The sequence below is a fragment of the Heterodontus francisci genome, chromosome 21, assembly GCF_036365525.1.
Source record: "Heterodontus francisci isolate sHetFra1 chromosome 21, sHetFra1.hap1, whole genome shotgun sequence".
Taxonomy (NCBI): domain Eukaryota; kingdom Metazoa; phylum Chordata; class Chondrichthyes; order Heterodontiformes; family Heterodontidae; genus Heterodontus; species Heterodontus francisci.
Window position 1 is genome coordinate 41,932,956 of NC_090391.1, and position 72,089 is coordinate 42,005,044.

The window sequence follows — 72,089 nt, forward strand, 5'->3', positions numbered from 1 at the left end:
TGGTTTACAGGTTGAATTACTTGCTGCAAGGTTATCCAGTGAACAGCTGAGATGGCGAGACAAGGAGGAAGTCCTGAGTGATTAATTATCATGGTCCAGTCGGGCACGGGATTCGGGCCAGGGTCGGGTTTCCTTCGCAGACCCGTTCAGGCCATTAATGCAAGTGTAGATATGCAGTACCATTTTTCATTTTTATTTCGAGGTACAGCACTGAAACATGCCCTTCGGCCCACCAAGTCTGTGCCAACCAACAACCACCATTTATACTAACTCCACATTAATCCCATGTTCTCCACAACACCCCCACTATTCTCCGACTACTTACCTGCACTAGGGGAAATGTGTAATGTCCAATGTATCTATCAACTTGCAAGTCTTTTGAAGGTGAAAGCGCATGCAGACACAGAGAAAACTCTGCGCAGGCAGTACCCAGAATTGAACCCGGGTCGCGGGAGCTGTGAGGCTGCGGTGCTAACCACTGCATCACTGTGACGCCCATTTCTGATTGAGGACTTCTGGTGGTTGATCAGCATAAACACCACCAGCACCTCGAATAGCCTACAAAGCAAAAACAAAACAAAAAAAAGACAGATAAGTTAGTGTTCAGAAAGTATGTTGAACAAATTCTAGCATTGACATTTAATACAAAATTACATAGCGATTCGTATTCTTACCCCTAAATTATTTGATGTCATGGATGAATCTCAACCCTCCAGAGCTTTGAATGCCCAACTATCCTTTGAGATCTTTGTTCATCTGGCAGTGCTACAAAAACGGACAATCAGCAAGCGCTGCTTGTTAATTGCTTTCACACACTGGGCTGTCTTGTTCCTCTTGAAGATTACAGTTCAGTCCCAGAAGCGATAAAGCATCCCAGAGACACTGATTTGAAGTATTAAAATGCAAAACAAATAATCTAACATTGATCAAATGCAGTAAAGTATTTATTGAACATCTATCTTCCATCTCCATGAGTACATAAAAATAAACATGCCACAACCAGGAGCCGGACTAAGTTTTTTGCAGATAACACTCAAATAAACACAGTATTTCTCTTTTCTGTCAGAAATATCAGCCTGTCCCTTCTGTGACCTTCAAGCAACGTCTTGACTCCCTCATGATTTTTAAGCAGTCTTCTCATAAGATTATCAATTTTCCCTCCATAAAGAAAGACTTGCTATTCTGTATCACCTTTCACAACCTCAGGACATTCCAAACCACTTTCCACCCAATGAAGGTCTTTGTAAATTGTAGTCACTGTTGTAAAGTAGGAAACGCAGAAAACATTTCCCACAGCAAGCTCCGACAAACAGCACTGCGATAATAACCAGATATAGCAGAAACAAATCGCATCAAACTGCCGATTATAAAGAAAACAAATCGCCAACTCCGATGAAGCACCCAATGGGCAGTTAGCTGAACATTTTATTTTGTAGTCTCAGTTACAGACATAGCAAGTAAGTATTCTTTGTTATAGACATAGCAAGCAAACAAAGCGAAAAGAACAGCAGGTCTTATAAATTGTCATGTAAGAAAAGAGTAGAGTCAACAGTGGAAGGCTTACAGGCAGTCCTCCGCTGTTTGATTGTCCTTCCGGCGCAGCTGAAGTTCCTCTCCCTGCTGATCCTGCTCGGTGGAAAAGGTTAACACCTACTGTGATGTAATGATAAGTTATCAACATACAATGGATTTGCAGTCGTCGTCCGTCCACATGTCAGCTGTCATTCCCACATTCACATCCTTCAGTATGTCAGTAATCTGAGTAATTAGTTGCTTTCTATTTCCTTCGGCCACATCACGACACCTTCTTGAAACTGTACTTGGATTTGGTAACACACTTGATGCTGATACTCGACCGTATGTAGCACCCACATTGATAAGCTCTTGTGCGAGCTCAACAAACCCTTCACCAGTGACAGCTCAGAAATGTCGAATATCCTTACAACAGAGACTTGTAATTTTAGATTTCTTTTGAGCATGTATTTTTTCCCGCTCGTCTGCGTAAATGAAGTTAGGTCCAACTGATGTGGCGTTGTTGCGGGTTGAGTACAACATTTATCAGTGTGCTGCTGCCAAAATGAATTTCCAATCTTTTTGCTGTCATATTTTTGTATTAGTTTGTAAGATTTGCAATGTACAAATCCAGTTGCAATTTAACTATAACGAAAAAGAACAAAGTTAATATATTTCACAATGGAAGGTTTACTTTCCTAGGCTACAGAACGTTCCACTGCTAAGCATTCTCCAGTATACAGCTTTCGTTTTCTATCCATAGTGTATTGTAGTGTGGAATCACCTTTCCATGCATGGAAGCGACCGCATGAGCGCGTGATTAGAATTAGAATTAGAATATTACAGCGCAGTACAGGCCCTTCGGCCCTCGATGTTGCGCCGATCATCTGACCTACACTATTCCATTTACATCCATATGTCTATCCAATGACCACTTAAATGCCCTTAAAGTTAGCGAGTCTACTATTGTTGCAGGCAGGGCGTTCCACGCCCCTACTACTCTCTGCGTAAAGAAACTACCTCTGACATCTGTCCGATATCTTTGACCCCTCAACTTAAAGCTATGTCCCCTCGTGTTTGCCATCCTCATCCGAGGAAAAAGACTCTCACTATCCACCCTATCTAACCCTCTGATTATCTTGTATGTCTCTATTAAGTCACCTCTCCTCCTCCTTCTCTCTAACGAAAACAACCCCAAGTCCCTCAGCCTTTCCTCGTAAGACCTTCCTTCCATACCAGGCAACATCCTAGTAAATCTCCTCTGCACCCTTTCCAAAGCTTCCACATCCTTCCTATAATGCGGTGACCAGAACTGCACGCAATACTCAAGGTGCGGCCTCACCAGAGTTTTGTACAGCTGCATCATGACCTCGTGGCTCCGAAACTCGATCCCCCTACTAATAAAGGCTGACACACCATATGCCTTCTTAACAGCCCTATTAACCTGGGTAGCAACTTTCAGGGATTTATGTACCTGGATACCAAGATCTCTCTGCTCATCTACACTGCCAAGAATCTTCCCATTAGCCCAGTACTCTGCATTGCTGTTACTCCTTCCAAAGTGAATCACCTCACACTTCTCCGCATTAAACTCCATTTGCCATCTCTCAGCCAGGCTCTGCAGCCTATCTATGTCCCTCTGTACCCTACAACACCCTTCGACACTATCCACAACTCCACCGACCTTCGTGTCATCCGCAAATTTACTAACCCACCCTTCTACACCCTCATCCAGGTCGTTTATAAAAATGACAAACAGCAGTGGCCCCAAAACAGAACCTTGCGGTACACCACCAGTAGGTAAACTCCAGGATGAACATTTGCCATCAACCACCACCCTCTGTCTTCTTTCAGCTAGCCAATTTCTGATCCAAAGCTCTAAATCACCTTCAACCCCATACTTCCGTATTTTCTGCAATAGCCTACCGTGGGGAACCTTATCAAACGCCTTACTGAAATCCATATACACCACATCCACGGCTTTACCCTCATCCACCTGTTTGGTCACCTTCTCGAAAAACTCAATAAGGTTTGTGTGGCACGACCTACCTTTCACAAAACCGTGCTGACTATCGCAAATGAACTTATTCTTTTCAAGATGATTATAAATCCTGTCTCTTATAACCTTTTCCAACATTTTACCCACAACCGAAGTAAGGCTCACAGGTCTCTAATTACCAGGGCTGTCTCTACTCCGCTTCTTGAACAAGGGGACAACATTTGCTATCCTCCAGTCCTCCGGCACTACTCCTGTCGACAATGACGACATAAAGATCAACAACAACGGCTCTGCAATCTCCTCCCTGGCTTCCCAGAGAATCCTAGGATAAATCCCATCTGGCCCAGGGGACTTATCTATTTTCACTCTTTCCAAAATTGCTAACACCTCCTCCTTGTGAATCTCAATCCCATCTAGCCTAGTAGGCTGTATCTCAGTAATCTCCTCGGCAACATTTTCTTTTTCTACTGTAAATACTGACGAAAAATATTCATTTAACGCTTCCCCTATCTCCTCTGATTCCGCACACAACTTCCCACTACTATCCTTGATTGGCCCTGTTCTAACTCTGATCATTCTTTTATTCCTGATATACCTATAGAAAGCCAAAGGGTTTTCTTTGATCCTATCCGCCAATGACTTCTCGTGTCCTCTCCTTGGTCTTCTTAGCCCTCCCTTTAGATCCTTCCTGGCTAGCTTGTAACTCTCAAGCGCCCTAACTGAGCCTTCACGTCTCATCCTAACATAAGCCGCCCTCTTCCTCTTGACAAGCGCTTCAACTTCTTGAGTAAACCACGGCTCCCTCGCTCGACAACTTCCTCCCTGCCTGACAGGTACATACTTATCAAGGACACGCATTAGCTGCTCCTTGAATAAGCTCCACATTTCGTTTGTGCCCATCCCCTGCAGTTTCCTTCCCCATCCTACACATCCTAAATCTTGCCTAATCGCGTCATAATTTCCTTTCCCCCAGCTAAAATTCTTGCCCTGCGGTATATACCTGTCCCTGCCCATCGCTAAGGTAAACCTAACCGAATTGTGATCACCATCGCCAAAGTGCTCACCTACATCTAAATCGAACACCTGGCCGGGTTCATTACCCAGTCCCAAATCCAATGTGGCATCGCCCCTGGTTGGCCTTTCCACATACTGTGTCAGAAAACCCTCCTGCACACACTGGACAAAAACAGACCCATCTAAAGGACTCAAACGAGAGTATTTCCAGTCAATATTTGGAAAGTTAAAGTCCCCCATAACCACTACCCTGTTACTCTCGCTCCTGTCGAGAATCATCTTCGCTATCCTTTCCTCTACATCTCTGGAACTATTCGGAGGTCTCTAGAAAACTCCCAACAGGGTGACCTCTCCTCTCCTGTTTCTAACCTCGGCCCATACTACCTCAGTAGACGAGTCCTCAAACGTCCTTTCTGCCGCTGTAATACTTTCCTTGATTAACAATGCCACACCCCCCCCCCCTCTTTTACCCTCTTCTCTGTTCTTACTGAAACATCTAAATCCCGGAACCTGCAACATCCATTCCTGCCCCTGCTCTACCCATGTCTCTGAAATGGCCACAACATCAGGATCCCAGGTACCAAGCCATGCTGCAAGCTCACCCACCTTATTCCGGATGCTCCTGGCGTTGAAGTAGACACACTTTAAACCAAGTTCTTGCTTGCCAGTGCCCTCTTGCGTCCCTGTAACCTTATCCCCTACCTCACTACTCTCAACAGCCGGTACACTGGAACTACAATTTAGGTTCCCATTCCCCTGCTGATTTAGTTTAAACCCCCCCGAAGAGCACTAACAAATCTCCCCCCCCCCAGGATATTGGTACCCCTCTGGTTCAGGTGAAGACCATCCTGTTTGTAGAGGTCCCACCTACCCCAGAAAGAGCCCCAATTATCCAGGAAACCAAAACCCTCCCTCCTACACCATCCCTGCAGCCACGTGTTCAACTCCTCTCTCTCCCTATTCCTCTCTTCGCTAGCACGTGGCACAGGCAACAACCCAGAGATAACAACTCTGGTTGTTCTCACTCTAAGCTTCCACCCTAGCTCCCTGAATTTCTGCCTTAAATCCCCATCTCTCTTCCTACCTATGTCGTTGGTGCCTATGTGGACCACGACTTGGGGGTGCTCCCCCTCCCCCTTAAGGATCCCAAAAACACGATCGGAGACATCACGTACCCTGGCACCTGGGAGGCAACACACCAACCGTGAGTCTCTCTCGTTCCCACAGAACCTCCTATCTGTTCCCCTAACTATGGAGTCCCCAATGACTAATGCTCTGCTCCTCTTCCCTTTTCCCTTCTGAGCAACAGGGACAGACTCTGTGCCAGATACCTGCACCCCATTGCTTACCCCTGGTAAGTCGTCCCCCCCAACAGTATCCAAAACGGTATACCTGTTGTTGAGGGAAACGGCCACAGGGGATCCCTGCACTGCCTGCTGGTTCCCTTTCCTTCCCCTGATTGTAACCCATCTACCTACTTCTTTTACCTGAGGCGTGACTGCCTCCCTATAACTCCTGTCAATAATCCCCTCCACCTCCCGAATGATCCGAAGTTCATCCAGCTCCAGCTCCAGTTCCCTAACGCGGTCTGCGAGGAGCTGGAGTTGGGTGCACTTCCCGCAGATGCAGTCAGCAGGGACACTCTTGGCGACCCCTACCTCCCACATTCTGCAGGAGGAACATACAACTGCCTTTACCTCCATTCCCACTATTCTAAATTCCCAATAAATCTACTGAAAAACCAAACGAAAAAAAAAAGTCAAAACTTGTTCGCTTAGCAATCCGACGGACTGAACTTTTTAAATAAAAAGCTTACCTTACCAACACACCAGAGTCCTTTTTTTTTGGTTAGAGGAGGAGGGTGGGTGGGAGACACTACACCTGTAGTGTCTCGGGTACTGCCACTGCCCAAATAAATAGTTTTCCCCTCCCCAGCAGTCCCCTGGTCCTCCGAAACAAAAGGGGATTAACTTGTAACTTACTGAAATTGACCGCTCAGCTGAAAGTCCGCTCCGCACCTCGTTCTGTCAAAGCTGTTCATCGCAAAAGACAAAGATTTTAAAGCTGCCCAAATAAATCGTTTTCCCCTACCCAGCAGTCCCCTGGTCCTCCGAAACAAAAGGGGATTAACTTGTAACTTACTGAAATTGACCGCTCAGCTGAAAGTCCGCTCCGCACCTCGTTCTGTCAAAGCTGCTCCTCACAAAAGACAAAGATTTTAAAACTGCCCAAATAAACAGTTTTCCCCTACCCAGCAGTCCCCTGGTCCTCCGAAACAAAAGGGGATTAACTTGTAGCTTACTGAAATTGACCGCTCAGCTGAAAGTCCGCTCCGCACCTCGTTCTGTCAAAGCTGCTCCTCGCAAAAGACAAAGATTTTAAAACTGCCCAAATAAATAGTTTTCCCCTACCCAGTAGTCCCCTGGTCCTCCGAAACAAAAGGGGATTAACTTGTAACTTACTGAAATTGACCGCTCAGCTGAAAGTCCGCTCCGCACCTCGTTCTGTCAAAGCTGCTCCTCGCAAAAGACAAAGATTTTAAAACTGCCCAAATAAATAGTTTTCCCCCACCCAGCAGTCCCCTGGTCCTCCGAAACAAAAGGGGATTAACTTGTAACTTACTGAAATTGACCGCTCAGCTGAAAGTCCGCTCCGCACCTCGTTCTGTCAAAGCTGCTCCTCGCAAAAGACAAAGATTTTAAAACTGCCCAAATAAATCGTTTTCCCCTACCCAGCAGTCCCCTGGTCCTCCGAAACAAAAGGGGATTAACTTGTAACTTACTTAAATTGACCGCTCAGCTGAAAGTCCGCTCCGCACCTCGTTCTGTCAAAGCTGCTCCTCGCAAAAGACAAAGATTTTAAAACTGCCCAAATAAATAGTTTTCCCCTACCCAGCAGTCCCCTGGTCCTCCGAAACAAAAGGGGATTAACTTGTAACTTACTGAAATTGACCGCTCAGCTGAAAGTCCGCTCCGCACCTCGTTCTGTCAAAGCTGCTCCTCGCAAAAGACAAAGATTTTAAAACTGCCCAAATAAATAGTTTTCCCCTACCCAGCAGTCCCCTGATAATGACGTTATAGAATCGTTCACTGGCTCACTGCAGAGTGCGGAGTCGAGACTGCACGTTTCCCATCTTGACCTGAATGTTCAGTTAAATATTACTTTGCCAGAGCAAGGCAGCACTGTACACGTCCATAATAATAAAAGCAAAATACTGTGGATGCTGGAAATCTGAAATGATAATTAGAAATGCTGGAACCACTCAGCAGGTCTGGCAGCATCTGTGGAAAGAGAAGCAGAGTTAATGTTTCGGGTCAGTGACCCTTCTCACGTCCAGCCGCCAGAACCCGAGCCCAAATGCTGGACTCGGAAGAGAGACCCGACCCGAAGCCGACATATTTCGTCGTGTCTGGTCAAGTAGCCAGGCTTTAATCTAAGCCTCCCTTCTCCAAGGAAAACGTCCAATCTTTCTTCGTAACTGATATTCCTCATCCCTGGAACCCTTCTTGGGAATCTTTTCTGTACTCGCTCCAATGCCCTCACATCTTTCCTGAAGTGTGTAGCCCAGAACAGGACGCAATACTCCAGCTGCGGCCGAACTGTTATCTTATGCAAGTTCAACATAACATCTATTCTCTTGTACTCTATTACCCTACTAATATAGGCCGGAATATCGTATGCTTTATTAACTGATCTCTCAACCTGTCCTGCCACCTTCAATGATGTATGCACATATACACCAAGGTCCCTCTGCTACTGCACCCACTTTAGAATTGTAACCTTTATTTTATATTGTCTTTCCATGTTCTTCTTACCAAATTGAATCACTTCCACATTTCTCTGTGTTGAAGTTCATCTGTCACCTAACTTCCCATTCAACCTACTTGTCCACATCCGTTTGCAGCTCTACATTATTCTCCTCGCAGCTCACAATGTTTGGAAGCTTTGCATCACCCACAAACTTTGAAATTGTGCCAGAGGTCCAGGTCATTACTATGTATCAGCAAAATAAAGGTGTCCCAATACTGATCACTGGGGAGCTCCACTACAAACCTTCCTCCAGCCCGAAAAAAACATCTTTAACTAATACTTCTTGTTTCCCATCACTCAGCCAATTCCATTTCCATGTTCCTACTGTCCCTTTTAGTCCATGATCGATAAGTTTGTTCACATGTCTGTTGTGTGGCATTGTATCAAATTCTTTTTGAAAGTCCATGTACACCACATCAACAGCATTGCTCTCATCAACCCTCTATGTTACCTCATCAAAATCTCCAGCAAGTTAGCTGAACATGACTTTTCCTTCAGGAATCCATGTCAGGTTTCCATAATTCACTCACATTTTTTCATGTGAAGATAGATTTTGCCCTGAATTATTATTTATTGAAGTTTCCCCACCACCGAAGTTAAACTGAGTGGCCTGCAGCAGCTAGGCTTCTCTTTGCACCCCTTTTAACTGAAAGGTGTAACGTTTACAGTTCTCCAGTCCTTTGACACCACCGCGAATCTAAATGAGAATGAAGATTTATGGCCAGTGCCTTGAAATTCTTCATTCTCACTTCCCTCGTTAGTCTTGGATTCTTCTCATCCTGCCCTGTCGTTTTATCCACTTTAAGTACAGACAGTCTATCTAATAATTCCTCCTATCGATTTTAAACTCCATTGTCTGAATTATCTCCACTTTCACCATTCCCTGAACTGCATCTTCTTCCTTGTGTTATGAACAGGGCGGGAGGAGTGCACGGTTAATTCAGTTGCACTTCTCCACAGGTCACAACATTAAAAAAATACACCTACTGAAATAGTCAATAAGATGCACTATTTTCCCTAGAACAGAACACACTAACGAGATTTATTTAAGAAACAACAAAATTAACAGATTATTATAAAACAAGACTTAACTAGCTACAAAAGAAAACACCATCACCCAGATCAAAATTTTAAAAACCCAGCAATATGTCAGAGCTTTAACACTGGTCTAATTCTCTCAAAGCCCCTCCTCACATCTTCTAACTCCTCGTCTACTCTGATGTTTTATGTCTATAACTCAATGTTTTGGTCCAGTATTTGTTCTAATTTCCTCTGCTGATAATGTCTTCCATCATGTGGCTCCTGTTCCCAGAGTAAGTGATTGTGCAAGATACAAATGCTCTCCTGACAACCTTCGCTTTCATTCTGCACCTTGTTCACCTCTTCCTTCAATTCTTTGTGTCTTTTATTTACCCATCAGTCACACAGGTGTGCATCATAGCCCAGCTTATCATTGCCTTTTTGCAGCTTAAGTTAGAATTTCTGGACGTCCTCAGCCATTCTATCGAGAATTTAATCGCAATTCCCATCATACTCCTTTAAATTCTTGAGGCTGTCCGTCTCCCCAGATGCATTTTTTGCTTGTTTTTCGATGCCAGGTTATCTGTTCTCTGTGATATTCTAATGACATTGCACTTCTAGCATTACTAATTCAAAACAGCTTCAAAGTTCCCAACCTTCCTTAGCGATGAACAGGCACTTTTGACCAAGATTAAGCTCTCTTTCTGTCGGGACATTCCCTAACCAGTCCAACGATGATCACACGTGTTTGAGTATACATTCTTTCCCTCTGTCTCAACTTCCTTGCTTGTCTGAGCAATAACCAGAAGCGTTTGACAGATTATAAACTTTATCTCTATTTGCAAATGTCCTATTGTTCCCAGAAATGATAGCTCATGGCCAACTGAGTTTATTATCTCTCATAAAACAAGAAAACCAAGCTCTGAACCCGCCCTGTGTGTTCCCACTCCTACACCACTGTAAGATCTGATCTAGGGTCACAGATTACCCAAAATGAGGTCGAGGGGTCACAAGCAGTGTCGTGGAACGAAATTTCAAATACTGTCACTGCCCCTTTAATCCATAGAGCTCAGTTTTCCTTACCTGTCTATTGAATGTTACTTGATCAAACGCCTTTTGAATTTCGATATATATAACTGCAATCGCACCATCCACATCAACCATCTCCATTGTTTTCTCAAAGAATGATATCAAGTTTACCTCACCACGACCTCTCTCCACTCCTCTCCTGTTGCTAAATCCAATATTGGATGAGCAGAAATTCCCTCCATTAAAATATTGGGAAGACTGAAGCCATTGATTTCACTACCTGCTATAAACTCCATTCCCCTGCGATCGATTAAATCCCTCCCCCTGGTGACAATCTGATATTAAGACAGAGAAGCAAAACGTGCTGGAAAAAAAACAGGTCTGGCTTCATCTGTGGAGAGAGAAGCAAAGTTGACACAAAAACAAGAAATGCTGGATTCACTCAGCAGGTCTGGCAGCATCTGTGGAAAGAGAAGCAGAGTTAACGTTTCGGGTCAGTGACCCTTCTTCGGAACTGACAAATATTAGAAAAGTCACAGATTATAAACAAGTGAGGTGGGGGTTGGGCAAGAGATAACAAAGGAGAAGGTGCAGATTGGACCAGGCCACATAGCTGACCAAAAGGTCACGGAGCAAAGGCAAACAATATGTTAATGGTGTTTTGAAAGACAAAGCATTAGTACAGATTAGGTGTGAATATACTGAATATAGAACATCAGCAAGTGCAAACCTGAAGAAAAACAACCTGAAAAAAACAGTGGGTAAGCAAACTGAACAAACTAAGATGAAATGAAATAAATGCAAAAAATGTAAAAAGGAATGCAAAAAAAAAGGAAGAAAAAATAACTAATAATGACTAAAAATGAAAGTAAAGTGGGGGGTTGTCATGCTCTGAAATTATTGAACTCAATGTTCAGTCCGGCAGGCTGTAGTGTGCCTAATCGGTAGATGAGATGCTGTTCCTCGAGCTTGCGTTGATGTTCACTGGAACACTGCAGCAATCCCAGGACAGAGATGTGAGCATGAGAGCAGGGGGGAGTGTTGAAATGGCAAGCAACCGGAAGCTCAGGGTCCTGCTTGCGGACTGAGCGGAGATGTTCCGTAAAGCGGTCACCCAGTCTGCGCTTGGTCTCCCCAATGTAGAGGAGACCACACTGTGAGCAGCGAATACAGTATACTACATTGAAAGAAGTACAAGTAAATCGCTGCTTCACCTGAAAGGAGTGTTTGGGGCCTGGGATAGTGAGGAGAGAGGAGGCAAATGGGCAGGTATTACACCTCCTGCGATTGCAAGGGAAGGTGCCCTGGGACGGGGACGAGGTGGTGGGGGTAATGGAGGAGTGGACCAGGGTGTCGCGGATGGAACGATCCCTTCGGAATGCTGACAGGGGAAGGGAGGGGAAGATGCGACTGGTAGTGGCATCACGCTGGAGGTGGCGAAAATGGCGGAGGATGATCCTTTGGATATGGAGGCTGGTGGGATGAAAAGTGAGGACAAAGGGAACCCTGTCACGGTTCTGGGAGGGAGGGGAAGGGGTGAGGGTAGAGGTGCGGGGAATGGGTCGGACACGGTTGAGGGCCCTGTCAACCACAGTGGGGGGAAATCCTCGGTTGAGGAAAAAGGAGGTCATATCAGAAGCACCGTCATGGAAGGTAGCATCATCAGAGCAGATGCGTCGGAGACGGAGAAACTGGGAGAATGGAATGGAGTCCTTACAGGAGGTATGGTGTGAAGAAGTGTAGTCGAGGTAGCTGTGGGAGTCAGTGGGCTTATAATGGATATTGGTAGACAACCTATCCCCAGAGATGGAGACAGAGAAGTCGAGGAAGGGAAGGGAAGTGTCAGAGATGGACCATGTAAAGGTGAGAGAAGGGTGGAAATTGGAAGCAAATTTGATAAAGATTTCGAGTTCGGGGCGGGAGCAGGAAACGGCACCGATACAGTCATCAATGTAGCGGAAAAAGAGTTGGGGGAGGGGGCCTGAGTAGGACTGGAACAAAGAATGCTCGACATATCCCACAAAAAGACAGGCATAACTAGGACCCATGCGGGTACCCATAGCGACACCTTTTACTTGAAGGAAGTGCGTGGAGTTGAAGGAGAAGTTGTTCAATGTGAGAACAAGTTCAGCCAGGCGGAGGAGGGTGGTGGTGGATGGGGACTGGTTGGGCCTCTGTTCCAGGAAGAAGCGGAGAGCCCTCAAACCATCCTGGTGGGGGATGGAGGTGTAGAGCGATTGGACGTCCATAGTGAAGAGGAGGCGGTTGGGACCAGGAAACTGGAAATTGTTAAAATGACGTAGGGCGTCAGAAGAGTCACGGATGTAGGTGGGAAGAGACTGGACCAGCGGAGAAAAGATAGAGTCTAGATAGGAAGAAATAAGTTCAGTTGTGCAGGAGCAGGCTGACACAATGGGTCTGCCGGGACAGTCCCGTTTGTGGATTTTGGGAAGGAGATAGAAGCGGGCTGTCCGGGGTTGCGGGACTATGAGGTTGGAAGCTGTAGAGGGAAGATCTCCAGAGGAGATGAGGTCAGTGACAGTCCTTTGGACGGTGGCTTGATGTTCGGTGGTGGGGTCATGGTCCAGAGGGAGGTAGGAAGAGGTGTCTGTGAGTTGGCGTTGAGCTTCTGCAAGGTAGAGGTCGGTACGCCATACAACAACAGCAGCACCCTTGTCTGCAGGTTTGATGACCATGTCGGGGTTAGACCTGAGAGAACGGAGTGCCTCAAGTTCAGAGGGGGACAGGTTAGAGTGAGTGAGGGGGGCAGAGAAATTGAGACGACCAATGTCTCCCCGACAGTTTTCTATGAAGAGATCAAGAGCGGGTAAGAGGCCAGGGTGAGGGGTCCAGGTAGAGGGAGAATGCTGGAGGCGGTTGAATGGGTCTGCTGGTCGGGGGGAGGACTCCTGGTCAAAGAAGTGAGCCCGGAGGCGGAGGCGACGGAAGAAGAGCTCAACGTCATGCCGAGCGCGAAATTCATTGAGGTGGGGGCGTAAGGGGATAAAACTGAGTCCTTTGCTGAGTACAGAACGCTCAGCATCAGAGAGGGGGAGGTCAGAGGGTATAGTGAATACACGGCAAGGGGTCAGATCAGAAGGGGTGGGGTCAGAGGGAAGTGAAGCGGAAGGAGGATCTGGAGGGGCATTAGTCCCCATCAGCTGCTGGAGCTTGCGTTCCTTAACACCTGAAAGGAAGAAAAAAAGTTTTTTGTTAATGCGTCGGATGAGACGTAAGATGAGATGAAACTGCGGAGTAGAACAGATTTGAGATAAGGTGAGACGGTGCTGCTGGAGAGAGAGGTCCAGTGTGTGCATATGGCGGCGCATAGCACTGAGTGTAGATCTCAGGATGCGGCGAGAGTAGCAGTCCGAGGAACGTTGTATTTCTCAGAGATACCTGTGATCCTGGGTGGTTTCAAAGCATGAAGCAAAGTTGACGTTTCATTTCTGTGACCTATCATCAGAAGGCAGTCTGTTTGCAACCTTGGTGTCTTATTTGACCACGAAATGAAATTCTACCCATATATTCGTGCCATCACTGCAACAACCTTTTTCCGCTTCAGTAACAGCGCTCGACTTCCTCCTGTCTCAGTTAATTTGTTGCTGAAACGCTCAGTCGTGTTTTTTGTACCTTTAAACTTCACCATTCCTTTTTTCTAATCAAATGTTTTTCATGAAATGTGGGTGTCGCTGGCAAGGTCAGCATTTGTTGCCTGTTGCTAATTGCCCTTGACGACTGAATGTCTTGCTAAGCCATTTTAGAGGGCAGTGAAGAGTCAAACACATTGTTGTGGGTCTGGAGCTGGAGTCACGTGCAGGCCAGACCAGTTAAGAACAAGAGATTTCCATTGCTAAAGGACATTAGTGAACCAGACAGTGTTTTACAAAAATAATGATGGTAGTTTCATGACACCATTACTGAGACATGTTTTCAATTACAGATTTGAATATACTCCTGGCTGGTCTCTCACATTCTGCTCTTGGTAAACTTGAGGTCATCCAAAACGCAAATGTCCGTATCTGAACTAGCACCAAATCTTGTTTCCCGATCACTGATCCACGTTGGCTACCAGTCAAGCTATGAAACGAGTTTAAAATTCGAAATGTTGCATCTAGATCCCTCCATGGTATTGCCCTCCCTATCTCTGTAATCTCCACCAGTCACACAATCCTCCAAGGTATCTGCACTCCTCTAATGCTGGCCTGTTCTGCACCCCTCATTTTCATTGTTACACCACTGGCCATCGGGCCTTCAGCTGCCCAGGCCCGAAGTTTTGGAACATCCTCCCTATACTTGTCGGCTTCTCCACCTCGTAACCCTCCTTTAAGACGCTCCTTCAAACCTACTTCTTCGTCCACGCTTTTGACCATCTGACCGAATATCTCCTGTTGTGTCTCGCTGGCATACTTTGTTTGATAATGCTCCTGTGAAGCACTATTTGATGTTTTATCATGTTAAATGCGCTATATAAATATAACTGGTTGTTCATGATTGCAGACAAGATTTGACATTAGCATATCTGTGTTGCTTGTGATTCATTATCCCATGTTTATTGAACCAACAAATACTTTTCTCTTGGTTGTGACCTCCGGATTTTTTCTCAATAGGCTATAGTTACAGGGGTTACCCTATCTCTCCTTTTTTAACAAAAAAAGCGTGTTACATTTCTACCCCTCCAGTTCCCTGTCAACGCTCACACATCCAAAGAGGATTGACAGATTCTGGCCACTGCCTCCGCTATTTCCACCGTTCTTGCTCTCAAATATCCCATCCGGAATGGATAATGTTCTACTTTGTTATGGTGCAAAAAGTGATGGATTATAAGGGGTTAACTGAACCTGTTTGTTAGGTGAATGTAACTAATGTCAGCTTCCATGGACCTTAATTACGTCACTGAAGTGTTTTTCTCTTCTATTAATAAGGGACTCCTTTCTATGTGCTATGCCCTGGTATCAGCAGAGCATCAACACCAGCACTAACAGGGTTCTGCAGGTCCAGGGAGAGAGAGAGAGGATAGATCAGAATCTGATCATAATAATTTTGAATGCTACAACAATGGATCAGAATCTGAGAACAATAGATTGGAATGTTACAACAATGGATTCGTATCTGAGAACAGTTGATTTATATGTTACAACAATGGACAGGAGTTTTGTTACAACAATAGGCAGGACTTTATCCTGGGATCTTTAAATGTTTTCTAAATATCATGATCAGCTATCATTAGAATATCGGATGCAACTCGCAATTCGGATTATTCAATACTTTTACTATCCCATCCTCGCTATTGTTGGTGTCCCCGGTAAGTCTCACTCTATCCAGCTATTAATTTCATAAACCATGTGTAACGGCATTGCTGTTCTGGTCAATTACATTGTCCTCCTTGTTGTTGGGGTTATTTCTCGAAAATCTTTATATCCAGATCTAATTTCTATAAAGCATTTCTACATGTATTGGAGCCCTTTGTATTTACTCAATCAACTTTGCTGCTTTGCTGCCCTGGTAACTATTTATTTCCAGCTGTGAGATTTGTAAGTCCTGATTCATCACAATATTGTACTTGTAATTTAAAATTTGGGATGGCTGTAGTCAGTGTAGATGTCACAAATCAAGGGGTAGAGTCAAGCCAGAACAGCATAATAGTAACATGGGAAATGAAGGTCAGACAATGGCAGGAAGGGAGGGAGAGAAATCTTAAATCTTAATACCATGCTCACAGTCAAAACTAGATGTTACAACGATAGCAAAAAAAAACGCTAAAGACTGTGTTCTGAATGCACTTAGCATTCATAAAAAATAGACACACGTGTAGATTGATGGAAATAAATATGATCTGAAAGCAATTATAGAGATATAGCTGCAGGACGAAAAGTGTTGTTTTCTAAATATTGAGGGTGATATGCCATTAAAGAAGAATATGGAGCTACGTAAAGGTGGAAGGGGAACACCGTTAACCAAGGATGGCATTGGTGCCATAGTTAGAGGTGACCTTGGTTCATGAGATCAGAATGTAGAATTGGTTTGCGTGGAAATGAGAAATGGTTGTTAGAAAAAAGTCACTAGTGGGGGTGGTATACAGGCCCCTAACAGTAATCACACTGTAGGGCAAATTATACACGAAGGAATATTGGCTGCTTGTGATAAAGAGATGGTAAGAATCATGGGTGATTTTAATCTACATATAAACTGGAAAAATCAGATAGGCAATAGTAGCCTGGATGATGAGTTCATAGAATAGTTTCAAGATAGTTTCCCAGTGCAGCACGTTCTGCAACCAACCAGATACCAGGTTATATTAGACTTGATATTGTGTAATGTAACATGATTAATTAATAGCCTCAGAGCAAAAGCACCTCACGGTAGGAGAGACGACAATATGATTGAATTTTCCATCCAGTTTGAAAGAGAGAAGAGTGGGTCGAAGGCTATTATTTTAAACTTAAATAAGGGGAACTATGTGGGCATGGACGCTGAACTAGCTGAAGTGAACTGGGTTATTAGACTAGGAGGTAGATCAATAGGGAAGCAGTGGAAGACATTTAAGGGGATATTTCAAAATGCTCAGAACAAGTTTATTCCTATTGGAAATATATATTCTAAGAGGAAGACCCACCATCCATGGATAACTAATGAAATTAAAGAAAGCATCGAACTTAAGGGGAAAAAGCATATAATTGTGCAGATTGGTCAGAATATAAAGTTCAGCAGAGAATGACTAAAGGGTTAATCATGAGAAATAAATTAAAGTATGAGAGGAAACTCACTTGAAATGTAAAATCAGATAGCAAGAGTTTCTACAGGTATTTCGAGAAGAAAAAAAGTAAGTAAAGCGAGTGTTGATCCTCTGGAGAGTGAGAATGGTGAGTTCATAGTAGATAATAAGGAAATGGGGGATAAAATGAACACACATTTTGCTTCTGTCTTGATTACAGAGAATACAACAAACATTCCCGTAATAGATATAAATCAGGAGGTGAAAGAAAGAGAGAAACCTGGGAAAATTACAGTCATCAGTGAAGTGGTACTCAGCAAACTCAGCAAAGTGTGGGTTGGGGGGTGGGTGCAGAAAATCTGTAACTATAGGCCAGTTAACTTGACGTCTATCGTGGGAAGATATTAGAATCGATGATTCAGGAGGCTAGACCTGGGCACTCAGGAAAAGTCAAGGTAATCGCGAATAGTCGGATTTTGTGAAAGGCAAATCATGTTTAACTAATTTATTGAAGCTTTTTGAAACTGGGCCTTTTCTGATTGGTAGGGAGTGACGAGTGGAGTCCCGAAGGTGTCTATGCTGGGGCCTCAACCTTTTACATGTTATATCAATGACTTCGGAGACTGATGCCATGGTAGCTAAATTTGAAGATGACACAAATGTAGGGTGAAAACTTTGCTGTGAAGAGAATATAAGGAGGTTGCAGACCGATATAGGTTGAGTGAGTAGGTAAAAATCTGACAGCTAGAGTATAATGTGGGAAAATGTGAAGTTGTTCACTTTGGCAGGATGGATAAAAAGGCGGTGTATTATTTCTATGGAGAACAAATGCAGGATTCCGAGTTGCAGAGGGATCTACGTGCTCCAGTACTGGAGGTGCAAAATGTTAGTGTGCAGGGACAGCAAGTCATAAAGAAGGCTAATGGATTGTTATCCTTTATTACGAGAGGAATTGCAAATAAAAATAAGGATGCTTCATGTATGCAGGGCATTGGTGAGACCACATCTCGAATACTGTGTGCAGTTTTGATCTCTTTATTTAAGGAAGGATGCAAATTCATTGGAGGTGGTTCATGCGAGCATTACTGGATGGATACCTGGAATGAGCGGGTTGTCTTCTGATGAAAGGTTGGATAGAATGGGTTTGTTTTGACTGGAATTTAGAAGATTTAAGGGAGACTTGCTAGAAGTATATAAGATCCTGAACGGTCTTGAAAAGGCGGATGTGGAAAGGATGTTCCCTCTTATCCAGAACTAGAGGGCACTGTTGTAAAATTAGGATTCGCACACTTAGGACAGAGATGAGGAGATTTTTTTTTCTTTCAGAGGGGTGTGCAGCTTTGGAACTCTCTGCCTTTGAAGGTGGCGGAGGTGGGGCAATTGAATATTTTTCAGGCGGAGGTAGATGGATTCTTGTTGGGCAAGAGAATCAAATGTTCTCGTGTGTACAGGGGAGTGTGGAATTCCATACACAAACAGATCTTATTGAATGGTGGAGCAGGCTTGAAAGGCTGAATGGCCTATGTCTGCTCCTAACTCACATGTTCTTGTGCCATTGGACTCCGTCACAAAATCCAAGCCCTATCCGTGAACTGCATACACCAGCCTGGCAACAGTCTGAGGCTGAATTAGACTGTAAGCAGCCAGCGCATTCTACCACCCATCTCCATCTGTGCCTCAGCCCATCTGCTATATAAGCCCTTATCCATGTCATTGTTAAATCCACACTTGACTGTTTATGTTCCTCCACGGCCTCACGTCTCCAATTAGTCGCATTCACCTGTCAATTTCCGATATTCCTACAATTCTTTTGCCTTCAACATTTTTTTCCATTTCTCTTTCAAAGTGAATTCCTTTTCCTCTGTATCTGACCCTTGTCGTGATTGTCGCTTCCGTGGCACTACCGGTGCCAGAACTCTGGAAAGCCTGGATCAATAAAACAGTACGAGTTGATCTGCCAGCCACCTCCATCCTGTAACTTTTCAAAATGATTTTGTCTTTCCCTTTCTATCTTCCCCGCATGTGGTTTATGGCTGCACGGCACCGCTGGTGCCGATACTGTGGAGGCCTGGATCCATAAAATGAGGGGTTCTACACAGCCGTCCACTGCTAGCGTGACCTGCACAGTCTCCCATGCTGGGCATAGCTCTAGCCTGGACATAGAAATCATGTGTTGTTAGTGTGAGGAGATGTTTGAACGTGTCATCAGTGCACTATTCTGAAAACTTTATTGCACCTCTTTGTAACTTGGTCTGTGCGTGTCCACTAACTGCCTGTGTTAGTCACTTTCAGATGAAGCATATGCTCAGCAGCACGAGGATCACCTCTAGTGTCATTTAAAAGTATCTGACATCCAACTTGTAGGTGAGGAGCATTTGAATTATTTCTACTATTGTAAAGTGAGTGGAGCTGCTGTTGATGTTTTTCTGGAGGTTGAGTTATGAGCTGCTGCTGATATTCAGGGAGGTCAGAGGATATGATGACCCAACTCTGGACGAGGTATGGGGACTGTAGTTACATGTCTCTGGGTCTGACACATGGCCACCAAATGAAGAAGAGGCTGCAGAGAGGGGAAGCTCTGTAAAGAGGGACGAGGAGGGGGCTCTGCCCTACCCGCCAGGGTTCTCCAGGGCACGTTTCCTACCTACAGCTAACCCAGGAGCAGTGTGTGAGACAACTCTGATTTGATAAGGATGTGGTCACAAAACTGTGCCACCTCGTGCAACACGACCTGGAGCCGAACACTTGTGTGAGGACGCTGCTGTCAGTGGCCTTTAAGGTCAGAGTTTCATCAAATTTCTATGCATCCGAATTTTCCGAGGCAGGAGCGGAGGATTCAAACTCTGTGCAATGTCCTGTGTCATGTTGGAGCTGGACTCCTCCATGCTCGATGACAGTGACAACAGACTGTCTCAGAGGCCTGTCAATGAACAAAACATCTTAGTGTGCATGCCCATTAATGTTCTCCTGTTTGCTGCTCCAGCAATGTTCTCATCTTAGTCCCGTGCATTATAAGCTGTTTTTGACCTTGCCTCTGTTGAACTAGTGAATAAACTATATTTCCCTCGACCTGTCTGCAGCCCATTAGTGCTCGGAGAATCTCACGTGTAACTTCAAACTAGATACTCGTCTCTCAGGTGCACGCAGCGTGAATGTTTGAGCTGGTGGCTGCGAGTGTCAAACCAAATGATGGGGCTTCACCATCAGTGCTGTGCTGCTGCTCTCTGCTCCCTCTCCCTCTGCCTCCTGGAGCTGCTGTGACTGGAAAACGGGCAGTTTTTAGTTATCATTGGACAGTATAAAATCATAAGGGGAGAGTTGAGGTGAGGGATTGGGGTGGGATGGAAAGAAGAAGGTCCATGGTCCCACCATCTGCAGCTCCCACATCATCACGGGCAGCAGGGTGAGGGTGAGATGGGCGTTCAGAAGAGGTATAACGCAGGAACATAGCGTCTTCCAGAATAATCTTGGTGATGCCGGATGCTACGAGCCAGCCTCATACGCAGTTAGGCACATATTGAGTTTGCTGGCAGTAGGCAGCACGAGTCACAAGGGGCGGCACATAGAATTCATGGAAATGAGGAGGTAGCATGAAGTTTGTCTGTCATCTGACTCAACAGGAAAAGGCACGGGAAGATCACGAATCACAATCCATAGGCCTGGATATAAGCACAACGTGCCTTTCCCTCCTTCTCTATTTTCCATTCTCTCTGTCACCCCCTCACCCTCTAGTTCTCATTTTCTTTCTCGTTCTCATAAAATCAGAGATTAGTGCAGCACAGAATGGGGGTATTCGGCCCATTGTGTCAGTGCTGTCTCTTTGAAAGAGCTATCCAATTAGCTCCACTCCGCTACTCTTTCCACAGACTTCTCCATTTCTTTCCTTTTCAAGTATTTATTGGATTCCCTTCTGAAATATATGATTTAATCTGCTTCCACCATGTTTTCATGCAGGGAATTCCCGAGTCCAGCATCTTGCTGCGTAAGAAAATTCCGCTGATTTCTCGTCTGGTTCTTTGCCAATTACCTTCAATTGTCTGTTTAATATTGAACTTTCTGACACTGGAAACACATTCTCCTTCATTACCCAATCAAACCCCTTCATGTTTTTAAACTTCTATACGAAATATCCTCTTACCCTTCACTGCTCTGAAGTGAACAATACCAGCTTTTCCAATCTCTCCACGTAACTGAAGTCCTAAATACCTGGCACTGGATGATTACAATTCTACGTACCATGTGATATGTTCTGAGACGTGGCGTAGTGCTTTATATATATTTCCATAACTTCCTATCTTTTGTTTTCTATGCCTCTATTTATATAGCCCAAGATCCCATATGCTTTATTCACCGTTGTGTCAACCTGTGCTGTGACCGACAAAGATTTATGCACAAACCACCCAGGTCTCTCTGTCCTTGCACTCCCTTTGAAGTTGTAACATGTAGCTTGTATTGTCTCTGCACTTACATCCTTCTAAAATGTATTTGCTTACACATCGATAACAAAAACAAAATACTCTGGATGCTGCAAATTTGAAATCAAAAGAAAAGCAAGTCTTGGAAAGTGGAAGGGGCAGAATGTACTCTGGGTGGGGGACTTCAATGTCCATAACCAAGAGTGGCTCGGTCGCACCACTACTGACCGAGCTGGCCGAGTCCTAAATGACATAGCAACTAGACTGGCGATGCAGCAGGTGGTGAGGGATCCAACAAGAGGGAAAAACAAACTTGACCTCATCCTCATCAAACTGCCTGTCGCAGATGGATCTGTCCATGTCTGTATTGGAAGGAGGGACCACAGCACAGTCCTCGTGGAGACGAAGTCCCGCCTTCACATTGAGGATACCGTCCATTGTGTAGTGTGGCACTATCATTGTGCTCAATGGGATAGATTTTTAACAGATCGAGCAATGCAAATCTTGGCATCCATGAGGCTCTGTGGGCCATCAGCTGCAGCATAATTGTACTCAACCACAACCTATAACCTCATGACCCGGCATATGCCCCTCTAACATTACCATCAGGCGAGGAGACTAACACTAGTTCAATGAAGAGTGCAGGAGGGCATGCCAGGAGCAGCACCAGGCACACCTCAAAATGAGGTGTCAACCTGGCGAAGCTGCAACACGGGACAACTTGCGTGCCAAACTGCATAATTAGCATGTGATAGACAGAGCTAGGTGATCCCATAAAAAACACATCAGATCTAAGCTTTGAAGTCCCGCCACATCAAGCCGTGAATGGTGGTGGGCAATTAAACAATTAACAGGAGGAGGTGGTTCCACAAATGTCCTCATCTTCAATGATGGGGGAGACCATCCCATTAGTGCAAAAGAAAAGGCAGTAATATTTGCAACAATCTTCAGCCAGAAGTGTGGAGTTGATGAATTATTTCGGCCTCCTCCTGAAGTCCCCAGCATCACAGATGCCACATTTTAGCCAATTCGGTTCACCCGCATGATATCAAGAAACGGCTGAATATACTGGATATTGCGAAGGCTACGGGCCTTGACAATATTCCGGAAATAGTATTGAAGACCGGTGATCCTGAACTTGCCACGCCCATAGCCAAGCTGTTTCAATCCAGCTACAACACTGGCATCTACTTGGCAAAGCGGAACATTACCCAGGTATGTCCTGCACACAGAAAGCAGGCCAAGTCCAACCTAGTGAATTACTACCCCATCAGTCAACTCTCAATCATCAGTAAAGTGATGGAAGGTGGCATCATCAGTGCCATCAAGCAGCACTTGCTCAGCAATAACCCGCTCAGTGACGCTCAGTTTGGGGACCGCCAGGGCCACTCAGATCGTGACCTCATTTGAGCCTTGTTTCAAACATTGACAAAAGAGCTGAAATCAAGAGATGAGGTGCGAGTGACTGCCTTGATATCAAGGCAGCATTTCACCGAATATGGCATCAAGCCCTAGTAAAACTGGAGTCAGTGGGTATCAGGGGGAAAACTCTCCGCTGGTTGGAGTCACAGCGAATGCAAAGGAAGATGGTTGTGGTTGTTGAGGGTCAACCATCTGAGCTCCAGGACATCACTGTAGGATTTCCTCAGGTTAGTGTCCTGGGCACAATCATCTTCAGCTGCTTCATCAATGAGAATCCTTCAATCATAAGTTCAGAAGTGGGTATGTTCGGTGATGATTGTGCAATGTTCATCACCTTTAGCGACCGCTCAGATACTGAAGCAGTCAGTGAGGAAATGTAGCAAGACCTGGACAATATCCAGGCTTGGGCTGATAAATAGCAAGTAACACTCGCGCCACACAAGTGCCAGGCATTGACCATTTCCAACAAGAAAGAATCTAACCATCTCCCCTTGACATCCAATAGCATTACGATCGTTCCTAATCCCCCACTATCAACATCCTAGGGGCTAATATTGACCAGAAACTGATCTGGAGTAGTGACATAAATACCATGGCTACACGAGTAGGTCAGAGGCTAGGAATCCTGCAGCATGTAACTCACCTCCTGACTCGCCAAACCCTGTCCACAATCTGCAAGGCACAAGTCAGGAGTGTGATGGAACACTCTCCACTTGCCTGTCTGGGTGCAGCTGCAACAGCACTCAAGAAGCTCGACACCATCCCGGACAAAGCAGCCCGCTTGACTGGCATCCCATCCACTAACGTTCACTCGCTCCACCACCGACACACAGTGGCAGCAGTGTGTACCACCTACAAGATGCACTGCAGCCATGCATCAAGGCTCCTCAGACAGCACATTTCAAGCCTGCGACCTCTACCAACAAGAAGGACAAGTGCAGAAAATGCATGGGAACACCACCAGCTGCAAGTTCCCCTACAAGTCACACACCATCCTGACTTGGAACCAAATCGCCATTGCTTCACTGTCGCTCTGTCAAAAGCCTAGAACTTCTTTCCTAACAGCACTGTTCGTGTAACTACCTCACATGTACTACAGCGGTTCAAGAAGGCAGCTCACCACCGACTTCTCAAGGGCAACTACTGTTTGGGAAATAAATGCTGGCCTGGCCAGCGACGCCCACATTCCATGAAAGAATACAACAAATACTCAGAACTGATGAAAGACCACAGATCTGTAACATTACGTCTGTTTCATTCTCTACAGAAGCTGCCAGAAATGCAGACTATTTTCAGCAATTTTTGTTTTTACCTCACACATTTGCAGTGCTAATTAAACATTGAGAAGATTTAAACCATTTTTGCAGTCCCCATTCTCTAGCTAACGACTCCATCCCTCTCCATGACAACTGTGCGAGACTAAACCAGACTGTTTGCAAACTTGGAGTCATATTTAAACCTTCCGACCACATATCTGCACTTCCACAAAACTGGGCAATGTCCAGCTCTGTAACAGCGGCTGTCTTCGCTCCTGTCTCAGCTCCTCTGCTCAAAACCCTCCTTCATGCTTTTGTTACCTCCAAACTGGACGATTCCAATGCCCTCCTGCTGATCTCCCACATTTTATTCCCTGTAAACTTCAAGTAACCCAAAATTACGCTGCTGATGTCTTAACTCACAGCAACTCCCATTCATTAATCTCTCCTGAGCTCGCTGACCGAGATGGACTGTCGATTAACAAACACCTTGATTTTGAAACTCTCATTCTTATTCTAAAGTTCCTCCATGACCTCCTCACACTCTGTGTTGGGGTTTAGGGTCCCCCATGAGTCGAGGTCGATGGCGGGGGGCGGGAGGGGTGGGGAGGTTTGTGTTGGGAAGAGAATCCCGAACAGTAGCGTGCATTGAAAGCCCATTGTTGCTCCATCGCCACGTGATCTTGCTGGGAGCTGGATGGGCCGACGATGATCTTGCAACCCAAAGGCCAGTTGAAGCCATTAAGGGCCTCCTCTGCCACCTTTGCGATCTAACCAGCATTGCGGGTCGCGGGCGCTCGGTCTCTGCCACGTGGGGAGAGTGAATTGCAAAATGGGGCAACCTCCCTGCGGGCTTGGGGGTTTCTCTCCTCCGTTGGCAATCTGTGGCCCACAGAGGGCCCCACCCAGGAAACAATGAACCTCTCAGGATACCTCTCCCCTGGGCGTCATAAGCAGCCCTCCAATTCCCCTTGCACAGTCCTTCCAGATTAGCCCTGGTGACCTTGCCTCGCTCACCTTGGGTTCGGGCTCCAGCGCTGGGCCTGGTCCAAGACCTCTACAGTACTGACAGTGGTCACCACTCCCACTGGTGGTGCTGAAACTGACTTTGTAATGGACATTAGTTCATACTTATTTATTTCTATTTGCACTCTCAGTTAATATGTTTTTTTTCAAATGCTATGTGCATTAAGATACATAGCCTTTAATTGTGTAATTTTATTACTTTTGTCAGCTCTAGTCTTATCTGTTGACTTAGTCTTAGGTTTGCCTAATCCAGATATTATTACCTTTGAGGTTCTGCTTCTTAATTTGGTGCCTAGTTCCTCATATTAACTATGCAGAACATCTTTCCTTGTCCGTCCTATGTCTTTGGGACCTACATGGACCACGACAACTGGATCTTCCACCTCCCACTGCATGTTCCTCTCGAGCCCTGAGCAGATGTCCCGAACCCTGGCACCGGGCAGGCAATACAGCCGTCTGGACTCTCGCTCTTTGCTGCAGAGAACAGTTTCAATCCCCCTAACTATACTTTCCCCTACTACCACTGAATTGCTTTAATCTCCCTCCCCTTGAATTGCTTCCTGTAGCTTGGTGCCATGATCAGCTTGCTCAGCCAAACAAACTGAAAGAACCTCAAACCTGTTGGACAATCGCAAAGGCTGAGGCCCCTGCACTCCTGTCCACTGGGTCCCCTTACCTGCCTCTGCTGCAGCCACACTCTCTTTTCCCTGACCACTGACCAGATTAGAAGACCCTATCCTAAGGGATGTGACCGACTCCTGGTACAAATTGTCCAGGTAACTTTCCTCCTCCCTGATGTGTCACAGTGTCTGCATCTCGGACTCCAGTTCAATAACTCGGAGCTGAAGCTTTTCGAGCTGCAAACAGTTACTGCAGACGTGTTTGCCCTGGATCCCACAGGCATCCAAGTGCTCCCACATTCTGCAGCTGTGACACATCAACTATCCTAACATCCAGAATCTGTTTTAATTAACTACGTAATTCTTTTATTCAATTATTTATTTTATTTCCCTTTTTATATATTTTATTATATATTTTATTAAGCTTACCTCTTCCCTCTTACTATTTTAAGCGTTAGGATTAGAATGGATCTCAATCACTTAGCAGGTACTCAACAAACAGGTAGTTTCTTCCCAAATCAATAGCCTACCTGCTTGCCTGTGATGTTGGATTCTCTGTTTGTTTCAAATCAAATTAAAATGAAAGTTTACCTATATACTCACCCTAGCGGCTCTCTGTTTCCCTGCTCTCACTGCTGATTGTGACCTCACTCTAATGTCACCTTTCAATTTTTTTCTGCTCTGAACCCGCTGCTGGTGCCGTGCTCCCCTCTCTCTCCGAGCCCACCGTGCTCTTCTCTGTCTCTCTGCTCCCATCATGCTACCCCTCTCTCCGTTCCCGCTGTGTTATCCTATCTCGCTCCGAACCTACTGCTGGAGCCGTACTCCTCTTTCTCTCCGCACCCGCCATGCTCCTCTCTTTTTCTCCGATACCGCCATGCTCCTCTCTCTCTCCGATCCCGTAGTACTCCTCTCTCTCGGCACCCACCGTGCTCCTCTCTCTATCTCTGCTCCCGCCATGCTCCTCTCTCTCTCCGATCCCGTAGTACTCCTCTCTCTCGGCTCCCAGCGTGCTCCTCTCTCTCTGAACCCGCCCTGCTCATCTCTCTCTAGCTCTGTCTCGGGTCTCTGACTCTGGCCAAGATTTGTTCCCATTCATATCTTCGTCAGGAGTCCGGCTGGCTCTAGTAACTTCAGCTCCCTGTCTCCATCAGAAAACCCTGTCTCTTCCATAATTATTAGATACATGCTGAATGCAGTAACAAATGTGCACATATCACCACGAACCCTTTCAAACAGTTGTTTTTACTTACAACCTGATGCATAATTTCATGATCATTTCCCTTCTTTACAGTTAACTTTGTGACGATCGAGATTATTTGTTTCATTGATGTTTCAGTGGACTCATTTCCAATTATTGTTTGAAAATAATTAAATTCCATGTTGCCTGTCACAGGTGAGGGAGTGTCTCAGTCAATCGCACATTTAGTTTTCTATACAAGAGAAAAGTGCTGCACAAGCTGAAAATCTGAAATACAACCATAAAATACGGAAAATATTCAGCAGCTCTGGCAGCATCTGTGAAGAGAGAAAGAGAGTTAATGTTTTAGGTCAATGACCCTTCATCAGAACTGGGAGAGATTATAGATGGAACAGTTTACAAACCAGACAAGGAAAGAAGGGAGTGAAGGATTATGATCAACATTGAATTTAACAATTTCAATTCTATTTTTTGCCTTTTAATCTTTCCAGCCTTCCACCGTATGACAGACCTTCCTGCTTGTTCTTTCACGTCCAATCATTTCAATGCATCACTGGATTCAGGAACGCATTTGGAAATCTCAATATGTCCTTAATCAAACTGGTAACTTTGCGTCGAGCCAGATATTGAATTGCTCTGTTTATTTCTCTTCCTCACAGTTAACTTGCTGGCGATTGGGATCCTGTCTCGGGAAAGGTGTGGTCTCTCTAAATGTGTCACTCGCTACCTGGTGGCCATGGCTGCTGCGGATCGACAGACCATTATCATCGACATGATATTGAGGCACATTCCCATTGTTTATAAAGAACAGTTTCAGTTCCTGAAGTATTCCATCCCCCTGTGTAATATCCACGCCGTCCTGCTTTATGCAGCCACGGACTGTTCTGTCTGGTTCACCATCACTTTCACCTTTGATCGATTTGTGGCCATTTGTTGCCAGAAACTGAGAAGTAAATATTGCAGCGAGAAAACTGCGACTGTGGTTCTGGGAACAGTGACTGTGCTGAGCGCTTTAAAGAACATCTTTTGGTATTTCATGTTAACAGGTTGGTATTGGCTGCGGAACAAACCCTGGTTTTGTGCAATAGCCGGGGATGTTCGATCCTCTCGGATCTGGGGAACACTAGAGTTCCTCCATGACATTTTAACCCCGGGGTTCGCATTTGTACTGATTTTGCTGCTCAATGCTCTAACCGTCAGATACATTTTAGTGAGCAGCCAGGGACGCAGGAGGCTTCGTGCTCACAGCAGTGGGGAGAGTCGCAGAGATCCAGAGATGAAGAGCCGAAGGAAATCTATAATTTTACTGTTAGCTATCTCGGCCAATTTCATGCTGTTATGGGCAGTGTTCATGGTGTATTCGATATGGTGGCGGATGTGGTGGTTTGGGTAAATGTCTGTAACACTACCTAAGTTTCTGCGGGAATTAGGCTTCATGCTGCAACTCCTGAGTTTCTGCACAAACACTGCGATTTATGCCGTGACCCAGATTCAATTCAGACAGCAATTGAAGAATGTGCTGAAATATCCATTTACTCAACTTACTAAATTCATTCAGTCATGAGAGGAGCTGAATCATTGACTGCTTCCAGCAGATGGGAAGCGGTGCTTGTTGCTATGGTGACAGGTCTGGGCGGGGCCTGTCGCTATGGTGCCAGATCGGGGCGTGGCCTGTCGCCATGGTGACAGATCATGGCGGGGCCTGTAAATGCGGAGACAGAGCGGAGCCGTTTTCTGTCACTTAGGAGATTCCGTGGAGGAAGGGGTCGGGACACACTGGTGAGAGGCAGTGGGGCGTGAACACTTTCCTTGGTGGCGAGCAGCCAGTTTGCACAGGGAGACTGCAGTCGGGGACTGTTCCACATGCTGACGGGATAGTGGAGATGGAGCCTGTTCCCCATGATCACCATGATGTGGGGGCAGGGGCTGTTCTCAAGGAGACAGACAGTGGGGCCGGTGCATGTTCTGCATGCTGACATGGGTGGAGGTGGAGGCTGATCTCCATGGTGACGGTGATGTGGGAGCGGGGCCTGTTCCATATCGTGACGTGAAGCCGCAAACAGAATTCGTCATAATTCTTTATAATCTTTATAATACCATCATAATACTTTGCATCCCTTGTATTTCTTTACAACAAATTATAATCATTTGTACCCACCCCGCACCATACCTTTAATGCTATAATTCTTTAAAATAGTCCATTGTCCTTGTAGCTGTTTATCATCCTTTATTATTCTTTACAATACGTTATAATATTTTTTAATCTTGTATAACCCTTTGCAATCGTCTGTAACCCTTTATAACCCTTAACAAACATTTATTATTCGTTTATAACCCATGACATCTCATACATTCACTGCCGTTTATAGGTAATGCTTAAAATACCACCAAAGAAGACTCCTATTTTAAAATGGCTGCATTGCATGTCACATAAAATGCCACAGTGAATCATTTAAATTGACGTGAACGCATGGCAGTTAAAATTGCTGTCGTGCAAATCAATTTAAATGGTCGCAGTGCATGTAACTTTAAATGGCCACGCGTCAGATTTAAAATGGCCGCAGTGCATATCACTAAAATTGGCGGCAGTGCTTGTCACTTCAAATGGCCACATGGCATATCATTAAAATGGACACAGTGCATGTCACTTGAAATGGTCACATTGCATGTCGATTAAAATGGCCGTAATGCATGTCAATTAACGTGGACGCAATGCTTGTCTCTTAAAATGGCCGCAACGCAAGTCACTTTAAATGGCCTCAGTGAATATCAGTTAAAATGGCCGCATGGCTAGCCACGTAAAATGTCCACAGTGCATTTCTGTTTGACTGGTCGCAGTACACGTCAGTTAAAATGGCGGCAGTGCATGTTACTTTAAATCGCCGCAGTGCATGTTATTTAGATGGCGGCAGTGAAAATCACTAAATTTGGCCGATGGCAAATTACTTCAAATGGCCACACATCATGTCACATAAAATTGTCGCAGTGCCGAGTACTTCAAATGGCTGCCTAGCATATCTGTTAAATTGGCCCCATGACAAGTTACTTTAAATGGACGGAGTGCATGTCACTTAAAACGGCCCCATGGCAAGTTACATAAAATGGCCACATGGCTTGTCACTTAAAATGGTCGCAAGGCATAACATTTAAAATGGATACACTGCATATCACATACAATGGACGCAGTGCCCATCACTTAAAAGGGCCACAATGAATGCAACTTGAAATGGTCACATAGCATAGCTCTTACAATGGCTGCTGTGCATGTCACTTAACGTTTCCACAGGGAATGTCACCTAAAGTGGCTGCAGTGCATATCAGTTTTAATGGCCGCATTACATGCTACTTAAAATGGTTCTATCTCATTTAAAATTGCCACAATGTATGTTACTTAAAATGGTCACAGTGGATGTCACTTAAAATGCAGGTATTGCATGACACTTAAAATGGTCGCACTGTATATCACTTAAAATGGCCACAGTGCACAAGATTTAAAATGACAATAACAATATCACTTAAACTATTGGGACTGCATCTCACTTACAATGGCCACGCTGCATATCAGTTACAATGTTTGCACTGCATATCACTTAAAAGCGTTCCACTGCATCTCATATTAAATTACATCATGACATATTACTTAAAATGATCACAGTGCAGGTGAATTAAAATGGCCGAGTGCATACCACTTAAGTAGCGGCAGTGCACGTCACTTTAAATAGTCGCAATGCATGCTACTTAAAATGGTCATGCTCAAGATCACTTAAATTTGCCCCATGGCAAGATACCCGAAATGGCAACACGATATCGTATTTTAAATGATCGCAGTAGATAATCAGTTAAACCAGACTCAGCGCATTTCACTCAAAAAATGGTCATGGTGAAGATCATTTAAAATGGCTGCAGTGCTTTTCACTTAAAATGGACACATGGCATGTCACTTCAAATGGTGTCAGTGCCGATCACTTAAAATGGATACAACGAATATCACTTACAATGGCCGCAATGCATACGACTTAAAATAGCCGCAGAGAAAGCCACTTGAAATGGCCACAGAGCATAATCCTTTCAATGGCTGCTGTATATGTCACTTAAAGTGCCCATGCTACATGAAACTTGAAAAGGTCGCACTGTATATCATTTAAAATGGCCACAGTGCACATCATTTAAAATGACAATAAAAATATCACTTGCAATGGTCGCGCTGCTAATCATTTTAAATTGCCGCACTACTCATAAATTAAAATGGTCGCAGAGGATATGACTTAAACTGGTCGCACTGCATGCCACTTAAAATGGTCGTACACATGTCACATCAAAAGGCCACAGCGCGTACCATTTAAAATGGCCATAACAAACATAATTTAAAATGGCAGCTATGCAGGTCGGATAAAAGGTCCGCACGGCATATCTTTTCCATTGATTTGGGAGATGTGGGAGTTGCTTGCTGGGCAGTGAGAAGCTAGTGGTGTGCTGCCTCTTGAACTGCTGCAATCCTTCGGGTGTTGGCACACCAACAGTGCTGCTGCAAAGCAAGTTCCAAAATTTTGACCCAGTGAAAGTGAGGGAACAGTGATATAGTTCCAAGTCAGGATGTAGTGTGGCTTGGATTGAAACGTGCAGGTGGTGGTGCTCCCATGCATCTGTTGCCCTTGTCCTTATGTGTGGTTCGTGGGTTTGTAAGTTGCTGTCGAAGGAGCCCTGGGGAGTAGCTGCAGTGCATCTTGCAGATGGTGCACACTGCTGCCACTGTTGTGGTAGAGGGAGTTTAAATTACTACCACAGACCGATAACACTTAAAATGACCACCGTGGATTGCTCTCATTTAAAAAAAAATACTGCCATGCATATAACTTAACCATAGACTTCATTCCATTGCCTGGAAACACAAGCATTATTCCGGAATTAAAAGAAACCTTTATACGGGTTCTCACTGATGAGTTTAATCTCCTCTCTGTGGGGGTGGGCAGGCCCCATTCTATCATGGATTAACAAGCTTGTGTTACATTGAAAGGTCAGGTCTGAATTAACGAAAGCTTTCAAACACTTTAAAACTCAAGGGTCTCAACAGGAAATGTTTAACTATAGCACTGAACCCCACAGTGCTGAAGAGGAAATTCATCCCCAGTGTAATAAACAGATGCAAATGCACAGAGTCCCATTGGATGCTGCCTCAGGGTGAAGGCCTCTGCCCGAGGAAGAGGAAGATGCTGTCCAATAGAATTCCTCATCCCAATCCTCACTCATTCCCATCATATCTTATCATTGCAGTTTTCAAAGTAAAAGCAAATGTCCCCTGGAGGAGAGGGAAAACAAAGAAATTGGATAAATCAAAGCAAAAGATTCATAAGCAATGGTACAGAAAGATCCCAGAGCTTCCCCTCTCAGTTACAGTTCCATTCACTCAGAAATATCCCATTAGAAACAAATTCCACTTAAAAAACAGAAGATTGAAAGTGATAAAGAGTGAGATAAAAAGACATTGAGAACACACAACCCAAACACACCAGAGTGAAGGAGATGTCCCTTCCTCTGAAGAAAGAAAGAGAGGGAGGAGGGTTTAGGATTGGGACAGAGTCCCCTCCCATCCTGACACACATCAGGTCAGCAGTTTGCACCACCCACTGAGTCTGTAACACGTTGTAATGTCTCTCATTCTGTTCGCTGGTTTCCTGTCCATTGACACCTTAATGCAGGACAAGCCAACACTTTCTGTCCTCCTTTCAGGTGTTAAGGAATGCGAGCTCCACCAACTCATGGGTACCAACACCCATCCAGATCTTTCTTCCAATTCACTTCCCTTCGACCCCATCCCTTCTTCTATCTCACCCCGTAACGTGTATTCACAATACCGTTTGGCCTTCCCCTTTCTGATGATTAATGATATATACACAGCAAATTACTCAGTTTTAGTCCCTTTCGCCCCCACTTCAATGAATTTCACGCTCAGCCTAACTTTGATCTCTTCTTCCAGCGCATTCACCTGTGGTTCACTTCTTTGTCCTGATATCCTACCCGACCAGCAGACCCATTCACCCACCTCCAGTATTCGTCCTCCATGGACCCCTCGCTCGGGGCTGTTACACACTCTTGATCTTTTGTTTGAGAACTGTGAGCATGACATCGTCCGTCTCAATATCTCTACTCTGTCGCTCTCTCTCGTCTCCCTCTGAACTTGCTGCACTACGTTCACTCAGGTCTAACCTCGACATTGCGACTAAACCTGCTGACAAATTTTTTTGTTGTCTGGTGTACCAACATCCACCTTGCAGACTCTGAGCACCACCTCTCAGACACTTCTTCCTGCACCCCCACCCCCCGTAGACCAGGATCCCACCACAACACTTCAAGCTACTGTCCACTGGACTGTCAATGACCTCATCTCCTCCAGAGATCTTCTCTCTACAGCTTCCAACCTCATAGTCCCGCAACGCCGGACAGCCCGCTTCTACTGCCTTCCCAATATCCACTAACATGACTGTCCTTGGAGACCCATCGTTTCAGCCTGTTCCTGCCTCACTGAACTTATTTCTTCCTAAGTTGACTCTATCTTTGTCCCCTGGTCCACCTACATCCGTGAATTTTCTGACACCCTACGTCATATTGACAATTTGCCGTTTTCTGGCCCTAACCTCCTCATCTTCGCTTTGGACGTTCAATCTCTCTGCACTTCCACCAAGATGGTCTGAGGGCTCTCCGCTTCTTCCTTGAGCAGAGCCCCAACAAGTCCACCACCGCCACCCTCCTCTACCTTGCTGAACGTCTTGTCACAGTGAACGACTTCTCCTTCAACTTCACTCACTGCCTCTAAATAAAAGATGTCGCGATGGGTACCCACATGGACCTAGTTACACTTTTTTGTGTGATATGTCGAACATTCCTTGTTCCAGTCTTGCACAAGCCCTATTCCTCGCCTCTTTTTGCAATACATTAAGGACTGTATTAGTGCCGTTTCCTGCTCCTGTCCCAAACTGGAAAACATTATCAACTTCACTTCCAATTTCCACCCTTCTCCCGCCCTCATATGTTCCATCTCTGACACTTCCCTTCCCTTTCTTGATTTCTCTGCCTGCATTTCGGGGAAAGGATGACTTTCGGCAACATTTGGGTGGCATAGTGGCGCAGTGGTTGTCACCGCAGCCTCATAGCTCTAGCAACCTGGGTTCAGTTCTGGATACTGCCTGTGCAACGTTTGCAAGTTCTCCCTATTACTGCGTGGGTTTCTGTCAGGTGTTCTGGTTTCCTAACACAGCCAAAGACATGCAGGTTGATTGGTAAATTGGCCATTGTAAATTGCCCCGAGTGTAGGTCGGTGGTGGGGAATATGGGATTAATATAGGGTTAGTATAAATGGGTGGTTGTTGGTCGGCACAGACTCGGTGGGCCGAAGGGCCTGTTTCAGTGCTGTATGTCTCCATGACTCTAATGTTTCGACTTTTCACCTCACGTCCCCACGTCTGAGACTCTGCAGCCAGTGGGAAAAGTTTTACTCTATCAGTTTCCATTATGCTGAAACCTTTGATCAAATCATCCCACAACCTTCTAAATTTCAAGGATACTGAGTCAGGCTCCATCTACATCTTCCCATTAAACAATGAACAAGCCAAGCAGTGTGAGGTAATACAAAGAGTAATTTTCCCTCTGCACTGTCCCATCAAACACTCCCAGAGCGGGGGCAGTATGGTTTCAGATACCAAATTACACGACCAATTGTATTATGAGCAGAAATGGATCTGTGCAAAACAAACTAAGACTTGGTGAAATGTTACATCATCAGAGACATGTCCTAGTGGAACAAGCTTAGTCATTGCCTAATAAAGTACGAACTGAGTGAAAGTCTAGTGCAGTAATAATTGAAACAGACTGTTAGTGCTAAACAGATGAAGACAAGGCTGTTCATCGTAGGGCTAAGTGTGTGGAGGATGTTCAAAGGACCAGAATTAAAGGATGTCAGAAATCTGCCAATGCTGTCGGGGTGGAACAGTTTAAAGGGATGTAGAGGTGACAGGCTAGTTAGGGATTTGAACTAAAAGATGAAAAGTTTTAAAATCCAAGTGTTGTCGAGTTTGGGAGCCAATGTACATCAGCAAGCTCAGGTGTGATGAGGAAAGAGCACTTGGGGTGAGGACTGAAAAGGGGCAAAGCACAGAGAGACGGAATAAATGGGTCTTTTGCAGGTTGGTCGGCTAATATTAGTGGGTGCATCAGGAATCAGAGGTGGAGCCGCAGCTACTTACAATGCATATCAATGATGTAGATGCTGTGATCGATGGTAATGTATCCAGCTTCCTGAGGCCCACACACTGACATTCAGTCTGCAGCCTAGTGCTGAGCTAGTCTAATCGCTCACTCCCTGAGTGTGGTACTGAGGTCCACGCACGCACACTCAATCTCCCGCCTAGTGCTGAGCTAATCCGATCCCTCACCACCCATTGCACCCCCCCAAAAGAGGTACTGAGGCCTGTAAGATAGCATTCTCACCGCTTGGTGTAATATTAAAGTTTATGCTGTATGTTATAATGTCTTAAAATGCATAAGCTATTCAGAAGTGATGATGATAGCTTATAATGCTTGAACATATTGTTAAAGTAACCAAAATATGTGTAAGCTCGGTTACACATGGCACGACGCTGAGAAAAAAAAAAGCATGATAGCCCAACCTGATGTTAAAAGCAAAGCAAGGAATATGTTGAGGCAAGGTTATGCTCAAAACAAGCTGGCAACGAGGAAAGGAACCTTGGGGCAATATGCAAATAATTTTGTGATAATGAAAGACAGAACATCAATTAAGTTGCTATTTAAAAAAATGTTTACAGTTTCTGAGATCTGTTACCACCAGAATAGCAGATATTGCTACAACTCATGTTCCAACTATTTATATGAAGTTCCTAGATAAGGAATAACTAAGTTACAAGAAAATGGACCAAAGTGAATAGATGAGCACCAATTGTAAATTGTGTTGTGTACATTTAAGCATTAATGTGAAGCACTATTTTATTCAGCATGTTAAATTCTAGGCTGTGTTCCAGTTCGTAAAATGGAGCAGACAGATCATGGGACAGCTACTTGAAGCGGTCTTGTTATGGGACCCAGGAAGACACATTATTCAGCCTATCTGGGTTTGAAACTGTAGGGAACCACAGGTTTTCAGAAGTCATAGCTGCTTCATTCACTTTTGCACCCGAACTGTCTTCTCTACAATCCTCCCTGAGGCGAAGTCTGCAAGATGCCGGAAAATTATATTCGACAAGGTCTGCAAGAAGCAAGCAAATTAAAGTAGACAAACCAGAAGGGAAAACTTATTTCTACGAGTGTCCTCTCTGTCAAAGAGATGAAGATGACTGGAGCAAATTTAGCTGCCTCCATTTATATCTGAAAGTGCAAGAAGAAATAATTTGTAAGAGAAGAGGCATTTCCAACAGATCCTCCTCCATTCAGCATTTCCAGCTGGTGATCTCCATTTTGTTCTGACCTTTTGATAATTCAAGATGAACTCCAGTTTTAACTGAACTTCATGTTAGTTTATAGTTCTATTTTGTAACTGTCCTGCCTTTTCATGCCTTTAACCTTTCCTTGTACATTTGTAAGTGCATTGCGAAGTTAATTCCCCTTCCCACGACTAAGAGTCTGTGTTAATGAAAGCTACTTCTTTGTTTTAACTTTAATAATGTTGTTGTTGCTTTCAATTGCAAGTGAAAGTTTAAAGGAGGGTAAAACATTCAGACAATAATCTGTTTACAGACAGGTGGTTGGAAAAATAGTTTTTAAATAAAAGATCAATTAACTACCTCGTAACATAGAAATTGGGAGCTCATGTCTGCGACAAACCCATGAAAGTCCAAATCTAAGGAGGGAGCTTAAATAGAATTTTAAATAAACGGATTGGCAGCTAAAAGAGGATATTCTGATAGCGGTAAAGATTGTTAAAAGAGATAAACGGCCGCAGTAAAACATCTTCTTCCTCTAACGCTAGAAAATTGCACATTTTCATCCAGAGATGTTTTTGGAGTAAGGTGAAGTATTTGCTGAAACTCTGTCACCCCCGAGCAGCTTAAAGCTGAAACGAGGGAGGTTCAAGTGAAACTGTCTCGGAAGATGAAACAAGATGAGGTCCGAAAGGTGCTGGATGAGCACCTAGGGCACAGTCCCATTCCGGAACAGGTAGATGAGCAATTAATCCTGAAACTGACCTATCTCCCATCACCAGAATGGAACTTGCAAAATTCAGGATACAACTGGATTTTCAGGAAAGAGACAGGGAGAGAGAAAGGGTTTTCCAGCTGCAAAATTTGAAAATGGAGCTGAAGGATCAGGAAGAGAGAGAATCGAGTCAGTTGAGGTCTGCTGAAAAAGTCTTCCTTCAGCCGAGAACTGCCTAAATCTCCCGAACCCAGAATCAGGCTTTGAGGCTCGAAAATATGCTGAGTTTGTAACAGAATTTCAAGAAAGTGACGTGGAATCATTTTTAGCACTTTTGAAGAGGTGTCGGGACTGCTACGATGGCCAATAGAAATGTGGGCACTCATAATTCAGTGTTAGTTAACACGGACGCTCAAGAAGTCTATTCTGTGCTGGTCCCGAAATGTCTGCTAATTACGAGCAGACCAAAGCTGCCATCTTTAGTGCTGATGCGTTGGTCCCAAAGTCATATTGCCAGCAATTCCAGAATGCTCGAAAGAAATCCCTTCACAGTTATTTAGAATTCTAAAGGTGAAATCAAAATGCTTTTGACCGTTGTGTCAGATCTGCAAAATTACAGCGCACCTATGATGAGCTAATATTGATCAAAGTACTCAAACATTGCCTACCCCGTTACCTGAGAGTTCATTTAGAGGAACAGAGAGTCCGCCCAGCTAGAGAGACTGCAGTCATTGCCGATAGCTATGACCTCATGCACAGGCCTGGCAACTGAGGCAGATCCTTACAAAGTCATCCCAAAAGCAGTGGAACCACAAAAAGCAAGAGTGAATATCAGGATTACAGTGGGTAATATAGAAAATGAGCGACACCCCGAAAGGGGAGTACAAACGAGCGTGTGAAGTGTCCATGCAAAGAAAACAAACAGAAATCCCGGAGATCAGTGTGTTTCTACTGTAACTTTATTCCAGCCCGGGAAAGACAGCGAGGGGGAGGGGAAATGGGGGAAATTATCCTCCAGCTGCATTTCGCTATTCATTCATTCTATTGCACCCTGTATTCCTGATATTCAATTAATCAAATAACAGTAACTTTTGGTGTGTGTGAGGGAAGAACAGATTGACTCAGAATTATAAAGTTTCATAGTACCCAGTTTTGGAATTCCCTTCAGAAATGGCCTAGCAAGCAATTCAGTTGGCAAGGGCAATTACGGTAGGCAAAAATGAGGCCTTTCATGAAAGAATATAAAATAATCGCCTGCAGTTACATTTTAGCTGCATGCAACTCGATTTAGAAACCATTGGACAAAATGGCCCCATTCATATATAGATCCATACATCTATTAGGATGCCATTTTATTACAAATCATTAAGTTTTTCTTCCATTTATTTTCAGTTGCTAACGGCTTGTGAAATTGTACTTTTCCCAGAAATCATTAAATTGATAAACCTGTTCGCTGACAGGAAACTTTAGGATTAATATGTCAGGTTACTATTTAGTTGACGCCTCTGTTTATCTTCAGCTTAAAGTGCATATGTTATTCGTATTGGTATGACTAAACTTTTCCAAAACATTGCGAAACAAGATGGACACAAGATGACGAGAGGAAGAGGGACAATGTGCCAGAATGGTAAACCGCTTATCATGTGGTGTTTTGTAGGAACTACTTAATTTTTTGGCGTTTTTGCTCACAACTTTTTCAGGATATAAAGCCTCGTCTGGGACCGTGTGCGTGACTAGAGGACTAAAGAAACGTAGAGCAGTCCTTTACAAATCGTGTTGAGAAACAGGTATGAAAGATTTGATGAAAGTACTCAGAGGGGAAGCAGCGTAATTGTGATTATTTCTTTGTATTATTACGACTTAGAGACAGTGGGTGCTTCAACAACTTGTAGGAATAGAATAAAAGGATCCAGTTGCAATCCATATTTGGTTTCAGATTCGAGTGTGCTTGGTCCCTCTAAACATTGAAATACTAAACATGCAGAACCATGCACAGAAATTGATGCATTGTTTCCTTAAAATGTGAATCCGCGCTATCATATTTTAAGAGGGCATTTATTACAAAAAATGCCCTTGTCACTAACCTCGATGTTTCATTGAACCTTTCCTTTGTTTTGTTCATTATGCAGGAACGTCGCTTTGAATAACACTGGCTATGAGGTGATGGAAGACAATGAAAGCCACGGGATAACATTGTAATGTTTTACGTTTGCTAATTTAAATGCTTAATATTTTTCTCCTGGCAAAAATGTTAATTTAGGATTAATTTCAGATTTGAACGAAAGCAATCTTCCAATCGTGTCGCAACCTGCTCACTGCATATCCAAACTATATACATATTATAATGTTTTGAGAAATAAAGCTGTGCTTGCGATGAAATAATGCTTCATGAAGAATAGTATGCATGTTATATGTTTGTACTTTGACTATGAACTCTGATGCTGCAAAATACACACAGTTCGGGCAGTGTCTGCAGAGCAGAGAAACAGAGCTAACGTTTCAGATCGATGAACTTTTCTTCCAATTGGTAGGAGTTAGAGGTTGAATGATTTATAAGCAATGACAGCATCAGGGTTCTGTGCTTGCTCATAAACTGGCTCTGTACTTGTTTACAGACATTAAAATCACCAGCTGCCCCTCGTTCTGAGCAATCTCGGGAATCTCCAATTCTCTCATTACCGAACACCTCTTTCCCTTCATAATGAAACCACCCAGGTTCTGCCCCAAAATTAACACTGATGTTGACACAATCAAAAGTGTCTCCTGGATTAGGTGGTTAGTTCATGGCTCACAAAGATAGGACCTAATTAAAGACCCTGCAACCGGCAGGAATAAAGTGTGACTATGAGTTCGCAAATTCAGTGTCCTTGAAATTATAACTCTGTTTACAAACCCCTCCATGGTTCTTCGGGTCTCTACCTCTGTAACCTCCTCTAGCCTCAACAAACCTCTGTGATCTCTGTGCTCCTCCAGTACTGGCCTCGTGCACTTACCCGATTTTAATCACATCAAAACTTGTGCTCTTCATCTGCCTGAGACCATAAGCTCTGAAATTCACTCCCTGAAAGTCGTTGCCTCTCTCCTATTATAACACACTGCTTATTACCAAGTAGTTTTCCCAGACTTTGACCACCTGTCATAATGTATTTCCGTACATTTGTTTCAAATTCTGTTTGATATTTGATCCGGTGCAGCGATTTGGAAAGAGTCACAGCTTTAATTACGCTTTATATACGCAAGTTGCTGTTGGCATTACCCGAATCAACAAGTTTGGGGTGGCACAGTGGCGCAGTGGTTAGCAGCGCAGCCTCACAGCTCCAAAGACCCGGGTTCGATTCTGGGTACTGCCTGTGCGTGGGTTTCCTCCGGGTGCTCCGGTTTTCTCCCACATGCCAAAGACTTGCAGGTTGATAAGTTAATTGGCCATTATAAATTGTCCCTAATATAGGTAGGTGGTAGGGAAATATATAGGAACAGGTGGGGATGTGATAGGAATATGGGATTAGTGCAGGATTAGGATAAATGGGTGGTTGATGGTCGGCACAGACTTGGTGGGCCAAAGGGCCTGTTTCAGTGCTGTATCTCTAAAACTAAAAAAAAAAACATAACTAAAAAACTAAAACTAAAAAAAAAAACATTAAACACCGTCTCACATATCCCAGTTTGTGTTACTGGGTCAGGATGTTAAACACCTTCTCCTGTCTTTTGACCGGTATACCTGGCTCTGGGTATTGAACACAGGCTCCCTTAGCTCAGTCTGTGTACCGGGTCAGGCTATTGAACACTGCCTACCTTGTCTAGGTCGGTGTTTATCCATCAGAATACTAATCACCATTACTTTGCTCAGTCGGTGTTACCAGGTGAGGATATCAAAGAATTGTCTCCCGCACTTGACTCCATGTTACTCAGGATATTAAGCACTGTCTCCCTTGCCTTGGTACGCGTAACTGGGTCAGGATGGAAAACCTCACCTCCCTTGTCTTGGCTGGTTGTAACGGGACAGGCTATTAAACACCATCTCCCTTATCACTTCTGGTGTTCCTGGGTCATGATATCCAACATCATCTCCCGTGTCTCCATCACATTACGAGGTCAGGATATTAAACACCATTGCCCGTTTCACTGCATCAGGATATTAACCATATTCTCCCATGACTGTCAGAATTACCTGGTCATGATATTAAACACATTCTCCCTTGACTCGGTCGGAATTACCTGTTCAGGATACTATCCATCTTCTCCCGTGTCTCACTCAGCAATACTGGTTCAGGATATTAAGCACCATCTCCACTGACTCGGTCAGTGGTTGCGGGTATCTCCCTTGTGTCTTCCGATGTTCATGGGGCATGATATTAAACACTGTCTCCCTTGTCTCGCTCGTTGTTACCGGGTCAGGATATTAAATCTGTCTGCCGTGTTTCCGTCAGTTTGACGAGGTCGAGATATTAACGACCATCTCTCTTGTCTCAGTCGGCGTCACGAGCTCAGGATATTATGTACATACAGATGAACAGATGAATTAGGGGCAGAAGTGGGTCATTCAGCCACTCGTGTCTGCTTTGCCATTCAATAAGTTCATGGTGTATCTGTTTGTCTTTCGAATTCCAAACTCCTGTCTACCTGCAACAACCTTTGATTATCTTTGTCTAACAAGAATCTATCTACCTCCGCCTTCAAAATATTCAATGACCCCCATCAACTTCCACTCCCTCCCCCTACCCATTTCCCCACCCCCACCCATTTCTACGCCCCTTTCCATGTCCCTTCCCCTTCCATCTCCACCTGCCAATTCCCTCACTCACTTCCCTTCCCCCTTCCTCACCTATTTCCCCTCCCTCCCTCGCTCCCATTTCACTGACATCATCCTTTTCCCCTCCTCTCCCTTTCCCCCAACACCAACTTTCCCTCCCCCTTCCCTACCCATTTCCCCTCTCGAACCCATTTACCCTCCACCTTCCAATCGCCACACCAACTTCCCCTCCCCCTCTCCACGCATTTCAGCTTCTCCACCCATTCCCCACTCACCCATATCGAATGCTGTGTGCAGCTTCGGTCTCCTTATATAAGGAAGGATGCAAATGTGTTGGAGGCAGTTCAGAGAAGGTTTACTAGATTGTTACCTGGATTGAGTGGGCTGTCTTATGCGGAAGGAATGGATAGACTGGGCTGGTTTTAATAGGCGTTTCGAAGACTGAGGGTAGACTTGATTGAAGTATATAAGATCATGAACAGTCCTGAAAAGTTGGAAGGGAAGGGAGTGGAGGATTGGCAGGTGGAGATGGAGGAATATGAGAAATGGGAAGGGGAGTAGAAATGTGTGGGGGAGGGGAATGGGTAGGGGAGGGGGACCTGGTGGGGGTGGAGAAGTCGGAGGGGATGCTGGATGGAAAATGGGTGGTGGAGGGCGAGGGGAAGTGTTTGGAGGCGGGAAAATGGTTGGAGGTGGAGATGGGTGGGGAAGGAGGAGGGAAAGTTGGTGGAGGTAATGGGTTGGGGAGGGGAAATGTGTCGGGGAGGGGAATTACATGGGTCAAGGGAGAGCGAGAGGAAATAGGTGTGGAAGGGAGCGGAATGAGTGGAGAAATGGGGGGAGGAGGAGGGAAAATGCGTGGGGGTAAGGAAGGGAGAGGGGAAGACGAAATGGGTCCAGGAGGAATGGTAGGGGAGGGAGGGGTAGGGGAGGGGTAATGCGGGTTTGAGGGGACAGGAGTGAGGGGAATTTGGCGGGGGTTGGGGGCAGAGCTGGATGGGAAATGGTTGGGGGAGGGGAACTGTGTGGGGGACGTGTAGGGGAACTCGGTTTGGGAGGGGGTGGGGATGTGGTGTGGGTGGGGGAGGGGCAATAGGTGGGGGAGAGCGAACGGAAATGGGTGTTGGGTGAATGGCTGGAGGAGGGGAGGGGAAATGGTGGGCGAGGAATGGGGGAGGGGAAATGGGGAAGGGGAATGGGTGAAAGAGGGGAGGGGAAATGAGTGGTGGAGGGGGAATGGACATGCACTCCAAGATCTGTCATTTCTTCTAACCCTCTCAATATCCTCCCGTTTATTGTGTCAATGGGAAACTTCTCCTCTCTCATGAGCCGACATGGTTTTGAACACCTTTATCAAATCACCTCATAACCTTCTCCTCTATAAGCAGAACAACGCCAGCTTCTCTATGTATCTGCACCCTCCTTAAAGCCTTCACATCCTTCCTACTGTGCAGTGCCCAGAATTGCACACAATACTCCAGTTGTGGCTGAACCAGTGTTTTATACATGTTCATCGTAAATTCCGAATTGCTTCAATCATTCATCAATTGCTTCATTGGATATTGACTTAGTACCTGGGACCAGGGAAATGTTTCATTACTTACAGCTCGTGGCTATGATTACTGGGTCAAAACTGCACCTGAATGGAGAGAGCACCCTCCACTCTCCAGAGACATTGACTGACTCATCGCATGTATTTACCATCGGACTGTTCTCAGCTGGCCCATGGATTGCCCCTCTACAGTTCAGGACTGAATCTCTGCCTTTGAATTTCTCCAACTCAATGGAGAATGTCCTAAAACATCAGCCAATGAATGGCAGCTTATTTCAACGCAAGAGCTGCTTCACAGCCCTGTACAGGGGGAACTCAAGCAATACTTTTCAGGGCTTGAAAGGAGGTTTCAGAGGAACTGAGTAGAAAGGGAAAACATCCAGCAAGTCCGAGTAGGGAATTGACATTTAAATCAGGAACATGAATCAACAGAGGGAAAATGATTTCAGAAAATCAATGTGCTTCACTGTATCTGGTTAATTCTGTCACTGATCCGATCTGATGGTGGTAAATGATAATTATCAATCGGAAAGAACACTAGTCGCAGATCAGGGTAATCAATGTGCGTGGGAGTGCTAAGAGAAGAAGGGCAGTCTCATTGACAGACCAGTGACTTTTCCTCTATTCTCGTGCATACCGTGGCTGCACTGAATCTTTGGGAAATGGACTTCCTGATAATATAGATGGTGTTTGTGAATGGTGGCAAGAGTTGAAATCTGATTGGGTCATTAAAGACATGGCCTGGTGACTTCAATCCCCATTTACCTAAGCATAATTTATATAGAAATTGTTGGGATTTGCTCATCAACTCTGGCAGTTTCTGTGCAAAGAGTGAGTAACCCAGTGACTACATCAGGTACATGGCCCTTCCCCAGCATTTTCTGTGCGCTCCAAGGTATAGGTGTTGCTATGGGTACCCACATGGGTCCTAGCGATGCCTGCCTTTTTATGGGATCTGTGGAACATTCTTTGTTGAGTCCATCTCAGTCCCCATCCCTCACCTCTTCTTCCAGTGAATTGATAACTATTCCGGTACCACTTCCTGCTCTTGCGATAAGCTAGAAAATTTCAGTCAATTTGTCTTGAATATCCACCATTCTCTCACACACACATAGTCCATCTCGGACCCTTCCCTTCCTCGAATTCTCCCTCTCCATTTCTGGGAAAATCCGATCAACCGGTGCCCATTATAAACCCATGGACACTCACAGCTACAGGCACTACACTTCCTCAGACCACACTTACTGCAAGAACTCCATTCAATTCTCCCAGAGTTCAAAAAGCACGCCAAACCAGAGTCGGACAGACAGCGAGAGAGGAGCGCAGGCCGAGGAGCAGAGGGTTTAAAAAGTGTACCAAATCACAGTAACAGAGACAGAAGGAGAGGAGCACAGCCCGAGGAGGAGACGATTCAAAAGATGTGCCAAAGCAGAGTCGGAGAGATAGAGAGAGAGAGGAACGCAGCCAAAAGCGCAGAGAGTCGGAGAGACAGAGAGCAAAACACAGCCCGAGGAGCGGTGGTTCAAAAACCGCGTCAAACCAGAGTTGGAGTGAGAGAGGAGTGCAGCCGGAGGGGCAGTGTGTCGGAGAGACAGAGAGAGGAGCACAGCCGGAGGAGCGGTGGTTCAAAAAGTGCGTCAAATCAGAATCAGAGAGACAGAGAGAGAGGAGTGCAGCCTGAGGAGCAGACTGTCGGAGAGACAGACAGAGAGGAACGCAGCCCGAGGAGCGGTGACTCGGAGGGACAGAGAGAGAGGAGTGCAGCCCAAGGAGCAGAGTGTCGGCGAGACAGAGAGAGAGAAGCATAGCCGAGGAGAGGTGGTTCAAAAAGCGCGCCAAACCAGAATCCGAGAGACAGAGAGAGAGAAGTGCATCCCAAGGAGCAGAATGTGGGCGAGACAGAAAGAGAGGAGTGCAGCCTGAGGAGCTGAGAGTCAGAGAGACAGAGAGAGAGGAGCGCAGCCTAAGGAGCGGAGAGTCGGAGAGACAAAAAGAGAGGAGTGTAGCCAAAGGAGCGGAGAGTCGGAGAGTCAGAGAGAGAGAGAGGAGCGGAGCGGAGCTGGGAAAGATAAAATCGAAACGTGACATCAGAGTGACGTCACATTCAACAGTAAACCAGTGAAACAGGAAGCAGCAGGGGTCAGTATTCAGGTAAGCTTTTAGTTTAAATTGAAATCAAATATAGAGTAAGGCTTGATCGATTTATGAGTATATAAACTAAAAACTAAAGCGGATTAAAGAATTAAAGACCAGTGGAAAATGTAAAAGGACAAATTATAATCTAATTAAATAAATTGTAGATGCAGGGCCAGGTATGTGTTGCACATGCATGATATGCGATCTGGTGGATCCCTTTGTGGTTCCTAGCGACTACATCTGTAGCATGTGTCAGTTGCTCGAGGAACTCCAGCTCAGAGTTGATGTGCTGGAGTCTGAGCTCCAGACACTGCAACACATCAAGGAGTGGGGGAGTTACCGGGACGTTGTGTTTCAGGAGACAGTCACACCACTTATATTAACTACTTTGAATTCAGCCAATGGTCAGGGACAGGAGGATGTGACTATGAGTGAGGCAGGTACAGGGATCCAGGGGGTAGTGTTGCAGGAGCCTCAGTCCTTGTCCTTGCCCAACACGTTCGAGATTCTTGCTCCCTGTGTGGATGAGAGCTGGGACTGTAGGAAGGATGAGCAGACTAACCAAAGCACCGTGTTATAGGGAGACATTCAAGTGGGGGGAGGGGAAGAAGAGAGTAATGTGATCGTAATCGGGGATAGTATAGTTAGGGGCATAGGCACTGTTATCTGTGGCCAAACTCGAGAGTGCCAAAAGCTGTGTTGCCCACCTGGTGCCAGGCTTCCGGATAGCTCATCTGGGATGCAGAGGAACTGGGAGTGGGAGAGGAAAATTACAGCTGTCGTGGTCCACGTTGGTACAAACATTATAGGTAGAACGAGGAAAGAGGTTCTGCTGAGGGGATAGGAGCAGCCAGGGGCTAAATTACAAAACAGGACCAAAAAGGTAATCGTCTCTGGATTACTACCTGAGCCACGAGCCAATTGACACAGGGCCAATAAGGTTGAAGAGGCAAATGCGTGGCTCAAAGATTGGTGTGGGGGAAATGCTTCGAATTCGTGGGACATTGGCACCGGTACTGGGGAAGGAGGGTGGCGATTACTGACTGGTGATTACTGAAATGTGGCTGCAGGGAAACCAGGTTTGGGAATTGAATAAAAACAGGAAATACTGGAAATACTCAGCTGGTCTGGCAGCATCTGTGGAGAGAGAAGCAGACTTAACATTTCAGGTCAGTGACACTTCTTCAGAACTGGCAAATATTAGAAATGTGATAGGTTTTAAGTAAGTAAAGCGATGCTGGGGCAAGCGATAATAAAAAAGGTGTAGATAGGATAGGATCACAGAGAATAACCCACCAGAAGGTCATGGAGCAAAGGCAAACAATATGTTAATGGTGTGTTGAAAGACAAAGCATTAGTACAGTTAGGGTGTTAATGGATTGAAAACTGAACAGCCGCAAGTGCAAACAAGAAAATAAAAGAGTGGGTAGGCAAACTGAACAAATGAAGATGAAATAAAATAAATTAAAACACAAAAAAAAGAAAAAAAGAAAAAAATAACCAGAAAATGAAAGTAAAACGGTAAGCCCGTCATGCTCTGAAATTATTGAACTCAATGTTCAGTCCGGCAGGCTGTAGTGTGCCGAATTGATAAATGAGATGCTGCTCCTCGAGCTTACGTTGATGCAGCAATCCCAGGACAGAGGTGTGAGCATGAGAGCATGAAGTAGTGTTTAAATGGCAAGGAACTGGAAGCCCGGGGTCATGCTTTCGGACTAAGCAAAGGTGTTCCGCAAAGCAGACACCCAGTCAGCATTTGGTCTCCCTAGTGTAGAGGAGATCACGCTGTGAGCAGCGAACACAGTATACTACATTGAAGGAAGTACCAGTACATCGTTGCTTCACCAGAAAGGATTGTATGGGCCTCGGAGAGTCAGGAGAGAGGAAGTAAATGGGCAGGTATTACACCTCCTGCGATTGTAGGGGAAGGTGCCTTGCAAAGGGGGACGAGGTGGTGGGGGTAATGGAGGAGTGGACCAGGGTGTCACGGAGGGAACGATCCCTTCAGAATGCTGACAGGGGAAGGGAGGGGAAGATGCGTTTGGTTGTGGCATCACGCTGGAGGTAGCAGAAATGGTGGAGGAAGATCCTTTGGATATGGAGACTGATGAGGTGGAAAGTGAGGACAAGGGGAACCCTGTCACGGTTCTCGGAGTGAGGGAAAGGGGTGAGGGTAGAGCTGCGGAAATGGGCTGGATACGGTTGAGGGCCCTGTCAACCACAGTTGGTGGAAACCTCGATTGAGGAAAAAGGAAGACATATCAGAAGCGCTGTCATAGAAGGTAGCATCATCAGAGCAGATGCGTCGGAGACAGAGAAACTGGGCGAATCAAATGTAGTACTTACAGGAGGCAGGGTGTGAAGAAGTGTAGTCGAGGTAGCTGTGGGAGTCGGAGGGCTTATAATGAATATTATTAGACATCCGATCCCCAGAGATGGAGACAGAGAAGTCGAGGAATGGAAGGGAAGTGTTGGAGATGGACCATGTTAAGGTGAAGGAAGTGTGGAAATTTGAAGCAATTAAGTTCAATAATTTCAGAGCATGACGGGCCTCCCATTATACTTTTATCTTTAGTTATTTCTTCTTTTTTCTTTTTTTTTTCTTTTTCTTTTATTTTATTGTTCAGTTTATTTATACTGTGCCTACCCACTTGTTTTTATGTTTGTGCTACTGACTGTTTAGTTTTCAGTCCATTACCAACCTATCTGCACAGCATTAACACATTGTTTCCCTCTGCTCCATGACCTTCTGGTCAGCTATTCTGTGACTTTGTCCTATCAATGCCTTCCCTTTTGTTATCTCTTGCCCCATCCCCACTTTACTTGCTTAAAATCGTTTACATTTCTTATATATGCCAGTTCTGAAGAAGGGTCACTGACCTGAAACGTTAACTCCTTTTCTCTCTCCACAGATGCTGCCAGACCTGCTGAGCTTTCCAGCACTTTCTGTTTTTATTTCATATTTCCAGCATCCACAGTATTTTGCTTTTATTTTAGAGGTTTCGATGGAGCTGTATAAAACGTTAGCTAGGCCACAGCTTGAGTGCTGTGCACAGCTCCGGGCACCACGCGTTCGGAAGGATATGAGGGCACTGGAGAGGATGCAGAGGAGATTCACCAGGATGTTGCGTGGGCTGGAGCATTTCAGCTATGAAGAGATTCTTAAAATGCTAGGGTTGCTTTCCTTAGAGTAGAGAAGGCTGAGGGGAGACATGATTGAGGTATAACAAATTAGGAGGGGCATTGATAGGTTATTTAGGAAGAAACCTTTCCCGTTAGCTGAGGGGGTCAATAACCAGGGGGCATATATTTAAGGTAAGGGGCAGGGGAATTAGAGGGGATTTGAAGATTTTATTTCACCCAGAGGGTGGTTGAAATCTGGAACGTACTACCTGAAGAGGGGGTAGAGGCAGGAATCCTCACAGCACTTAAGAAGTATTTGGATGATTGGATGATTTGGGGGTTGGCTTATGAGGAGAGACTGAGTAGATTGGGATTATATTCATTGGAATTCAGAAGAATGAGGTGGGATTTTATAGAAACATATAAAATTATGAAGGGAATAGATAAGATACAAGTAGCGAGGATGTTTCCACTGGCAGGTGAAGCTAGGACAAGAGGGCATAGCCTCAAGATAAGAGCGAGCAGATTTAGGACTGAATTGAGAAGGAACTTCCTCACCCAGAGGGTTGTTAATCTATGGAACTCCTTGCCCAGTGAAGTAGTTGAAGCCCATATTAGAATTAGACTGTTAGAATTAGAATTATAACATTACGGCGGAGTACAGGCCCTTCGGCCCTCGATGTTGCACTGACCTGTGAAACCATCGGACCTACACTATTCCAGTTTCATCCATATGTCTATCCAATGACCACTTAAATGCCCTTAAAGTTGGCGAGACTACAACTGTTGCAGGCAGGGCGTTCCACGCCCCTACTACTCTCTGAGTAAAGAAACTACCTCTGACATCTGTCCTATATCTATCACCCCTCAACTTAAAGCTATGTCCCCTCGTGTTTGCCATCACCATCCGAGGAAAAAGACTCTCACTATCCACCCTATCTAACCCTCTGATTATCTTATATGTCTCTATTAAGTCACCTCCCCTGCTCCTTCTCTCCAACGAAAACAACCTCAAGTCCCTCAGCCTTTCCTCGTAAGACCTTCCCTCCATACCAGGCGACATCCGAGTAAATCCCCTCTGCACCCTTTCCAAAGCTTCCACATCCATCCTATAATGTGGTGACCAGAACTGCACGCAATACTCCAGGTGCGGTCTCGCCAGAGTTTTGTACAGCTGCAGCATGACCTCGTGGCTCCGAAACTCGACCCCCCTACTAATAAAAGCTAACACACCATATGCCTTCTTAACAGCCCTATTAACCTGGGTAGCAACCTTCAGGGATTTATGCACCTGGACACCAAGATCTCTCTGTTCATCTACACTACCAAGAATCTTCCCATTAGCCCAGTACTCTGCATTCCTGTTACTCCTTCCAAAGTGAGTCACCTCGCACTTTTCCGCATTAAACTCCATTTGCCATCTCTCAGCCCAGCTCTGCAGCCTATCTATGTCCCTCTGAACCCTACAACATCCTTCGGCACTATCCACAACTCCACCGACCTTAGTGTCATCCGCAAATTTACTAACCCACCCTTCTACACCCTCTTCCAGGTCATTTATAAAAATGACAAACAGCAGTGGCCCCAAAACAGATCCTTGCGGTACACCACTAGTAACTAAACTCCAGGATGAACATTTGCCATCAACCACCACCCTCTGTCTTCTTTCAGCTAGCCAATTTCTGATCCAAAGCTCTAAATCACCTTCAACCCCATACTTCCGTATTTTCTGCAATAGCCTACCGTGGGGAACCTTATCAAACGCCTTACTGAAATCCATATACACCACATCCACTGCTTTACCCTCATCCACCTGTTTGGTCACCTTCTCGAAAAACGCAATAAGGTTTGTGAGGCACGACCTACCCGTCACAAAACCGTGCTGACTATCGCTAATGAACTGATTCTTTTCAAGATGATTATAAATCCTGTCTCTTATAACCTTTTCCAACATTTTACCCACAACCGAAGTAAGGCTCACAGGTCTATATTTACCAGGGCTGTCTCTACTCCGCTTCTTGAACAAGGGGACAACATTTGCTATCCTCCAGTCTTCCGGCACTGTTCCTGTCGACAATGACGACATAAAGATCAAGGGCAAAGGCTCTGCAATCTCCTCCCTAGCTTCCCACGTTACTTCAGTAAACGTTTTTAAAGCTAAGGTAGATATCTTTTTGAAAAATAAAAGAATTAAGGGATACGGTGAGAGAGCGGGTAAGTGGATCTGAGTCCACGAAAAGAGCAGCCATGATCTTATTGAATGGTGGAGCAGGCTTGAGGGGCCGGAGGGCCTACTACAGCTCATAGTTCTTATGTTCTTATGAGCACTTGAAATGCCATAGCAAACCAAGCCTATGGACCAAGTGCTGGAAAGTGGGATTAGAATAGTTAGGTGCTTGACGGCCGGCACAGACACGATGGGCCAGAGGACCAGTTTCTGGGCTGTGTAAATCTATGAACCTATGACTATAGCTCTATGACTCATTATACATTGCTGTTAGGGGGAGCTTGCTGTGCACAGTTTGATGTACTGTCTCGATCCTCGTGGTGTGGGTGGGGATGGAGGGTGTGGTGTGAGTGCATCTACTGAGGGAGGAATCACGGACTCTAGGAAGCGGGATGGGTGGACAGGAACGACTGATGCTTGAGGGAAGGTGCAAGTGCAATGCGGTCGGCGGGGTCGGGTGTATGTCGGACAGTGGTTAGCATAGAATAAGTCGATCATCTCCCTGTCTCCCTGTAAAGGATATTTCCAGCGATTTCAGTCCACAATGAAAGATGGCAGAGTGATAGCATGCCGGGTCTACTGGCGATCGAAGGGATCGAGAGCATACATGTAAGTGAGAGGGACCACGGCCGTGTAAAAAACCCTCTTGTGTCTCTATCCAAATAAAGTAAAATATTGTATCCCTGAACGAGTGTCTGTGGATTGATTCGCCACGAGAATTTGCTCAATCATTTTCCATACTGTCTTTTAAGCACTGTTTGTTTGGGGCCGTGCGGCGGGTTCTGAACCCCACATGCACAGAGCAGGAAAATCACAGGCTTCATCCGACAAGCCCATAGTAATTTCGCTGATCTCGCCCAATGAGGTAGTGACTGATAACCTGCTGTTCCTGTGTAACAGGATCAATGGGGCTGAATGAAAATCCGATGTACCTCTATAGCAAGCTCGATAGGGCAGAATGGTCTTCTAGTGTTCCTCTTTAATTGAGTACCGATGGGCTGAAGGATCACCTCCAGTTCCTGTGTAACAGGGTCGAGTGTGCTGAATGTCCTGCTGCTCCTATGTCAGAGGCTGATGGGATGAATAGCCTCCCCCTGTTCCTGTATAACAGAGGTGAGACGGTTCAATGCCCTCCTCTTGCCCTGTAACAAGCTCGAGGGGATTGAATAACTTCCTCCTGTTTCGGTCTAACAGGCTCGATGTGGCTGACTCGCCTCCCCCTTTCCCAATAGGGGCTGAGAGATTTTATCTATGTATTTGTCAGTCTATATGTGTGCCTGAGTGTTATATGTGCTTGTGTGTAACTTTATACCGGAGTTTCTGTTTGTGTGTGTGAGTGTGTGTCTATTTTTGTTTGTGTGTGTATGTAGATACTGTCACCAAGCTGCAAGTCCCAGACCTGCAACCTGAAGCATCGAGAAGGACCAGGGTTGCAGGTTCAAAAGGACGCCATCATCTACAATTTCTCCCCCCGTGCTGGGCTCACCATCTCAACTTGTTCGTAAATTGGTCATTCCTTCATTACCACTGCGTCAGAATCATGTACTTCTCTGCCAAACAGCGCTATTGGAGTACACACAACAGACAAACTGAAGTGGTTCATGAAGGCACCTCACCACCATATTCTCAAGGGGCAATGAGGGATAGCCAATAAATTCCAACCTTGCTAATGATCCGAACAGCAAGACATATGAACACATAAGTGAAAAAAATGGACGGTGGATGAAGCAGTCGCTGCGATATTAAGGCTTTACCTACTAGGGAGGGATGCACAGAGACATGACAACCATAAGGGAGATTCAAAAGGCTGGGGCTTTTTTCTCTAAAAAAAATGAGAAAGCTGAAGGGTGACCAGATAGAGTGTTTTAACATTGTGAAAGGTTCTGTAGGATCGACGTCGTGATGATATTTCCAATTAGGTAATGAAAAAAATGGACGGTGGATGAAGCAGTCGCTGCGATATTAAGGCTTTACCTACTGGGGAGGGATGCACAGAGACATGACAACCATAAGGGAGATTCAAAAGGCTGGGGCTTTTTTCTCTAAAAAAAAATGAGAAGGCTGAAGGGTGACCAGATAGAGTGTTTTAACATTGTGAAAGGTTCTGTAGGATCGACGTCGTGATGATATTTCCAATTAGGTATGAGCCCAGAACTAGGGGGCCATTAACCAAACATAGTCACCAATAAATACTATCAGGAATTCAGGAGAAGCGTCATTCCGCAGAGTGTTGAGAAAGTGGATGTCGCTATCACAGGGAGTGGTTGAGGTGAATAATGTCGATGTATTTAAGGAGAAACTGGATCAACGCATGGGTATGAAAGGAATAGAAAGATATAGCTATTGGATGAGAAAAGTAAAGGTGGGAGAAGTACCAAGTGGACTGTCGGGTTGAATGGCCTGTTTCTGTGCTGTAAATACTGTGTAATGGCTATCATGGTCAATATCCCAAAGAAGGGAAGGTGCGGGTGTTCAAGGTATTCCCCGCACCACACCTCCACAAACAGTTGGGATGGTACCCAATAACCAGTGAAGAGAATGGGTCACACTGAACTGTAAATTAACCTCCAACTGAAATAGGAATACGCCCCGCCCTTTAGTCTATATTTTGTAACAGGGCACATAGCTGATATTGAAAAACAGCTGCGGTGCGGTGGGCAAGAGGTGACCGTCGAAGGACCAGACCTACAGGTCCTGGAGGAGGTATAGAGTGCCTCCTGCAGGACAGGAGGAAAAACGTCAGTCACAGTCTCGCCATCACCTCCACTGGTTCAAATCCAAGCTGCCTGAATCTGCTCAGATAGAAATAAGTGTGTCCCTTCAAAAGCCAAAATGCTGCAGATGCAACAATCTTTTCATGTGGATTTCGCAGGATGTCCTTTATGTTTGGAAGCACTTTATTGAGACCATCTTACAGAATGGTTTTTGTAGTGAAGGAGGCTATTCGTCCCTTCATGTAAGTGCCCGGCTCTCTGCAAGAGCAACTCAGCTGGTCCCACTGCCATTCCCTCTCACCATGCAAGTTTGTTTATCTACAGGTGCTTATTCAATTCTGATTTGATAGCCGTGATTGAATCTGCTTCCACGTTAGCCTCCAGATCCTAACCACTCACTGCATGAAATAATTCATGCTCGTATTACTATTGGAAAGGTTGATAAACACTTTAAATCAGTGTTGTTTGTATCTCGATCCTTCAACCAATGACAGCATTTTCTCAAATGCTCCAATTGAGTCCAAACCAAATGTGCTATAAAGCTTTACGATAACTTCCTTGCTTTTGTACTCTAAGTCTTTATTTATAAAGCCCACCATCCCATATACCCTCTGAACCACTTTCTCAGCCTGCCATAACACCTCAACAATTTGTGTCCCTATACCCAAAGATCCTTTGCTACTGCACCACTTAAGCAAAGTGTACTTTATTGTATATTTCTTTCCCGTTCTTCCTCCAAAATATATCATTACATCATTTTCTGCATTAATTTTGCCTGCCACGTGTCAGCTCATGCAACACGCCTGTCTATGTTCTCTTGATGTTCATCACCATCCTCCTCAGAGTTCAAAATACTTCTAAGATTTGAGTCAGATGTAAATTTTGAAACTGTGCTCTGTCCACCCATGTCTAAGTCATTAATATGGATGATGAAATATACTCGTCCTAATACACAAAGAAAGTTCGTGCACTGATCTGGAAAACAAGGGGTTGAGAGTTTAAATTTCTCTGGGGCCGACTTCATTTTGTTTTTTTGTTTTCTAAATTCAGTTAGTTTGAAATACGGTTGCACCATCAACAAGAACTATTCACTCAACACTTTACATACTCCATCTTCAGTAATTCGACGTTCTCGCATCGAATCTATGCCGCATCTTTATATCCTGAGATTTCACATTTCCTGCCTTCATAGTTTTTATTCTCGAGATATGGTGAGGGATGTAGGATGACTTAGTGGGGGGTTTAACCAATAATTTATCCTGTACAGATTTGCTTTACTCCTGGTGCCAGTCTATATAATATATAAACCTCAGTCTTTGGGAATTTCAACTCACAACCTGTGCAATGGAATGCGACCCCAAGGCCATAACCTTTCAGCTACATTCCCTACAGATGATTGATTTTAATTTGAGGAGCACTAAGTGTTTATTTCCCATTTCGAACTTTAAAAGCATGCAAGAGCCAGAGAGAGAGAGAGAGAAGGCAAAGAGGGCGAGTAAGAGAGGAAGTACCAGCGAGAGAGAGAGAGAGAAAAGGGAGAGGGAAGGGTGAGAGAAATTCAAAGGGGAGTGGCATGATTCTTCCTGGTAGAATATCATGTTGACGAGTAGTTGGTGGTAAAAGCGTCAAACCTGGGCAACATAACGCCCACTTAATAAAGGAATAATGGTTTTACTCCGATTATTATTTTTTTCTTTCATTGGGAAGGGTCGGTCCGTTTAATCCTGACCAGATGTCTTGTTGTTGAATTTTTGGCCTTACCCATAACAAGGATAGTGGCCGGTGAGGGCCAATGGGACCCCCTATTGCCGCCATTGTTGACACATAGGACCTGATAGGAGACAAGCGTGCAACAAAACAGTCCGGCTTCTCCACCAGATCCAGCAGGAGCATGTGATTATCAGCAGTAGCCAGCAAATTGCTTTATTTTTAAAAAATAGGTATGAAACAAATACGTTACTTTATTTTGTGGCATTATTTCCCCACAGCTCCACTCATTCAAGTGGCCCAGTCTCCATCTGTCAAACTGGCACGGAGTTTTAACAGGCATTTTTGTATTCATTCATGGGATGTGGGCGTCTCTGGCTCGGCCAGCATTTATTGCCCATCCCTAATTGCCCTTGAAAAGGTGGTGTTCAGCTGCTTTCTTGAACCGCTGCAGTCCATGTGGGATAGATACACCCACAATGCTGTTTAGGAAGGGAGGTCCAGGATTTTGACCCAGCGACAGTGAGGTAACGGATATACAGTTCCATGTCAGGATGATGTGTGGCTTGGAGGGGAATTTGCAGGTGTTGGTGTCCCGAAGCATCTGCTGCCCTTGTCCTTCTAGGTGGTAGAGGTCGCGAGTTTGGAAGGTGTTGTCTGAGGAGCCTTGGTGCGTTGCAGTTGTGCATCTTGTAGATGGTACACACTGCTGCCACTTAACGTCAGTGGTGGAGGGAGTGAATGTTTTGGAAGGGGCGACAATCAAGCGGGCTGCTATGTCCTGGATGATGTTGAGCTTCTTGAGTATTGTTGGAACTGGACCCATCCCAGCGAGTGGAGAGTATTCCATCACACTCCTGACTTTTGCCTTGTAGATGGTGGGCAGGCTTTGTGGAGTGAAGAGCTGATTTACTCGCCGCAGGGTTCCTAGCCTCTGACCTGCTTTTGAAGCCATAGTATTTATATGGCTACTCCAGTTCAGTTTCTAGTCAATGGTAACCCCCAGGATGTTAACATTGGAGGTTTCAGCGATCATAATGCCATGGAATGTCGGTGCGGGGGGCATGGTTCGGGGGTGAGGGATAGATTCTCTCTTGTTGGAGATGGTCATTTCCTGGCACTTGTGTGGAGTGAATGCTACTTGCCACTAATTAGCCCAAGCCGGGATATTATCCAGTTCATGTTGCATTTCTACATGGATTGTTTCAGTATCTCAGGAGTCACGAATGGTGCTGAACATTGTGTGATAGTCAGCGAATATCCCCACTTCTGACCTTATGATTGAAGGAAGGTCATTGACGAAGCAGCTGAATGTGGTTGGGCCGATGACACTACTCTGAGGAACTACTGCAGTGATGTCCTGGAGCTTGAATGATTGACCTCCAATAACACAACCATCTTCCTTTGTGCTATGTATAACTCCAAACAGCGGAGAGGATCACCTCCCCCTCCCTCCCCGCTTCTAATTGACACTAGCTTTACTCGGCCTTTTTGTTGCCATACTCGGTCAAGTGCTGTCTTGATGTCCAGAACAATCACTCTCACCACACCTCTGGAGTTCAGCTCATTACTCCATGTTTGAACCAAGGCTGTAATGGGATCAGGAGCTGAGTGGCCCTGACAGAACCCAAATTGAGCATCACTGAGCAGGTTATTGCTAAGCAAGTGCCACTTGATTGCACTGTCGACAATCCCTTCCATCACTTTACTGATGATCGAGAGTAGGCTGATGGGGCAGTAATTGTTCAGGTTGGATTATCTTTTCTTTTTTGTGTACAAGACATACCTGGGCAATGTTCCACATTTACGGATAGGTGCTAGTGTTGCAGCTGTAATGGAACAGCTTGGTTAATGACGTGGCAAGTTCTGGAGCACAGGTTCTCAATACAATTGCCGGAGTGTTTTCAGGACCCATAGCCATTGCAGTATCCATTGCCTTCAGTTGCTTCTTGATATCAGGCAGAGTGAATCGAATTGTTTGAAGACTGTTATGCTGGGAACTTCAGGAGGAGGCTAGTCGACTAAGAAAGGAGGCAAAACTGGGCCAGAACCTGGAACTCCTTGATTTGCAGCAACATTGGGAGCTCTTTCGCCAGTAGAGAAAGCAAATGTTTCAAGAGAGAAGGCTCAAAACCACCTTCTCAAGGAGAACCCACATCCTGCAAATGAATCCATCGAGAGAACAAATGTCGGAACCGAAGAAAAATGTTTATTCAGAGTTCTTCACAGATCTTGGTGAGTTCGGTGGCTGGGGATAATCTTCCCTATCTCTGTAACCACTTACAGCCCCTGCAGCCTTCCTTATTTCTGTAAGCTCCTCTAGCCCCTACAATCCAGCCTACCTCTGTAACCCCCTCCAGCCACAAAATCCTCCCCATATGTAAGCTCCTCCAGCCCCTACAATCCTGTCTATCTCGATAACCTCCACCCGCCCCTACAACTCTCCAAGACATTCGTCCTCCTCTAATTCTGGCATCTTGAGAATACCAAACAACCCCCAACAGCACTATAGCCTGACTCGGCGAGAGAAAGAGAGAGATAGAGAAAGAGAGGGGAGGTAATGACCAGTTTGGAGGAATGGAAGGGAGTGGGGCTCAAGAAGGTCACTTGAAACATTAAACAAGTGATGATAATCAACTGACACGGGCAGACTCCCTGCATTTGCAGCATTTTGGTTTTGCAAGAACAAGTTTTGCGTTCTGTGCACACGTGAGAAATAAAAATGGAGGAGTAGGAGAGACTGCAGCTGCTCTTTCCATTCCTGCCCTGCAGGGGGAGCGTAGAATACCTTCCAGCTCCCGATCAGTTCGCTTCTCCAAAAGTCACCTTTTTTCTGCCACGGGACTACTCTATTCTACGTGTGATACCCCTGCCCCCTGCCAGTGTATTTCTGCTGATGCAGCTATCAGTCAACTCTTTCCTGGCGCCCCACTGCTCTTTGGCGTATGTGACACAAACCCCAATCCCCAAGCTGTGTATTTCGGGTTAAACAGCTGTTGGTCACCTCTTCACTTTGGAGATAAATGATATCTTCGTCGAATGCAAGCATGGTGATCCGCCTCTGGTCTTCTCTCAGTTGTTCTGTTTATTCGTTAATCGAAGAATTGATGTAACCAGATATTTAACCGCGCACTTCACCTGTTCTCTGAACTTCGACTGGGTCGACCCATAAATAATTGTGTTTGTGCAGCAGCTCAAATTCCGCAGCATATATCCAACTTGTTGAAATAAAAATTCAGAATCGTTGTAACCGTTGTGATCTGTCCCTATAATGCTAAAATATAAAAACTCTATAACAAATACCAACCACAGAAGTATGAAACTGCTGGATATGGTGAAGAGTAAAATCACAGACTTCCTTCGACTCTCCATCTCTGGGTCATTGTAATTCTCTCCCTTGCTCTTACCTCTCAGTCCCTTATGGACTCGACTGGCTACTAAAATATATCTCATTGTCAGAGTATTAAGCAGCAGAATTGAAGCGAATGGAATCAATGGGATTAAACACTTATCAAGCCAGGCAAACCCCACCCATCTGGGATCAGTATAATAGCTTGGCTTTCGATAACAGAACCAATGTTCATTGTCAGCTGTATCTGGAGGTTCATATGCAAAGTAGAAGGGGGCATTCTTTAAACAGAGCAGAATGCAGGTTGTTGCTTGAACAGTAGCTGCAGTTTTCTCGGTGCAACATTTTGTTCCAAGTTCTGGCAACAAATTGCCACAAATCGATCAAAGGTGAAAGTGACAGTGAACCAGACAGAACAGTCTATGGCTGCACGAGTTAGGACAGTGTTAACACCACACACAGAGGTGATGGTCAGAAAAGGCATCGGGAAATAACAATAACTGATCCACCACAATATGACCTCAAAGATAAAGACCAGCAGATCTGCCGTTGCCATAGCCACCAGGTAGCGAGTGGTGCAGGTGGAGATTCCATACTTTCCCCGGGACAGGATCACAATCGCCAGTAAATTAACTGTTAGAGAGAGAGAGAGAAGGAAAAGAGACTTCAAATTGCTGATACAACATTCTTTGAGGAAGACAGTAAGGGCAGACTCAGAGCATGCGAAAGGGTTGGTGATTGACAGCGCAGCACTCAGAGAGGTCGCCATTATTTCCTCCTCTGGAATTGTGGAATTTATGCCTATGGTGTTTGGAAACACCACTCACACCACGGGATCATGATTAAGACGGTTCCTGTCCTGAGTCATGCTTCAAAATCCTTCCTGCCTGACTGGAATTCAAGCCTGTCAATCAGTTTGACTTCAGGGCTCCGAAACTGTCTTTGAAAAAAAGAGGCAGTCTGGATCTAAAACCCTGAAACTCTGCTCCCCACCTATATCACTAACTCCTGTTAATATCCAGGCCTATGTATTCCGTAATAACAAAATAATGGAACTGCTGTAAATATGATGAAACAGAAGAATATTGAAAAACTCTGCAAGACAGGCAGCATCTGTGGAGGAAGAAACAGAGTTAACTTTTCAGGCTGATAGGCGTTCATCGGAACTGCAAGACATAAGATATTCACAGTTTTGAAACAATTATAGAGCCAGTGAAGAGTGGGGATTAGGGGAAGAAAAGAACAAGGCAGAAGGGCTGTGATCACGTGGAGGGCAGAAGTGATTCAGTGAGAAAAGGGATGTTGCTGCAAGGCGAATGGGATAATTAAAGGGACAGAGGATGTGTCCGGAGGATGTGTAAATAGTTCCAGCAGAATAATAGAGGGAGAGGGGATCATTCAAAATATGGCAGTGAGAATAATGATCCAGTGGCCCGGAAAAGTGACAGAGAATGGTGGGTAAACCGGTTCACTACAGTGGAGGGGAATCCTCGAGTGAGGAAAAAACAACACATTTCAGAAGCGCTGGCGTGGAATGTAGCATGGTCAGAGCAGATGGAATGGCGGTGGAGAAACTGGGCGAATGGAGCAGACTCTCTCCAGAGAGCAGCTTGGGAGCAAGGCTAATCAAGATAGCTGTGCGATTCAGAGGGATTATCGTTGATATTGGTGGACAGCCGAAACCCTGCAATGGATGTAGAGAAGTCAAGGAAGGGAAGGGAAATGTCAGAGACAGACCATGTGAAGACCAGGGAGGGGTGGAAAAGAGAGGAAAAGCTGATGAAATTTTCCAGTTCAAAAATGAAATTGCACAAGTACAGACATCAAAGTGCCCAAAGAAATGTGAGTAGCTGAGTCGCATTAGAACCAAATAAATGGTCCACGTATCCTACACTAACGCAGCACAGCTAGGACCGATGCAGGCTCCCACAACGACACTATTTCAGTGTGAAATATCCCAAAGGTCGACACACCTATAATTTACACAGGGTCCCTGCGCAGGTGTCAGTCTCAGGAACCTGTGAGGATTTTCATTCCCTGAACAGAGTTGATGAGGAAGAGAGAAATTCCAGCGGGAATGGCGAATGAATGAAGCAAAATAAATCAATTCCAAATTGGGTCTTCAGAATATACCGGCAGGGGAAGGTGGAGGGAAACTGGCCGGGCTACCGGCTGATGATGTCTTTTAAGCAAAATCGCGTCCACTCTGAATTTAAGGGGTTTAGTGGACTTCGGATCAGAGCGGGGACGACTAACAAGAACAAAAATGTTAATGAACTTCTTAAATTAGGTAATTTACTAAGGTCTTTAGATTGCACTGTGTAGTGTTTGGAGTAGAACAAGTCCCCAAGTGTAATTAGTATTTTTTAAAGGGGGCAACTAATTTAATTTAAAGGTAAGTCATGGCAGGAGAGCTCAGCCCTATGGTATTTACCTCCTGCACTATGTGGAAAATCAGGGATGCTTCCAGTGTCCCTAACAACCATGTGTGCATGAAGTGTATCCATCTGTGACTACTCACTACCACATTACGGAGCTGGAGCTGCGGGTGAATTCACTGTGGAGCATCCGTGATTTTGAGCACGTCGTGGGTAGCACGTTGAGAGAGTTGGTCACGCCGCAGCTAATGGCAGCACAGGCAGAAAAATAATGGGTGACCAGCAGGTGGAGTAGTAGGCGCAGGCATGTAGTACAGGAGTGCCATGTGACCATCCCGGTCTCAAGCAGATATACCACTTTGATACTGTTTGGGGGGGGGGGTTGAAGATCTCCTAGGGGAAAGCAGCAACAGCCAGCTCTGTGGAACCAAGGATGGCTCTGCTGCACAGCAGGGAGGGCGAAAGGAGTGGAAGAGCTTTAGTGATAGGGGATTCTACCGTAATGGGTACAGATAGGCGTTTCTGTGGCCACAAACGTGAATCCAGGATGGTATGTTGCCTCCCTGGTGCTAGGGTCAAGGATGTCATGGAGCGGCTGCAGGACATTCTGAAGGGGGCGGGTGAACGGCCTGAGGTCGTGGTACATATTGGTACCAACGACATAGGTAGAAAAAGGAATGAGGTCCTGCAACAAGGATTTAGAGAGCTAGGTAGCAGATTAAAAAGCAGGACCTCGAAGGTTGTAACCTGTGGATGACTCCCGGTGCCACGTGCTAGTGAGTTTAGAAATAGGAGATAGAGCTGATGAATGTGTGGCTGAGCAGATGGTACAGGAAGGAGGGCTTTAGTTTCCTGGATCACTGGGTCTGTTTCTTGCAAAGGTGGGACCTGTCCGATTTGAATTAGTTGTACCTGAACGGGAATGGGACAATCATCCCTGTTAGGAGATTGTCTAGTTATTTTGGGGGTGGGGGAGTGGGGGTCAAACTAATTTGATAGGGGGATGGGATACAGTGTGAAGGTACAGTAGGGGGTAATGTAGAATAGAAAGTGAGTCTACCTGGAAGGCAGAGCAAATATAGACCTGGCAAGGCACAAGGGAAAAATGCAAGGTTGTATTACATCTATTTCAATGCGAGGAGTCTTACTAGTAAGGCAGATGAATTGAGGGCGTTGATTAGCACATGAGATTATTATATTATTGCTATCACAGCGACATGGTTGAGGGAGATACAGGAGTGGCAGCTCAAAATTCCAAGTTATAGAATTTTCAGGCACGACAGGGGAGGGGATAAAAGCGGAGGGGGCATTGCACTGTTGATCAAGGAGCCAATTAATGCAGTAAGGAGGAATGACATCTTAGAAGGTTCCTCAAATGAGGCCATTTGGGTAGAACTTAAAAACAAAAAAGCTGCAATCAGTTGGCTGGGTGTCGACTACAGGCTAGAACTGTCAGGAAGGAATAGAGGAGAAGATATGTAGGCAAATCTCTGAGAAAGAATAGAATAATAATAGTAGGGAATTTCAACTTCCCCAATATTAACTTGGACAGTCTTAGTGCAAAAGGCTTAAAATGGGTGGAATTCTTAAAATGCATGCAGGAGAGCTTTTTGAGCCAGTATGTAGAAAGTCCTACAAGAGAAGGGACCAATCCTAGGGAATGAAGCCGGTCAAGTGGTAGAAGTGTCATTAGGGGAGCATGTCGGTGACCATAGTGATAGTGACCATAACTCTATAAGATTTAAGGTAGTTATTGAAAAGGACAAAGGTGGACCAGAAATAAAGGTACTGAATTGGGGGAAGGTCGATTTCAATATGATAAAACAGGATCTGGCCAAAGTGGGCTGGCAGCAGCTACTTGTTGGAAAGTCTATATCACATCAGCGGGAGTCATTCAATGAGGAAATAATGAGAGTTCAGAGCCAACACGTACCCGTTAAGGTGAAGGGTAGGACTAACAGGCCCATGGTACCCTGGATGTCAAGGGATATAGAGGATTGGATAAGGAAAAAAAAGAGGATCATGGCAGATCCAGAGCGCTGAAAACAGCGGAAAACTAGAGGAGTTTAGAAAGTGTAGGTTGGCACTTAAAAAAGTAATTAGGAGAGCGACGAGGGGCATGAAATAAAACACTGGTGGGCAAGTAAACGAATATTGCAAGGCGTTTTATAAGTATATCAAGGGCAAGAGGATAACCAGTTAAGGAGAAGGGCCCATTCGGGACCAATGTGGTAATATTTGTGTGGAGCCGGAGGACATAGGTGAGGTTTTAAATGATTACTTTTCATTGGTGTTCACCATGGAGAAGGACGATGCAGGTGTAGAGATCGGGCCGGGGGGTGGGTGGTGGTTGTGATATACCTCAACATATTAACAGTGAAAGGGAGGGAATATTAGCTGTTTTAGCGGGCTTAAAAGTGAATAAATCCTCAGACCCAGATGGGATGTATCTCAGGCTGTTATGTCAGGCAAGGAAGAAGATAGCAGGGTCTTTGACACAAATTTTCCAATCCGCTCTAGCCACAGGAGAGGTACCGGAGGACTGGAATGTGGTACCATTATTCAAGAAGGGTAGCAGGGATAAACCAGGTAATTACAGGCCGGTGAGTATAACATCAGTGGCTGAGAAAATATTGGAAAAAAATATCTGAGGGACAGGATTAATCTCCATTTGGAGAGGTAGGGATTAATCAGGGATAGTCAGCATGGCTTTGTCAGGGGGCGATCGTGTCTAACTAACATGATTGCATTTTTAGAGGAGGTGACTAGATGTGTTGATGAGGGTAAATCAGTAGATGTAGTATACATGGATTTCATTAAGGCTTTTGATAAGGTCCCACATGGTGGATTGGTTCAGAAGGTAAGAGCCAATGGGATCCAGGGCAATTTTGCAAATTGGATCCAAAATTGGCTTAGTGGCAGGAGGTAGAGGGTAATGGTCGAGGGCTGGGACCTTTGCTGTTTGTAGTGTGCATTAATGATTTAGACGTGAATATAGGAGGCCCGATCAGTAAATTCGCAGATGACACAAAAATTGGTGTTGTTGTAAATAGTGAGGAGGAAATCCTTAGATTACAGGGAGATATAGATAGGCTGGTAAGATGGGCGGAGCAGTGGCAAATGGAATTTAATCCTGAAAAGTGTGAAGTAGCGCATTTTGGGAGGACTAACAAGGCAAGGGTATACACAATGGATGGTAGGACCCTAGTAAGTGCAGAAAGTCAGAACTACCTTGGTGCACTTGTCCATAGATCGCTGAAGGCATCACCACTGGTAGATAAGGTGGTTAGGAAGGTATATGGGATACTTGCCTTTATTAGCTGAGGCACAGAATATCAGAGCAGGAAGGTTATGTTGGAGCTATATAAAACGCTAGTTCGGCCACAGCTGGAGTATTGTGTACAGTTCTGGTCACTACAATATAGGAAGGATAGGATTGCACTGGAGAGGGAGCAGAGGAGATTCAACAGGATGTTGCCTGGGCTGAGGCATTTCAGCTTATGAAGAGAGATTGAAAAGGTTGTCTTCGTTGGAGCAGAGAAGGCTAAGGGGAGACATGATTGATGTGCACAAGATTGATAGGTTAGATTGGAGGAAACTTTTTTCCCTTAGCAGAGGGGTCAAGAACAAAGGGGCGTAGATTTAGGGTAAGGGGTAGGAAATTTAGAAGAGATATGAGGAAACCTTTTTTTCACCCAGAGGGTGGTTTTACTCTGAAACGCACTGCATGAAGAGGTGGTAGAGGCAGGAACCCCCCAACTTTTAAGAACTGTTTAGATGAGCGGTTGAAACGCCGTAGCATACAGGGCTACGGGCCAAGTGCAGCAGTATGAGATTAGAATAGTTGGATGCTGTATGGTTGGAATAGGCACGATGGGCCGATGGGCCTGTTTCTGTGCTGTATAACTCTATAACTCTATGAGTCTAAACAGGAAATTAGCACCTGACAGTAAGAACAGTGCATGTGAACCAAGAGTGTGTTTAAACAGATTAAATTAAGATGCACTGACAATTTTTATGTTAAGCTTGCAACCAAAACTCATAGCAATGAATTCTGAAGGCCGCCACATATAGAGAAATAATAGATCTTACTCCCAGGCAATTGTTTACTCATGATATTGCTTCAAGTAATTTAAGAAAGACAGACAAATTTAATATGCCGTCGAATAGATTTTAAAGCATGAAGAAGGAGACTTATTTCAGGAAACCGGGCAAAGAGATTGGATAATCTATCCCCTTCAAATACATGTCCAGTTGTCTTTTCAATGTCCTAATGGAATCTGCTTCCACTATTCCAGGTAGTACATTCCAGATCACACTAACCCTCAGTGTGAGAATGATTCTTCTCATTTCGTCGCTAGTTCATTTCCAAATATATTAAATGGTTGACAATTGGTTACTGACCCATTTGTGACTGGAAGCAGTTTATGTCTGCTTTCTCTATCGAACGCCCTAATAATTGTGAATACCTCTGTTGGACCTCTCCTTAGACTTCTCTGTTCTACAGAGAACAAACCCAGTTTCTATAGTGTCCCAAAGTCAGTGAAACATTTCATCTCTAGTACAAATGCCAGCTTCTACAATTGCTGACAGAATAATATTTAACTCACCTTAATGATCCTGGTAAAACTCAAACCCCACCAACGTAAATTGTTCATCGTCTGACACAATCAGACACAAATCTAACATTACAAAGTACGGGATAATCTTGATATTCTCAGGGAACAGTAAATATCATTTTGTGAGCTCTTTCATCGCCCTCTATTCCTCCGTGTTATTCACTCTTCATAAACTGGACTAATAATCCAGAGGTCTGGACTAATGATCCTGAGATATTAATTCATAATGCCACCACGGAGGCTGTGGCAATTTAAAGTCAATGAATAAATAAAGCTGGAAATAATCTGTATCAGTAATGTTGACGGTGAAAATACCAGCTCATAACAAAAAAACCCATCTGGTTCATTAATGTCCGTGAGGGGTGGAAATCTGCCATCCTTTCTTGATAAGTTGGGCAGACCGATGTCTCAGTGATATGGTCAACTTTTGTATACTGAATGAGGAAGCGGAGTATCAATAATTAAAATGGAATGGTGTTACAAATTAATGGAAAGTGGTAGGTTTGCACACAATCACAAACATCACACTTCTGGTGTTTGCGGTATTGAAGGCAGATTAGATAGATAATATCAGTTAGAAGGGAACTTGAAGATATTTCAGACTGCTGTTAGCAATGACATCAAATGCTAAAAACATCAGAAACACTTGATCTCAAAGAGGAAATTAGCCCCGAGAGTAAGAAGAGTGCATGAGAACAAAAAGTGTGTTTAAACAGATTGAACTAAAATACACTGTGACAATCTTTCTGACATGCATTCAACTGAAGCTCATATTAATCAATTCCGAAGGCCACCACAACTCGAGGAGCAGTATTAGATCTTACGCCCAAGCTATCATTTACTAATAAGATTGCATTCAAGTAATTTAAAAGAGATTGATATATTTATTATTCCATCTAATTGATTTTAAAGCATAAATAGGGGAAGTGATTTAGGGAATCCGGGCAAAGAAATTGGACAATGAAAACAATTCACATTGAATTTTTACAGAACGTACCTGAGGAGATTGAGATAAATTGTGAGCACCATAGCAGCTACTGCACTGAGTTTATTAAAGGACATTCGTCTCCCCCCACTCTGCAGATCAATGTCTCAGTGAAATGCTCAAATCTAGCAGTCTGAATGAGGATGTTGAATTAATATAGATTCCTCGATGTCTGCTTTCCCTATCAAAAGCGTGAATAATCGTGAATACCTCTGTTTGGTTACTCCTTGGACTCCTGTGCCGCGGTTCAAGAAGGCAGGATCTAATCCAATTATACGAGGTACAGTGTTCCAGCTCTCATCAGTAGAACTGAACTGGACTGTAATCTTCCAGCCTCTGATGAAATGTATCGACACAGGTAGAGGTAGTGTAGAATCCCATTGTGTTCATTGGGAACATTCGAGTGAAGATGTAGATGAGAATCTGTATAGATTACCAACTGCTTTTCACACTCAAGTGTCATGTGTATAAATGTCAGCAATTTACCGGGAGCTCACATTCTCCGAGGAGAAGGGGATTGGGGATGATTGTGGAATTCAAGAAATTCAGTTATAAACTTCACTCAAAGTCAGGAGCAATTTATTCAAGAACCAACATGGCACCGGATAGATCAGGAATTTCACCGAGTGTGAAACGTCAGTAATAATCACAAACCACAGGAACGTTGTGCAAAAATAGCTGAGTTTGACACTTAATCCACTTTATTTTCAGTAGAGGATTTGTCATTGACTGGAGGGCAAAATGAACTGTACCCATTAACTGAACTAGTAAATACCTAATATCTGTCCAACAGCAACAAGTTGTGATTACAAATCACCATTAAGGCAATAAATTGTCCTAAAGCGGTTTACAGGGTCGATTATCACACATAATTTAACACCGAGACATGTAAAGGTATATTAGAATAGGTGAATACATTATTGTCAAATGGTTAGACAATAAAGAGATTCTTGAAGGAGGAGAGTATCGTAGAGAGGCTGAAAGGGGTTCAAGGAGGTAATTCCAGTGCTTAGAGTCCCAGGCAGCTGAAGGCATGGCCACCAATTGTGAAATGATTAAAATTGGGGATATGGAAGATGGCAGGATTCCAGAAGCACAGAGATCTCGGAGGGTTGTAGGGGCTGAAGGAAGTTCTCCATATAGGGATAGGCGAGGCCATGTGAGGATTTTCACACAAGGCTGATAATTCCAAGATGCAGATCACTGGATTTGTGAAATAAAAGTCACCCTTTTATTTTATAGTGAACGGAAACATCTTTCATCCGATCACAGTGTGTGAACTGACTGCTTCCACCTTTAATTTAGGAAGTACGATCCAGATCACAACAATATGTCGTCATGTCGTCTATGGTTCTTTTGCCAGCCAAGTCAATTCTGTATCCTTTGGTTATGGACTCTTCTGCCACTGAGAACTGTTTTCGTTATCCATTCCAGCAACAACTTCAAGAATTTTGAACACCTCTATCAAATCTCAACTTTAGTTTTCTGTGTCCTAAGGAGATCAACCGCAGCTTCTCCAGTCGCTCTTCATAATTGATGGTAAGGACTCCGGGATACAATTAGCATTTGGAACCAGTTCTTTCAAGAATCAAGTGGAGAAACACTTTTACATGTTCGGGGTGTTAGAATTTTAGAACTCTTTTCTGCAAACAGAAATTGATGCAAGGTCAATTGTAAATTTTAAATCTGAGATTGATAGATTTTTGTGAACCAAATATTTTGAGGTATCTCAGGTAAAAGCAGACGTGTGATGTTCGGGCTGAAATCGGATATGATCTCATTCAGTGACAAAACAAGCTCGAGGTGTTAAATGGCTTCTTCCGATTCCTAGGTTCCTATGACGAGATGCAGGACAGTGACCAAAGACTTTGATTTCCAGAGGATTAAAATGCAATGGAGTGGAGGTTATGCTTCATGGGAACACCACGACCTACAAGTTCCCCTCCAAGTCGGATGCTTGGAACTATGTCGGCCATTCATTCACTATCACTTGGTCAAAATCCTGGAACTCCTTTCTAAACAGCACAGTGGGTGTACCTACCCTACACGGACTGCAGCGGTTCAAGAAGGCAGCTAACCACCACCTTATCAAGGGCAATTAGGGATGGCCTAGCCAGTGATGCCCACATCCCATGAAAAATAAAATATAATAAAAAATAGAACATTCCGTCCAGCTATTCAATACCATTGCTCACACTCCACACCATTTTCTTTTCACACCTTACACCTCATATCAGCTTTACACCAAATCCTTCTATTCCATTGTCTCCCAGGCAATCCTCCAAGATCCATTGGAACGCAGCTAAGCAAATTCCTTCAACAACTTCCTGTGGTTGTTTGATCCACAAACAAAGAAATGGAAAGCTGTTTCCAATGACAAGTCCGTTTTAACCACATTTCATAACCACAACTCATTGGCAAAAGATGTAGAAGCGAAATGTGGAGAATAGTTTGACTCAGAAGGATGTTAAGATCTGGAACTGAAAGGGTGGTGTAATCACATTCCATAGGAAGTTTCAAAAGGTTAAGCTGAAAAGATGAGGGAGGGGAGGGGAAATGGGAACAGTTTCTCTCCATCTCCTCTCTCCAGAACCCTCATGGTTTTGAACACCTCTATCAAATCAACACCTATCCTTCTCTTCTATAAGGAGAACAATAATAGCTTCTCTATGTATCTGAATCCTCTGTAAAGACTTCACATCCTTCCTAAAGTGTTGTGTCCAGAATTGGGCGGAACCAGTTTTTTATACATGTTCAGCGTAAATTCCGAATTGCTTCTATCATTCATCAATTGTTTCATTGGATATTGACTTTGTACGTGGGACTAATAAAAATGTTTCATTAATTGCAGCTGGTGGCAATGAGTACTGGATCAAAACTACACATAAGTGGAGAGAACATTCTACTCTCTCATTGACTGACTCGTCGCATGTATTGAGCATCTGACTGTTCATGGCGAGCCCATGGAGTTCCTCTGTACAGTTCGGGAATGAATCTCTGCCTTTCAATTTCTCCTACTCAATGGAGAATGTCCTAAAATACCAGCCGCTCAACAGACTGCTGCTTTGGCACCTTATTTCACGCCAGGAGCTATTTCACAGCACTGGCCAGGGGGATTTGTGCAGTATTTTATAGGGCTTGGAAGGAAGTTTCAGAGGAGCTGAATAGGAAGGGAATACATCCAGCAAGTCTTCCAGGGAAATTGACATTTAAATCAGGAACATGATTCAACAGAGCGTAAAAATGATTTCAGAAAATTAATGAGTTTCACTGTATCTGTTTAATTCAGTCTCTTATCAAATCTGATGGCGGTAAATAATAATAATAATAATCAACAGGAAGGGACAGAAATCACATATCAGGGTAATCACTGTGTGAGGGAATGCTCTGGGAAGAAGGGCACAGTTAACCCTACAGACAAGTGAATTTTCCCCATGTATCTTCAAATATTGAGTGATAATTTCAGTGGATATCGTGGCTGCAGTGAGTCTTTGGAAAATGGACTATCTGATTACACATCGGATATTTGTGAATGGAGGCAAGAGTTTAATCTGATTGGGTAACTAAAGGCAAGACACGGCCACATCAATTCCCAATTATCCAATCAAATGAATTGGTGGGAATTTCTCATCAACTCTGGCAGCATCTGCAAAGAGAGAGAAATATAGTGACCAGATCAGGCCCAGGGCTCTTCCCCAGCATTTTCTGTGAGCTCCCAGTTATAGGTTTTACTATCGATACTCAGATGGTACTGAGCAATGCCTGCCTTTTTATGGGTGGTGTGGAACATTCCTTGTTGACTCCGTCTCAGTCCCCCTCCATCACATGTCCATCCAGAAGATTGGTGACGGTCTTGGTGCCACTTCCTGCTCTGGTCCTGAGCTTAAAAATTTCAGTCAATTTGTGTCCAATTTCCACCCTTCTATCACACTCACATGGACCATCCCAGAGGCTTCCCGTCCTCGAATTCTCTCTCACTCCGTTTCTGGAGAAATCCTAACAACCAGTGCTCATGATAAGCCCAGGAAACCTCATAGCTACTGGGACTACACTTCCTCAGTCCCCCCACGTCATGCAAAGACGAACATTCCATTCTCCCAATTTCATTGTCTCTGTCGGATCTGTTCTGATGATACAGCCTTCCATACTTGCACTTGTCTTTTGTCCTCCTTTCTCTTCAGCCAAGGATTCCCACACACTCTGTTTGACAGGGCCTTCCACCGTGTCTGATCTATTTCACTCACTTCTGACCTCACCGCTTCCCCTCACTGCCAGAACCGCAAAAGGCCTCCCTTGCCCTCACCTTCCACCTTCACTCGCTTTTCAGCATTCTGTTGCGGACATGTCCGTGTGTCTCACTGCAGTTACTGTCCCCCACTCACCATCTCTATCTGCTGCTGTCTCTGTCTCACTGCAGTTACTGCCCCCTCTCACCATCTCCATATGCTTGTGTCCCTGTCTCACTGCAAGTACTGTCACCCTCTCACCATCCCCATCTTCTGGTTTCCCTGTCTCACTGCACCTGCTGTTCCCCACTCAACATCTCCACCTAGTGGTGCACCTGTCTCACTGCAGTTATTGCCATCCTCACTCTCTCTATTTTCTGGCCTCCCTGCTTCACTGCAGTCTCTGTCACGTTCAGCATCTCCATCTGCTGGTGTTCCTGACTCACTGCAGTTTCTGTCCCCCTCACCATCTCCATTTGCTGTTAACCCTGTCTCACTGAAGTGACTGCCCCTCTCATCGTCTCCAACTGCTGGTGTCCCTGTCTCACTGCAGTTACTTTCCTCTTCACACTATCTCCATCTACTGGTGGCCCTGTCTCACTGCAGCTATTGCCCCCTCTCACCATCTACATCTGCTGGTGGCCCTTTCTCACTGCAGTTTCTGCCCTTTTCAACATCTCACAATCATTGTGATTTTAAGCTTTGTCCATTTTCCTCTGGGCCCAGGGTGCGTTTAGTTGAATCCAGCTAAAGTTTGCAACGATGCCTTTTTTGAGGAACAGTTCATGAATATTCTGCAGAGCAAGTTCTGCCTCAATAGCTCAGATTATCTACAAAATATAGTTTATGAATCAAATTTAAAATCATTTCAGTGCTCAGTGCTGCGAATATGAAATGTACTTTCTGTCCTTCGATGGAGCAGAATTTGTAAGGAGCATCCAGAAGGGCTTCTTGAAACAATACGCAGATAGTCCAACTAGGGATGGGGGCGTACTGTACCTGCTACTGGGGAATGAGCCGGGCCACGTGGTCGAAGTTTCAGTAGGAGAACATTTCGGGAACAGTGACCATAATTCCATACGTTTTAAGGCACTTGTAGATAAGGATAAGAGTAGTCCTCGGGTGATGGTGCTAAATTGGGGGA